This window comes from Coffea arabica, chromosome 5e (assembly GCF_036785885.1).
Source record: "Coffea arabica cultivar ET-39 chromosome 5e, Coffea Arabica ET-39 HiFi, whole genome shotgun sequence".
Lineage (NCBI taxonomy): Eukaryota > Viridiplantae > Streptophyta > Magnoliopsida > Gentianales > Rubiaceae > Coffea > Coffea arabica.
The window spans coordinates 40,950,555-41,002,968 of NC_092318.1; the positions used below are offsets into that span (position 1 = coordinate 40,950,555).

General features: G+C 34.0%; 3 protein-coding genes and 1 long non-coding RNA gene across 7 annotated transcripts; 1 reads left to right on the forward strand and 3 right to left on the reverse strand.

Moving 5' to 3' along the window:
* The first annotated feature begins 11,498 nt into the window (after positions 1 to 11,498).
* On the forward strand, positions 11,499 to 19,292 carry LOC113743673 (uncharacterized). Of its 4 annotated transcripts, XR_003461161.2 has the most exons (5): positions 11,499 to 11,633; positions 11,880 to 12,333; positions 12,958 to 17,358; positions 18,407 to 18,490; positions 18,926 to 19,290. It is a non-coding gene; the product is annotated as an uncharacterized lncRNA (long non-coding RNA). The 4 variants fall into 4 exon arrangements; XR_011814266.1 differs by lacking the exon at positions 11,499 to 11,633 and having other exon boundaries at positions 11,640 to 12,333; positions 18,926 to 19,292; XR_011814268.1 differs by lacking the exon at positions 11,499 to 11,633 and having other exon boundaries at positions 11,640 to 12,333; positions 18,938 to 19,292.
* On the reverse strand, positions 14,137 to 21,314 carry LOC113687762 (potassium transporter 5-like). Its single transcript, XM_027205296.2, has 9 exons — positions 20,980 to 21,314; positions 20,199 to 20,424; positions 18,422 to 18,670; positions 17,570 to 17,608; positions 17,061 to 17,321; positions 16,914 to 16,966; positions 16,419 to 16,533; positions 16,059 to 16,313; positions 14,137 to 15,363 (listed from the first exon to the last, which is right to left on the reverse strand). Exons 1-9 carry the CDS (start codon positions 21,217 to 21,219, stop codon positions 14,291 to 14,293), a joined length of 2,511 nt encoding a protein of 836 aa, XP_027061097.1. The 5' UTR covers positions 21,220 to 21,314; the 3' UTR covers positions 14,137 to 14,290.
* Positions 21,315 to 30,875: 9,561 nt separating this feature from the next.
* On the reverse strand, positions 30,876 to 38,227 carry LOC113687353 (potassium transporter 5-like). The gene is made up of 9 exons (XM_072048665.1): positions 37,966 to 38,227; positions 36,307 to 36,532; positions 35,148 to 35,396; positions 34,577 to 34,615; positions 34,206 to 34,466; positions 34,069 to 34,121; positions 33,196 to 33,310; positions 32,824 to 33,078; positions 30,876 to 32,183 (listed from the first exon to the last, which is right to left on the reverse strand). Exons 1-9 carry the CDS (start codon positions 38,176 to 38,178, stop codon positions 31,111 to 31,113), a joined length of 2,484 nt encoding a protein of 827 aa, XP_071904766.1. The 5' UTR covers positions 38,179 to 38,227; the 3' UTR covers positions 30,876 to 31,110.
* A 6,605-nt stretch (positions 38,228 to 44,832) lies between these two features.
* Positions 44,833 to 47,166, reverse strand: LOC113687354 (uncharacterized). The gene is made up of 5 exons (XM_027204979.1): positions 46,902 to 47,166; positions 46,703 to 46,814; positions 46,481 to 46,587; positions 45,135 to 46,376; positions 44,833 to 45,014 (listed from the first exon to the last, which is right to left on the reverse strand). The coding sequence occupies exons 1-5, from the start codon at positions 47,164 to 47,166 to the stop codon at positions 44,833 to 44,835; spliced, it is 1,908 nt and encodes a 635-aa protein (XP_027060780.1).
* Positions 47,167 to 52,414: the final 5,248 nt, after the last annotated feature.

The following is a 52,414-nucleotide window of genomic DNA, read 5'->3' on the forward strand; positions in this document are numbered from 1 at the left end:
GGCTGTCAGAGTTTGTTGATGGGTATAACCAATCTAGTGACGAATGAATGAAATATCTTTGCATCGATGATCATTTAATTGGACCGTGCCTGAAAAGTTGATCCTTTGGATAGAATTTTACTAATTGCTATTTTTAGGAAATTATACTTGGTGAGTTAGTTTTGGAGTTTTGTTTATTTTATTTTCATTTTTATTCCATTAATTATTCCCCAATTTTGTTCTATTGATTTGGAAAGAAACAACTTCCTACCCATTTCCTGTGGAATTGACCCTACTTGTCACTATCTACTAGTTAGTGAATTTAGTCAAATAATTAAATCTGGTATATCGGATTAAACAAACTCTTCGGAAACAGGGTGAATCAAGTAACCCATTGCACACCTAGAGTCTCTGCTCCAATATTTAGAATTGATTATTGACTACTTTTGATGGTAGTTAGGTTTTATTATTATTATTATTGCACAGGTACGACCCCTGTCATGTACGTTGATGACATTTTGTTTGCCAGCAACGATATGGGTCTATTGCATGAAACCAAGAAATTTCTAACTAAAAATTTTGAGATGAAAGATCTTGGTGATACATCTTTTGTGTTAGGCATACAGATACATCGGGATCGCTCTCGGAGTATTTTAGAACTATCACAAAAGAGCTATATCGAAAAGATTTTTAAAAGGTATGGCATGCAAAATTGTAAATCAGGTAACACCCCTATGATTAAAGGAGACAAATTTAGTCTTGAGCAGTGTCTTCAGAATGCTTTTGAGGAAAAATGGATGCAAAAGATTCCTTATGCATCAACAGTTGAGAGTCTAATATATACGCGTTCGGATATTGCGTACATTACTGGAATGTTGGGTAAATATTTAAGCAATTATGGATAAGATCATTGGAAAGCAACCAAACGGGTCTTACGGTATTTACAGAAAACAAAGGATTACATGCTTACTTGTCTGAAGTCAGATAAGTTAGAGATCATTGGGTATATTGATTCCGATTATGCTGGATGCCAAGATATTATGAAGTCAACGTCCGGTTATATCTACTTATTGGCTGGAGGTGCCATATCCTGGAAGAGTGCTAAACAGTCCATCATAGCATCTTCTACTATGGCTGTAGAATTTATAACTTGTTATGAGGCATCCAACCATGAAATTTGGCTGCGAAACTTCGTCACAAGATTACGTGTAGTGGATAGTATTCAAAAATCATTCAAATTATTTTGTGACAATAAGTTAGCAGTCCTATATTCCAATAATAACAGGAGCACGACGAAATTTAAACATATATATATATATATATATCAAATTTCTGATTATTAAAGAAAGAGTACAGAGTGGACAGTTATCGATAGAGTATATCAGGACAAACTCTATGGTTGCGGATCTGCTTACTAAGGGATTGCCACCCAAAATGTTTCATGAGCATACTGCTCGTATGGGTGTCACGTTATTAAATGATGTACAGTTTTAGTGGGAATTTGTTATTTTAAATGCTCTTATGATATTTTTCGATTATTAAGGATTTAAGGATATTTTATGCATAAATAAAGTTTAGATTTATTTACACTCTGACTTTGGTATGGTTTGATCTCATAAAATTTAAGGTCGACCAGTTGAAAATAGGCATGTTTTGATCACATTACATGAAATTTTTATATTACACATCCACATCATGATTCATGTTATTCAATTATATTAATATATGTGACCATTGATGGGTTGAATTACGAAATTGTAACAAAGGGCGCTTTGATCCTATGTTGGTATGATTGATGGACCGAATTAGTTACAGGTACATTATGATATGACAGTAAAGTTGAATTCATATGGTTAATTGCGAAACATAATTATAAGGTTACATATATAGTTCAAGTGGGAGATTGTTGGATCCTTAATCCAACATTGGACTTATATGTGAATGATTATGTGTTGCAAACTGTCAATTAAGGTTAAACCCAATTAAAATAATCAAATATAGTTTGGATTTAATGCATCTAATAGGGTGTAGGTCTTTAATGTGTAGAAACTTAAGGTCTCCTATTTTTATGATTGGCTGAAATACGGTTCCAAAGGGTAACAGGAATGTTACCTATAAATAGGGTTATGACCCCCAAGTCACATGTATTATTCTATTTATCGTATTTTCTAGTACCACAAAAATAACTCTTCGCTGATATCCCATTGCCAAGAAAGATACTAGAGAGATGCTAAAGGGCTCTCTCAATGATCGGAAAATACGTGTTGACCTGAAAGGTCACTCCAATATCGTTGGAGATTCATATATCAGTTTGTCGATATGAATCCAGGTACGCTTCCATTATTTTATTGTTAATTTATTTCTTAACAATCGCCATATAGATTTTGGGTTTAATAGGTGATGGTTTTCACCAATGGTTAAATTTAGATAACTACCCTAACACTTCGCATTCTTCATTGAAAGACAATTCCCATTCTTTCCATCCAACTCTTCCTGCAAGTTCTCAAAAGACATTTTCCCCACTCTTTTGTCTTAATAACATGTCCCTCCATCTTAATGTCTTTTCCTCTATTTGTATTGTATTAATTACAGCTCTTTCGCCAAGTCTCGACCGGTCTTCCTTACCCACATTAAAAAGGGTATTATCGACATAACATCCCAACGCACGCATGATCAAGTTGTACACAGTGCTTAACCATTTGCATTATACTTTTTCTCTTCCATATTTATCCTTCCAATTGTTAGATGAAATTTTTCCAAAAGACAGCTGCAAAGTGCTTTTTATGTATGTATAGGATATAGATTTGTGTAGGGTCTGGATTTATACATGGATCATACAAAATTCGATCCTATCAGGATCCATGATTCTTTAATAGAGTTGGGATTTGGGTAGGGTCTTAATTTGTAAATTTAAACCCAAACTCAAGAAAAATAATATAATGAATCTGGGTTGGGTCTAGGTAATACTCAACACATTGGCATGCCTAAGTGTGAATGTCAATTCTTTAATACAAATGAGGAACATACAATGTCATGGTGCAATCAAGAGATTATTCCTCGATTAATTAAATGAGTTTATTTAATCCATGGACACCATCTATTATTTGCAGTGTTGTAAGACTCGAGCCAGATTGACCGGTCTGACCATAAATCAGGGTTCTTCCTGAGTTGATTAGTAACACAAAATCACTTTGATAAAAAAAAAAAAAATCAATCAAAAATTGCCTAAACTAGTAATTCAGTTCGACTGGTTGACTTGATTCTCAATTTTTTTTTGTTTTCTCCAAATATAATTTGAGTTACCTAAATTGTAAAACTTTAATTTACTAATAGGAAGAAGAAAATGCCACCTACTTAGTGTAAACACCAAAATCGTTCGCTTCTCTAAATGATATCTAAATCAAGAAGTTTTCATCCCTACCATCTTATCAATTTAGTATAAAAAATTTCAACTTGTATTAATTTGTTTTAATTTAGTTTTTCAAGTAATTTTGGAGAACAGACATATTTTGGCCATTACATTTATATATATAATTTTTAGGTGTATATTTGATTGCAAATCTAATATTTTTGAATCATTTTGTATGGTTGGCCGAATATAACCAAGAAATTAATTTTAATATTTCTGAAACTTATAAAAATATAAAATAATTATAATATCATATTGACAACAGCGAGTTTTTGAGAACCGTTCGACCGACTCGACTAATTGACCCCTGATCGAGTAGTTTAGCTAAGTTGCTATCCGGTGTGAGTTTTAACAACATTGACTATATGAGTCTACTGCTAACATGGACCCGAGTATTATACATTGTCTAAATCACCTTTAAAATACTTACTAGTGGAACTTCTTGGATGTATGGTTCTATTTATTATTCCAGAAAGAGGTTCAACACCTTTGGATTTAGGGATCTGTCATTAATCCATTTGCATGCAGATCTTGTTGGTAAAGCAAAAAATTCCAGCAAACCAGACCTGTATAATCACCACATACATAATTATGAATCATAATATAGCACCAAATTAGACTAGTATAATTACCAGTGTAATTGCTAAGGAGTTCTTGCTCTAGTGATGGAAGTTGAGACTCTAAACTTTAGAGGTTTTGGATTTTAATTCCCTTTTCCTTCCGTTTCTTAAATTCCAACCTTTCTCTTTTTGGGAAAAAAATGGGATTAGACTAGTATAATCAATGCCTAATTAAATGCTTGGTATCAATGTTTAGAGTTATAAGAACCTGCTTTACAATCGTGAAAGAGACTATAAAGTTAAAAATCAAGAGCCAATTGCAAATGAAATGACACAATAGAGATGTATTAATATTGATACACGAATAATGCTTGCAAATAATTACAAAAATTTAAGTAGAAAGTCAACAAAGGTGGGAAAAAATGGAGGTTGACCTACCCGAGCATGAGTTGTGAGAGCACGATTGACTTTGCCGACATTGTCCTTTTCCTCGATATATTGTGATCTTTTTTTTTTCTTTTCCCGAAAAGAGATTTAACGGTCAACTATTATAAACAGCTAATTTAGCCAACTGGCCTAACATCGTTCCCCTGTGCTTTCTTCCATTGTCATTCGTTCCACTTTAATTTTTATGTTTCCCCAAAGGCAACTTGTCACTCCGAGATCTGTATCTCCATCTACAAACAGAAAAACTTACTGGTAAGGCTGCACACAATAAAGCTATTTGCAGAAATAGCTCCATGCTTCACTTTGAAAACATATAGATTTTGACTTTGTTATTTTGACCTCAAGCCCAAACTCGAATAATTTGAATAGCAAATTTCTCTTGTTAACATAGTTGAAGCACTGAATTTTAAATAGGGGGAAGTAGGTTGCAAATTCAAAAAATTTTAAATTACATGTCTGTCATGTAATTTTCTAGATCTTCAGGGGAGATAACTTCTGCGTCCTCAAGACGTGTGGCTTCGCTTGTAATTGTTAGTAGTTACTCTAATGAATTGCATAAATTGATCATTCTCAATGTCAAAATTACTAAATATGATCAAAGTCTTCACGAAATATGATAATGAGTGCCGATGAAGCCTTGATTTAGTAGTCAAAGTTGAGATTTTATGACTTAGAAGTCTTGGATTCCAATTTCTCCTTCGTCCTCCTAACTTTTTAAATCTCATCCCTTTGCTATCAAAAGAAAAGAGGGACAAAAAGAGATCATGACTATAATGAGAGTGCGAGAACCAACAATTAGCCTCCACGCAAACTTAAGGCTAATTTTTTTTCCACTTTATTTGATCAATAGTTTTCGATCCCTCAAAAATTGTCTACTATTTGGCTTCCTTTTCTCTTTTTTTTTTCTTTTTCTCTCAATTAGAAAATGTAGGTCCTTAAACTTAATATTGTGATATAAGGGAGTAGTACTCCTTGTTTACTACTTAATCTTTTCTACATCATTCATGCATTTAGGGAGGTCAGGTCCATGTCTCCCCCCTCTGTAACTATTTTTAATATCTAAAAAAATTAGGACTAGCATTCTTCCCTAGGTTTTTGTCGTAAAAGAAAAAAAAAAGAAAAGTTCATACAAAAGCAAGCGCTGAACAGCACAGTATTACCACTTACACCATATCAGGCTAGCTATTTACTTTAGAGACAGTAAGAAGAAAAAAAAAAGTCATCTATACCGTCAAATATCCAGTACAGTGACTTAATCAGTGGGCTTTTGAATTTCCTTTCTTTCAATTTTTCTTCTCCGATTTGACATACTGCCTCTTCCATCACTTGGTAATATCTTTTGTAACTTTACTATTAATTTTTTGATTTGTTTTACTTGATTCTGTAGTTTATAATTTGCTACGATCCATAGATAGTAATTACTTCATCACTACCCTTCTATTTTTTTTGTTTTGAGCCGCTTCTAATCAACTTCATTACTCCAATAATGGTGTTTAATTTGAATAACCGAGAGGTAACATTAGTGATTTGGAGTTGACAAAACTTCTTTATCCACCAAAAATAAAAAAGAGAAGAAAAGAAATCTGCTAGAATACCAAATTTATAAGTTTATTGTCTTATCAAATTTTTGAAAAAGTCAGTGAAATAAGCCGCTTTCTTAAGCATAACTAATTTGCCAACTAGCACTTCACAATCTTGCTCAAATGTAATGTTCTCTTGTTACATAAATAAAGTTTCAATGAAGATTAATAAATTAGATAAAGCAAATAAAAATTCTTATTACGCAAATAGTACTTGAAATGGGACGAAGAAGTGGCATGGCAGAATTCAAAGAGAAAAAGAAAATGAAAGAAGTCCTTGCATTTACAGTGGTGGGCGGTGAAGACTATTGCTTTTATTCTGTGGATGAATAATTAGGCATGCCATCTTTGACTGGTACTCTTGGAGAGCAAACCACAAACTCAATTCCATTTCGTCTTTCTTGAAATGGAAACGGAAACAAAATCTGGAAAAATACGAAAAGGGAGTAGGAAAGGAAAATTTTAACAGAAAAAGGGAGTAAGAAATTGACAAATGAGGATTAAAACTGTCGTTTTCAATTTAGCATGTTGTCCTCTGCTATTCATCCCCACTACCATACAATTTATTGATGAAAATGATCGGTGACTTGAATTTGGCACAAAGTTCATTTTGGTCTTCACGAAAATGCAATTGCAAGTAACTTAAGTGATTTGAAGCACAGAAGTATAAAGCACAATCCCTCTGTGAAAAGTAGCACACTTTTTTTGACCTCAAAAAATATCTTGGAGCTGAAATTTGTTCTATAATTGTAAAAGTATTCGTGGAATAGTGATTACTTAATAGAAACTCGTGGGTAAAGCCATTTTGTTGTTAAATCTTTTAACTTATTGGCTCAAGCATTATGTTGACCACAACACGCCAACCTTAATCTTCAACTCAGGATTGGGCTCAATTCATTAATTTATTATTAGTACGAAGGAAAATTGTAGGTGGAGTGTTATGTAAATTGAAAGCTAGGTTTTTTTAAATCTTTTTTTTTATGTGTAAGTGGGAGGCTCGAATCTGAAGTCTCTCACCTACGCTCCCTCTCCCTTTAACCACCTAAGTCATCCCTCCCCCAAACTGAAAGCTAGGTTAAATATTGCTTAGACCATAGAAAATTCCCTAACGGTTTTATGTTGTTATGGTATCTTTTCAGTTCTAGTCCCAAGCATTACTTTGAGTTTACAAGTCCATCTTTATCTCGAATTAAGCTGAGTATAATTAAGCCTTGAGCTCAAATCATAATATCTAATTTAGCATTAATTTGAGTTTAGCAAGTCGATTTTTTCAATTGAATATAGTTATAGGATCTTGGTAGACTGATTGCTGAGGTTTGAGGGTAAGTAATTTTTTTCATTTTAGGGAGTCCTCTCAATGTTTTGCATGTTTGTCAAATTAGTGCCTAACGTTTCAACCAAAATAAATATGGTCTCTTAAGCTTTTGATTTTAGACACATTTAGGATAACTGACAAAAATCCAGCAATGATTAACTGTTAAAATCAAATTGCCGTTAGCAACAATTTTGATTTTGCATTTTGTGTCCTATTTGTTGAAGTTTGAATCATTCTAGTCCTTTAAATTTTAAGATGTGATATTGAGGATTTAAAATAAAAACAGAAATGCAAAGTAGAACGATATTATTTTCAATGGGCAATAGGAGTTATATCAATAAACAATATACAAAAGCTAATTAAACTTATTTTTTCTTCATTTTCATTTTTTATTTCATATGTTCATGCAACTAACTTTGCATGTACTTCTTCTTTTTTGCATGGTTGGACTCAAATTTGATATAATACCTCTAATTATTGTTTTGTACTATTAGTGATTGAGTGACAAAGAGTTCTACTATTTCTTATTTGTAGTGATAATTAAACAACTTAATTAAATATCCCTTTGAAATAGAAGGAATATATACTGCTCAAAATATCCCTTTGCACGGGGACGGACGCCACTCCAAGATTTATTCATGGAACACAAGGTTACACGAGGGGGACTAGCCCTTACCTCAAATTTTATCTTACATAGTACATCAAACTTAACCCTTCTAGCAGATGGCAATCCTAGTCTCTCCAATCGGACTTTCCCCCAAGCTAGTTGTGGAAGTGTGGATAACTGATCATAAACCCTGATGTGTTCTTGGGGATGATTAACACCCACATTAGATAATATGTCAACAATTTTGTTGATTTCCCTGAAACAGTGAGAGAACCTAGCAGAATCCGCAACCAATTGCCATATTTGCTTAACCTCCCTGCGAATGTGCCAAGGACAAAAGCACCGCCGTAGAATACTCTAACCTGGCTATACCCCTTTTGACAACAGAGACGAAAGCCAATCAATTTTGCCAATGTTTCCACACGTAAACTAGAACTATTCCCCAGGAAAGCAGAAAAGGCCACTAAAAGGCGCCCATTAGCATCTCGTAAAATCTCTCCTCCCTCACTCACTCCTGGATTTCCCTTAGAACATCCATGAATATTTAGTGTCAAACTTAAAACATCATCTGCCTTCCATCGAACTAACTTACAACCAAATTGTATTGATGGAGGAGAAATTAACTCATAGAATTGGTGAAATGTCTGCACCTCAACAGATTGCTTGAACTGAATCTCGAAAGCCATCTTTATTTCCTTGAAAATGCCTTGGCAGACATTATCACTACGCACCTCGACATCATCAAAAAATACCTTATTTCTCGCCTTCCAAATGTTCCAACATATAAAACTTGGGAGAACAACTGAAACAAACCGCCTTGTATCAGTCTTATTTGAGGATAGCCACCAAGCAACTAGCCGAGCTCTTAAATTAGAAGTTAACAGCGAAAATCCACACGTATTTCCAAGTAATTCCACACCTCCACTGCTCTTTGGTCAATAGAAAACACATGCTCAATAGATTCTTCCGTATGTAATGCGCAACAAAAACATTTTGAAGGTAACTGGAAACCAAACGTTCTTAGGACATCATCAACTGGCAGCCTACCCAACAACTGTGTAAACACTTGAGACAACAACTGTGAGTCCCAATGTCCATTTGTGCTGAAATCCCTAAAAGATAGATGCATAATAACAGGAGTTTTTAGGAATAGAGCTCCACTCCCCAACCAATTATCGTACCAAAAACTACAGGTTCCTCCGTGCACCAGTCACCGCATAGACAGTTGCTCGGTGTTATCCTTTTATTTTTGCATTTTAATAGGTTATTAATTGAGTTTGAAAAGAAGTAGTTATTTTGTAAAATTATTTGAATTATTGAATAATTATCAAGGTAAATGAATATTAAAATAAATACTTTAAAACTTTAGTATTAAATCATTGGATTAGTGCTTACCTTCACTAGGTAAGGAAAACAAGAAAAAACAAAAAGAAGTTTTCTAAAAAATTACTAAAACTTCATATTGATTAGTACTTACCTTCACTAGTTTTCGTAATCCCAATTCCTAACTATTTTGAAGCCTACATCTACAATTCATGCAAGATTTTGTGTAGTGCTATTTATAATAAACTTATATGAAAGCTGAATTTTCCCATTCTTCAACAACTCATTTTTATTTTTCCATTTACTGTTATCTAATTGCTACTAATTATTTAACAACAAGATTTTCTTTAAGCTAAATGATGGTGTCATGTGCCTATATAAAATTCTTTTATGAAAGTATACAGGGGATTAGCGATACATTTGTCCTACATTTAATTCAATTCAGATTTCATTTCATCTTAAAACCATTATACTACTTGAAATCTGACGAACCATTGTAATCAAACTCTCAAACATTATGGACTAAAAATTTAAAGTCAAAGCATTTGACTAATGAAAAATTTCATCTTGACCATTACCTATTGTGAATTTTGTTAGTTCTCCTAAATTTGTCTAAAATTGGAAACTTTGGAGACTAAATTTTTTTAGCCAAAACTTTAGGGTCCAATTTGGCAGATAGATTAAATATTAGGGACAAAAACTCTATTTCTCCTTATATTTTGGGTAACTGATTATTTATCCCCTATTGTACCACATAATCCTCTCATTATACAATATGAAGTACTTTAACCCTTTTATGGTTTTCTGTGAAGTAGAAACAGGACAGAAAAGCATCTCGAGTGACGTCGTTAGTTGATATGCTAGTTATGCCCTCACTTAATATTAAACACAATGAGGATTCAATCACTGTGCACAAAATCATCAAGGCATTATGTGGTTAAGGCAGACCCACATTTAGACCAAGGAAACCTTGGTAGGGGTGCTCTTCGGCCAGTAATTGGAAATTCGGTAAAAAAAATTTTGGTAATTTGAGAATCGATATTTTAAGACCAATATTTGATTACCTTCCAAACTTTAGCTTGATAAATTGGATTGGAGAACCAGTAATTTGGTAATATCCGAAATAAAAAATGTCAATAGTGAATTAAATTATTTAAATTGTCTCTAAAAATTTGTTGCAACAAAATTATATCTCATATATTTTTCCAACAAAATTCAATCAACTTAACTCAAACAAACATGATGTGCAACAAAGAAAATAATTAGGTTCATAATCCTAAGTCGTAAGTCATTATCTCAATTCTTAAACAACTTTGAAATATACATGAACTCCAAATTTAATTGTCAAGCTAAACTCCAAAATATCAACTTTCATCAAAATATGATTTCCAAGTATAGTTATAGTTATAAAAATTTCAATATAACACTTAAATACATATATATACACACAATATATGTGTGTGTGTGTATAACATTATATTATAAAAATTTTGCTAATTCGCCCAGTGACCAGTAATTTGGCAATGTACTTTAATATCTATTTCCAAACTATTTTACTAAACATTATATTTTGGTTTTAATGAATTCCATTTTACTGAAATCTGAAATTCGAGCTAGATTGGATCAGTCGACTTTTCGAATTTTTCTTAAATATGAACACCTCTAGACCTTGAGATAGTGGCTAATGGTGATATCTCTAAAATAGACATATAATGTAGACTTTTTATTTGTAAATTATTAAAAATTGAATTTTGTTTATCTTTTTTTTTTTGTGATTGTGATAGAGTGGGGGTATGATTTCTTTGTTTAGTTTGAGTTTATTTTTGTAATGATTTAGTACAACTTGAAGGCTTAAACTACAGTTGAGAAGAAGATGGGAAAGCAAATAAAGTTCATAAAAAATCAGTTTTGAGCATATAAGTTGAATTGGTACTCGTTCACATTTTTATGGACTATAACTTTGTGATATGACGGTACTACAAGAGATTGTTTTTTAGGTGGTATTTTTTCTTGAAATAAACAAAGTAGTTTAAGAGTATTTTTATTTAGCAAAATGAGCAAAAGAGTAGCTTAGGGTTTTTAGAGGTGCTAAGTGATTATTTTTCAAACTTTAGAGGTGCTAAGTGATATTAAAAGAAACCTCAAGGGAGGTTTCTGATATTATCCCAAAAATTAGATACCTATCATATAATTTTCATTTATTTTCTAAGCCATTCATAATTTCTTTCTTTTTTTTTTATAAAGAAAGAAAAAATAAAAACCTTGGACATCACAAACCGCTCATTTTCCTTTCGTGAATATAAATATGAACAAGTAAAATAGCTCATTAAGGGGGAGGATGGGTTAGGTGCTGTAGGGAGAGAAAATGTAAGTGAAAAGTTTCGATTTAAGACCTCTCATATAAAAAAAAAAGGTATAACAACTCATTCTTTCACACCTTCATTTGATCACAATTTCTTGTATGTGGTCTTTTTAGAGTATTTTATTGTTAACTATAGTCATGATTTTTGTTAATCAATTTGTCTATTCAGTAAATAAATAGCAATTCGATCTATTAATATGTATGGTCTTGGATCATTAATAATGTTTTTCTTTAGAATTTGACTATTTGATTGATTCGATTACTTCTATTCTATTATGTCAAATGGCCGGGACAAAGGGCGCAATCTCGTGAGAGTGAGTTAACCCCAAAAACCCGACCTTAGTTCGAATTGCAGTCTGCAATTCGCCAGCATGAAACCAGAATCGCTAGTAATCGTCGGTCAATCATACGGCGGTGAATCCGCTCCCGGGCCTTGTACACACCGCCCGTCACACTATGGGAGCTGTCCATTCTTGAAGTCGTTACCTTAACCGCAAGGAGGGGATGCTGAAGGCAGGGATAGTGACTACCGTTGAAATTATGGTTTTTATCTATAGCAATAATTATATGCTCATGATCGAGCATATTTGAGATTTTTGCTTATATGGGTTTTTTCAGCACTTCCAACTCGGGAGCAATTCGAACGACAAGTCGACAAGACTTGATCAACAGATTCAACTCTTTTGATCACAATTTCTTTAACTCCTAAGCAATTCGAACAACAAAACTTGGTCAACAGATTCAATACTGGGTGAGTCTCTTACTCTAACAGTAGTAATTTCAGCGATATTCCTCATTCGCGTCAATTGTTTATCTTCCTTTGATTTTATCTCACCTTTGTAGATCACATGTTTGATGAAAGTTCTCCCCGAATTCTTCACAGTTGACGCTGTGTTTGCAGTAATTAAATAGGTTTTGATGAATCCCATTTCGATTTTTTTGATCATTCAGCATAAATATCGGTATTTCTTGGGCATTGGAAACACTTAAAAAAAAAAATTTCCTGGGCAATGGAATTTGAAGAAAGTGCTGTTGAGAAATCACAAAAGAATCAGGAATGCTTTGATAAATTTTTAGTACTAACTCTTTGACGAAGTTTAAGGGCTGATTGGTGGTTGACTGGTTTCAGTGGATTGCAAGTGCCTTTTTGCTAGCTGCTGTAACCGATCGTGGATGTGTTGCTAGCCTTTTTTTTTTTTTTGGCTAACTTAGTTGTTTGTTGTTTTTTTTTGGGGGGACTAAGGACTCATTTTCTGTTGTAATTGTTCAGTTTTCTCTTTCTTGTATTCGGTTTTGCTCTTTCTTTATCTTTAGTGAATTTGAACTTGGATTTGGTGCTTTAAAAAGTTGACATTGTTTCCTGTTCCACGTTCAGGATTGTCAGAAGTTTGAGCATCAGGTGTTCAGTGACAAGCGCACAGAGATTCTTTTAAACATATTTCAAAATCTCCTCATTGAGCTAGCATGTTTTAGTGATTAAGAAAAAAAGAGACTTACATATGTCTCCACCCTTAGGACGATGCTGATGTAGATGCGGTGCCTCTGATCAGTTCTGGCACCACCTTCCTCCTCTTCCTATTGCTACCTTGAGGAGAATGGGGTCCTTTATCTCTTTCCCAGTCTGACCACCTCCCATCCACGTGATGTCGGCATGTTCTACTGCAGGAATTTTCTCGACATCATCTCATGCATGAGTTTTTTCTGTCTTCCCTGCTCAGCCATTGCCTGCTTTGACCACCACCTTTTGTTCAGGGGTTCATCCTCCTCCGTCTACTTGAAAGCTGCCTAGTGGGAAAGCTGCCTAGTGGGAACCGAGACCTGTTCTGATTCAACAGAAGATGACACTCATTGTTATGATCTGGCAACTAGAACATTGAGAGGGCACACCATTTCTTGTTAGTTCTTTATGGAATCCTTTGTGCCACTGGTCTGTTGGTGTCGATCCTTCTCTCTTATGTTGAAGGTCGTGCAATTCCTCCTTTTTTTTGCGATCTCTGGGTACACTTAATGCAATTGCACGAGTAATCCTACCATTAATCTTAGGGGTTGGTCTGTCCCATATGGTTATTAGTCTTCTTTACAATGGGTACATGGAGATGAGCAAGGGATGCTAGAGAGGAAGAAAGAGCATGGCCTTGCTATAATAATAGTTGATCAAATAGACTAGAGCTTTGTCACCCTACCTTGTATCTCAGTTAGTTAATGTATTGAATAATGCATAGTCTCTTAGTTTCTTTGGCCTCTGTTCTGCCCTGGGAAGGGAGTAGCAGCGATAAGCTTTGTAATGCTCCTAATTTCGATTTTTGATGATTGTTGCAACTTTAATTGAAGACTTCCCCTTTGTTGTTGTATCCATTTATGAAATCTCAAAATCTTTCCTGCTTGGTGGTGCATTTTCCTTGTTATGTTAATTAGTGTTGATTTTTATGAGTTTGGCTTCAATCTGCACTCTGCATCCAATCTCATTCAATAGAATATGACTTCTTCCTGATATGGTAAGTTTGAATAATCCAAAAACAGAAAGTGGAAGGGCACAATATTTGACATGCAAATATAAGTGAAACAATAGATAGTACGCATGTTATATTATGCAACATGGGCTCGCCTTGTGGTGGAGTTGATCAGAATAATTAGTTACCTTCTCCGTTTCACTTAGCTTTCTACAAAGGAGTGTTGTTATTCACTTTTTTTTTTAATGTTCTGATAAATTAAACTTCATAAACCATTCCAACCTTTAAAAGCCTAGTCCTAGGAATTTCCAAGAGCTTCTGCCCTTGCCTGACATTCTTCCGAAGGAAATTGTAGGCATAGTTGACGACAAACTTCTTGAAGAAGGATGAATCTTGTTTTGCCACCACTTCTGCTTCTCCCAGAAGATAAAACACTCCTTGTTCTTTGGCTCTCTGCACAATCTGTAGCTCCTCTTCAACACCCAGCTGGGTGGACCCCGGAATGGTTCGGATCGAGGAATTGGTTGATTTTGCAGCATTAAATGACTGGATTGAACTTGATGAGACTCCGGTTGCACTTTGCTGTACCTCTGGCAGTGATTCTTCGACATGAACAGTTTTGGAACCGGATTTTCTAGGATTTCCATCTTTCTGCATTAAACCTGAATCTTGGATGTCTGAATCAGGCATTTGCTCTCTAGATGCATCTTCAAGGATGAAATGCTCATGCCTGATGAATTCCTTCAAGTTCTCCACAAGCTGCTGCTCAAACACCTGAGGCTCCTCAATTCTGTCATTGTATCCATACCTCACTACACAACGAAACACTCGATAATCTCTTGGCTCAACCTGTCGAAAAAGAAACCTTTCATCCAGTGGCACTTTACTAATTGGGAGGGACTTTATGGAGACCAGCACCGTGACTGAGTAAACTGTTGGAATGTTAGAAACAAAGTGGGGAAATATTGGTGGAATACCCTGAACGAGTTCAGAGTATAGAAGTCCAATACCAGGTACTCTTCTAATTTGTGGGTTTCTGGCCAAATCTTTCACATAATCACTGGATACCTTGTTCTCGAGCTCAAACAAGTATCGCTCTTTGTAGACATAATGCCAAATTCCCATAGTTGTCATCAAGAAGAATGAAAATGCTATAGGGAGGTAACCACCTTGTATGAATTTGGAGAGCACAGCTGATAGATATATGGAGTCTGTGCAAAAGAACGTTAGAAAGAAGAGAGCTATCCACCATATGCTTGCCTTCCATATAAAAGTCATAATTAAAGTGACCAGACTACTGGTTATCACAAATACAGAGACGACAGCAATTCCTGCATTAGAAAATTGGTTATATGTTTTCGCTTCTCTAATAAGATATAAAAAAATTTCTTAGTGCTACATTTTATATCTGAAGCAACAGACAAATTCAGGAATCTGTAGTTCTTGAAAGAAGCATGTTAAGGAGTAGCATGGGTCCTTGATAACTTTTGTTCTTAAAATACCTGATTTTGTTGTTTGACTTTCTGAGTATGAGCAGAGAGGCATAACACATCCACACAAACACAATCTGCTGTCCTGAAGGTATTTTGACTTTGCTGTCTTGTGCTATTAGCACCTTTCTACCAGACAGAAGATTAAACAACTGCTATTCGTCTATGTTTATGACACATATCTCATAGTTATATAGAGAGGGATATACACACAAATCAATCATGTTGTTCTTCATTTTAAAAGCCAACTACCGAATTTAATTTGCAGTTGCGAAAGAACCATAAATTTAGAATATGTTCCTATAACTGTAAAGTTCGATGGGCATAAAGAGCATAAAATGTGAAATCATTGGGTAGTGGATTTCTCAAAGTTTAGATTACATAAAATCTAATTAACCGATGTATGTACAGGCTTAGGATTACGCCATGCCTGAGTTGATCATGTTTCATATATAGAGGGAAAGACTAACTTCTATTTACTACACTGTCTAATTCAGTTAATTAACTTTCCAAATCCAAGAGTATATTGAGATTACCATAAGCATTGCCGATCTTTTCTGTGGTTCTGAATATTGCAGTAACCATTATACAAGCCGTCATGATGAAATAGTTGAGCTCAGGAATATAAACCTGGCCCTCATACTTGGCAGATGTGTGAACAACTCTAACCCTTGGGAAACAACCTAGATTAAGGGCCTGAGAAATAATTGCAAAGGCCGCAGATATCATAGCTTGACTGGCAATAATGGCTGCAACGACAGCTATAACAAATGTAGGCCAATAGATTGAATCTGTCAATCCAACATAGCAGTCAACCATTTATAGAACTGTTAACTCCTCGGTTATGCATATAATATTGGTGATTAAATATTCCAAAACTAGCACTAAGAACTTGCCTGGAACTGACTTATAGAATGTGTTGCCGACATTTTCAGGGAACTTCATGAGGTATGCAGCTTGACCTAGGTAAGTTGAAATTAGGGTCGGGAACACTACACTGGAGAAACTAATCTGCAGAATTTTTACACAGAAAAGAAAAGAAAAAGTCATGAACAGCTTAATAGTCATATGACAAAGCATAAAAAGGTTGTACATTGCAGAGACTGTAGTTTTATCCTTTAATAATCTTCTCCATGTCTGGTTTGGACATGCAATGTTTTCCCTCATATAGCTTCTTTTAGTTACATAGTACGAAATACGGTAAGCAATCATCTTTAACTTGGGCATGCCAACAAGATGTTTGGCAAGAAGCAGAATTTAAAAACTAGGTTCATCATTTTCTTTTGATTTGCACCAAGTTCAGAATGTAGAAATACATTTATGATATTTGTTGTAGTCGTGCATAGTGCATATACGTTTGCTAGTGACGGATATAGGATTGAGTAACATACCTGAACAGCCCTCACACTAAAGTGACTCAAATCAGCAAACATAGCTTCGGTCCCTGTTTCATATTATTGTCTGCAAGTTAGGATACACTAACCATATGTGAATGTGAGAAAATTAAATAATTGGGAGTGACAGTATTAGCCTCTGACCTGTAACGCATAGGACGACTCCACCTAGTGATTTCCATCCTTTCTTACCATTTCTTCTGAAGTAATCGAATATGTATTTTGGATTGAAAGCACGTAGGACCCCAGGGTCATGCTTAAATAAGTTGTAGAAGCCAGTAAGACCTATACATAGGAACCACAAGCTGATTGCTGGAGCGAATGAGAAGCCAACCTTGTCCGTGCCAAAGCGTTGAACGGAGAAGAGAACGATCAATATTGCAATTGAAATTCCAACAACAGCGTCTGGACAATCAAAAAGTTCAGCCCCATTTGGGTTAAGGTACGCTTACATGTATGCTATACAAAGTTTGTCCAAATGTTAGTTGTTTCTAAGAAAGATTGTGATTTAATGGAATGTGATTAAACTCGATGGAGCACTAAATATCAGTATTTGCATTCTGATCTTCAAGAACAGCAAACTGTGTTTCTTTTGAAAAATCAGACACTATACAGTTGCAAGGCCATAGGGAAGTAAGATTAGCAAATGTTACCTTGTTTGAGGGATGTGATCCCGCTCACAGCAGAAAGCACTGCAACCATAAGGACCATCAAAGTCGTGTTAGTGTTCCTTTGCAAACTTAAGGACCTTGCAACAGCTTAACATTTTTCTTGCTATTAAGTTGTGATACCAATTCCTCTTGTACTACTACATCGATAGGACTTCAGAAGATACAGTACATAGTAAATGTTGCTATTTCTAATTGAATGAAATGCATTCCACAGATGAAGTATTGCTTAAAGTTAGAGCATAGTTAGCATTTAATGATTTTCTTTCATTCATTAGTTACCTCAAGCACTAACCTTATGCAAATTTACTTCATTCTTCTATTTGTTATTTCATAAAATGAACACAAAATGAATTAAAGTTCTGATGTCATTCTATCACCATTATTTCCTTACAAAACATTAATTCAATTCTTCTCACTCATCAACTTCGGCTCATTTACTTTTCCACCAATTTGTCCTGTTTGACTCAAACTCAAGATTCTCTTTGTTGAACTAATGATTTTAGTGTGTATTTTTATTATAATATGTACTACTTCAGGCTTCTTTTTGGTACTTTATGAGGTACAAACACACTTGATCACTGGGTTCTATTCAGTTATTCATATGAGATAGACAACTTTTTTTTTTTTCAGTATACTTGGTAAATAAGATTTTCCCGTAACTTGATTTTAATTTATATATTGAAGCTATGTGTAGCAACTAGCAAGGATAAGGTACTAGTGAAATTAGGTGACTGAAATTAAAGCAAAATATTCAGTTGTTCTTATTGAAAGATTAAAGAATGAAAATGGGGGTCTGATGTCTAAATGTATGTTGTGCAGGTGGCAGAATGTGACCTGAAATGCAGGGAGTGAGGATCCCATCACCCATGACCATAGAAGTTCCAAGGATGGGAAGAAACACAAGTATGATTTTTGCTACTTTGCTTCCTTCCAGGGTTTCTTTAACCTTTTGAGCCCTTCTCAACTGGTTGGAGGGTATATCTATTTTGTAATTTGAGACTTCCGTGTCCTCTGGCTGTTGGTTTGGAATAAGGCTTACCTTTGCATGTCTACAAATTAAGGAGTAGAGCGCAAATGTCCCGCCTGCACATAGATGTGCACCACCATTTACAGATTTGTAATTCATTATTGGCTGGATTGATCAGATAAACAGAGTATATTGTAGAAATTTAAGAAATAAAGGGATGATATGTTGTTTATAGTCAAATAGCATCAAATAGTTTGACTGAAACAAAAATTAATATGCAGAAAAGCATAACACTATATGAAACATTATTTGCATTTTTGGATTTTATATTTTCATATTTCACTACTTGAAGAAACTTAAAACCGCCACAGCTTAATTTGCAGAATTTCGAGACCCCAAAAACAAGATGTGGATTGAGCATCTTGATAAACAGGAAGATTAGCTGTGCCCTATATGAATTCAAGAAGTGGAAATGTTTCCTTGGCTGCCCCAATGAACTGATGAAGTGAAGGCTAGAGGCATAAGTTTGCCACAGAATCTTGGTCCAATGACCTCAGCAATTGTGTTTCATGGAATAATATCAAGTAAACTATTTGCATCACTTGACAATGTACTTGTTGTATTAGTATCAAATACTCACTGCCAAATAATGGGCCAGACAAAGAATGGCTCAATGAGTGTGTTAGACAAGACTAATTATCATTAATTGGGTGAAAGATACAAGGGTAAATTATTTATTATTCCCTATGGTTTTATATAATGCTAGATGACTCCTCTAAGATTTCAAAATAGCCACATAACCTTGTGATTTTATGTGAAGAAGAAAATGGACGGAATGCATAATCAGTTACGGTGTTTATATCAAACGCACTTTAAAAGTACGTGTGATAAAATCTTAATATTCATGTAGCCTTCTTATGATTTGTGCAAATATACATTTTACCTCCCGGGACTTTTGCATTTATTCACATAATCTCACTATACTTTTATATAAAGTGGTTAAGCCATCGATTGATTTATATTTAAATGACAACACTATTGACATTTCAACTAACGATGTTACGTAGGCTATTTTTCGTGAAGTTTTCACTTTATATAAAATCATAAGATGGTTGAAATGGATATTTTGAAACGTTAGGAGAAGTTATGTGACAATAGATTAAACCATAAAAGATTATACGTAATTTATCCTAGATACAATTATATCTCTTGACATGTCAAAGTTTTGATGACACAGACTGTCTAATACTCTCATATTTCAATCGCTTTCGGCATAGCAAATAGGACTTTATTTGGTGGATCATTACGCTACGGATCCTCACACATGAACCATATGCAGAAATTGTAGATCTCAAAGTAGGGTTCACATGAGAGGATTCAAATGATTCGTGTAGAACCAATCTACAGAAAAGTGCCTCCCACCAACCAAAATGATCCATCCTAGGAATCCACGCACGTCGCTTTTTGCCAACTCGTCAAAGCACAGTTTTCACCACAAAAACAAAAGAGAAAAAAAAAACAGAAAAACTACCACACAAATGCATTCCTAATCCTGATTATGGTAATTAATTATCATTAAAGTGGAGGAGAAATTACTAAAAGAACCAGTAATGAAGTGATGATTACCATGTTTAGACTACTCACCATTGCCATTGTCGTTTGCCCACAAGACAATACACACATACTTGATCAGTGGCAAGAGAGTTAGGGTATAGATAATCAGGGACAAAACACCAAGGAGGTCATTTTTGTCATGTATTCCATCAGGAAATGTACTGGAATATACGTACAATGGAGAAGTCCCAATGTCACCGTATATTACTCCTATGCTCTGAAATGCCAAACTGAGTGTGGTTTTCCATCCTAAATCCTGTTGAATTAAGCAAGTACAAGGGATAAAGAACTTTTATATCCAGTTAAAATGGTACAGCATTTTTGAAACTAGAAACCTCTTTTACGCTTTCTTTACTCATCTTATAGTCATGCCTTTCTTGCAAGTAAAAGCTGTTTGTTTTTTTTTTTCCTTTACTTCTCTTTTTAACACTTTTGAGATGAACGACAGTTGAATTTAATAATCAGTTTTTAACTTGTTAAAGTACTTAGAAATCGTTCTCAATTTTTTGGAGCGTGTTTTAAATGATATAATTAAGGAAAGCTAAACCAATCAAAAAGAAGTTCTAGTTAGAAGAAGTTATGAGGAAAAATGCCTTCAGATGTGAAAGAAAAAATAACTTTAAACTTTTGAGAACTTATATATATACATATTTATTTTTTTTAAAAAAAGCCACATATGTTAAAATATTTTGTATAGCTTTTTCATGATCACTTTTTTTTTTTTTTGGGTAAAACAGGTCCAGTAAATAGCAAAGCAAATAATTGACGACAATAGACTAGTGGAGTAACACTAGTGTTTAATAGTAACAACCTTGTTGCCATGGCCACCGCCGGTACGTTTGCCGGAAACTGTTCCGGCCTCCAAGTTGAGGGAGTCGATGCGGCGGAGCTTTGCCCACGACAGTTTCCGGTCCTTGAGGTTGTTGGCAGTTGATTTTCTAAAGCTTCTCTCTTTAATCTCATCCTTATCATCATCAGCTGTTACACCTTCACTAGGTGTAGGTGGAGGAAAAGAACTCCCCACCTCAGCTTCCTCAACAGCTCCGTGCATTTCTGCAAATATGATCAACCCAAATGAAACCTCCTGTATTTGGAAATTGGTGGGTTCTTTTGGGTTCCACAACTTGGGTTTTTATAGGCCTGGCATGTACTATGATGCCATGTACCATAATATAATTGTAATCTAATTTGTTTTTATTCCTCGAAAGTCAAGAAGGAATATATAAATTTATCTCATTCAGCGTTGAAACTGGAAATTTGTCCAATTGGCCAATCATTTTTCTCCATGTCTGCACACGTGTTGGCCGAAGCTAGCGTGATTCTCCATGTCCAACGCATCCCCTAGACTTCTTTCCAGTTCCTCTCAAGAACTAATCCATTATTGCCAATAGTTTTTTGTTAGTACTTTGCTGGAATAATTCTACTATCATTATTGCTATTATTTAATGGATTAACACTATTACTAGCAGCATATTCCCGTTTACTTTTCGGGCATTGACATTTTGGATTGCATTTTTAAATTTCTTGATTTCTTGCCATAAAGGGACAGAAAATATATCATAATTAATGTGTTACTATAATTCATACATGCTGCCATCACCTGGGAGATTCATTGGCTTGGTCTGAATTCTGTGTCTAGTATGTCAATTTAGATTTCTAATTTATGGTTGGTATGAGGTTGATGCTAATGTATTTATGCAAGTTTTTATGGTTATCTTTTGATGTAATAAAAGTTGCAATCAAATCGATCTTGTTCCTTTCTTTTTTACTACATTGGGACCAAATATAGAGTTCTCGATTCAAGAATTAAGTGACATTGATCTGTCTTCACGGAGTTTCAGACTTCTAATATAAAATTTCCCCTACAAAATAATGAAAGAAAGAGGACATTAGTACATTACGGAATCAAAAACTGATATTGTACTTTGGAAAAGAAAAAAATTATATAGTATGAAAGAAGATTGATAAGAGTATTTTAGTAATATAAATATATCCAGAGACTAAAGGCAGCAGAAGAGAGATTTTGATGACAAGGTCATAAACAACCCAATCATAAGTCTCATCAGAGGAAGTCAAAGGCTCTTTAGAAACTGATTTCCGGTTAGGATCAGCAGGTTTAAGTTTTCTCCATTCAGATTCTTTGCATTTGTTTATATGTTTTTTTTTTTACTATGGATAACACAAAATTTTATTATTTGGATATGACTATAGGTGCATTTGATAAAGTTGAAATCTAAAAACTAAAATATAAAGTTTGAATCCATTAAGTTACTGTATTATCAAGTACTAAATTTGATACATTTGAGTGTATATTACATTAAGTGATAATTAAATAGCTTATCATTTATTTTTAGGAGTAAGTTTTATTTGGAAAATTAAGTGCTATTTAATTAATTCAAATATTATATTTCTAGTTTTCAAGCATTTTTTAACATGTTAAGATCTGAACCCAATACCCAATTCAGCATTTAAAGTTAATAGGTTTATCATAATATGTGCAGACACGTTTGATAACAAAAAATAAAATATTTGAATTAATTATGTGGTATTGAATTTTCTTGTCCGAATTTACTCTAAAAAAAGTGATATGCTATTCACTTATCAATTAATGTGATATACATTCAAATGTATCAGAATTAGTGCTTAATAATTTAATAATTTAACAGATTTGGTCCTCAAATTCCATATTTCAGTTTTCAGGTTTCAATTTTATCAAATGTACCCTAAGTTTAAATGTTGAATTAAGTTATCAAACAGAACCTATATCTCAATTAGTACATTAGCATAATTAGACCAAATTTTTGGTCTCAAACCAATTGCATCAATTGGTATTCAATCAGCAAGCAATATTTGGATTGAACTTGAGTGAAACTATATAAAAAACTACTATATGAATTAGGTGTTTTCAAAAAACTACAATGTACCATTGTATTTCAAAAATTTTCTGCTGTAGAGAATTTAAGAAAATGATAAAATTTACTAACGAACTTAAGGGCGCAGGCCCCAATTGTTTTGAAAGGCATTGCTTTGTAAAGATTTTTCAGTTTGATGCAGTGAAATCTCATTGATTTTTTGTTTTCATCTCATTCATCTTATCACAAAATGAAAAATAGATAGACACCTGCACCATGACGTATAAGTAGAATGCAATTTGGCATTTGCGACCAAATTTTCATATATGAATCAAAGGATGAAATTAAAGAAAAACGAATTTGATATTCTTTTTCAACTGAAAAACTATGAAATGAGTGGTCGATATTGCATGATAATCCAAATGGTGATGATATTTGCCCTCCAAGATTGTATCTTTCATTTTATTTTATTTTGTCCAAGATTGTATATTGTTTGTCCAACTTCACAATTTGGTATAGTAAGATGACATTATTGTTCTCCCTATCTTCTTTGTACTTTCAGACCCCATGTTTGATTCCCCTCTGTCTTTTTCCACATAATCTTTGTAGTAAAACATTGTCGAGCGTGAATAAGCACAGAGAAAGGAGGACCCAATCATACAGAGAAAAGAGGAAATATATAATTGGGAATTAATATCCATCACCCAAATGTCTAATTTAAAATTTTTAGCAACTCAAAAATGTTTATGTTTTCACCAATTCTTGGAGTGATAGAGGGGAAGGGCAAGGTTTTTGGGTAGGGCCGGCGATTAGTTGCAGGGAAGAAGAAAAGCACGTCACTGTGACAGAAAAGTTGCATTTTTTGGATTTTCTCCTCCTCTTGATGAATCTACTGAAGATTTGGGTTGTGGCTTGTTGCATGGTGAGGCTATATTTTCCAATGAAAAGTACAAAATTGTACAATTCCCCCGCTGGCATCCAATTGAGGAGTGCGACCCGATTCCCGCAGAACACTGACTTTATTGATGCCTTGGTCCAGCCCCACATCCTCGTGCATTTAGACCTGAACTCCCATGATTTGGATATTCCATAGGTATCCATTGGTACTAAAAAATAATCAGTACATGTAAAATTTTAAGATAGCAAAAATACAATTCAATCACCATTTTAAAATGATAAAATTAATATTCAAGAATGTTGCGCACGTTAAATCCAACGTTTTAAAATCGGGCTACACTGGTCAGCTCGATCGATCGAACTAGAAACCAATCATGCTTTCGGTTTGATTTAATGATTAATCCAAAAGTTCAATTAAACCGGTGAAATTAGGTCAAGAACTGGCTAGACTAGTAAAAATAGGAAGATTCAACCGGATTTTATTAATTTTTTATTTTTCAAAACAAATATTTTAGATTTATTCAAAATTTTTAACACAAAACTAAAAAAAATGATTAAATCTTTGAACCAGAGTTGACTAATTGAGCTGGTTGAATGGCGAATCAGAAGTTCTTTCGATTCACTCCTCAGTCCAAATTTAAAAACAATGAATAAATCATGAACAGAAAGTATGAAATGTTATCAAATATTTCTATTTGCTTGAAAATTTTTATCTATATTCAAGATTGAAACTTTTGTGTTTTTGCATCACCTCCGCTTTATCTTATATAAACATATAGATTTGGGTAGGGTCAAGACTTAGATCTGGATTTAGGTATAAATCATACAAAATTAGATCCTATTCGAACTATTCATTCTTTCATGGGACTTGGGTCTAGGTAGAATCTAAATTTGTAATTTTAAATCCAAACTCAAGAAAAGTAATATGATGGCTCTGGATTGGATCTAGGTAGAGGTGGTAAATCAACCCACTTAACTAAATTTACCCATACCCGCCCATGAATAGATGGGCATGGGTATCTTAAATTTTTGTATATGGGTATTATTGAGTAACCCATCAAACCCAATTAACCCATTTAGAATTCTCTTCCCCACCAAGTCTCTTCTTTTCCCCCACCTTTTTTTTTTCAAAATTTTCATTTTGTCATGATGTTAACTACTTTTGTTTCATTATTATTATTATTATTATTATTTGTTGGTTTTATCTCATTATTTTATTTTCTCTTAGTTTGTTAACTTGCTCATTTTTTAGCATTACTAATTTATGATAAATTTTAGCCTATTTTCTTATCTTTATAAAATGAAATTTTAAATTTATATATGAAAAAATGTTAGGGGTTCAAAATTTTTGGATTAAGTTTTTATATTAATTTTTATAGTACTTAGTTCAAATTTTTATATTCTTATTATTCAATTATTAAATAATAGGTAATTTTGTGACAGAGTATAAATGAAAAAAAATTGGTAATTAAGTTTATTGAACATTATAAGTAAATATTTAAAACTGATGATGGGTACAAAGAGTGGTATAAATTGATAACTTAGTTTGCAAAAATGAATTTAAATGAGTTTACAAAAAGTTAAAATAAATGGGTAATTGGGTTGTCCAATTCATTTTTTGACTTACCCATTTATACCCATCTAATTAAATGAGTATAAATGAGTTGACTCACTTATACTCATTACCCATTTTACCCAACCCAAACCCCCAAGTCACCCATTTTGACACCTCTAGATCTAGGTAATACTCAACCTATTGATCTGTCTTAAGTGTGAAGGTCAATTCTTTAATACAAATGAGAAACATATAATGTCATGGTGTAACCGACAGATTATTCCTCGATTAATTAAATGACGAGTTTAGTTAATCCATGAACACCATCTATCATCTTGATTCGACTCCTAACATGGACCCGAGTATTATACGTCATCCAAATCACCTTTAAAATGCCAACCAGCGGAACTTCTTGGATGTATAGTTAATTTTGTTTGTTATTCCAGAAAGATCTTCAACACCTTTGGACATACGTACGGATCTGTCATTAATCCATTTGCGTGCAAATCTTGTTGGCAAAGCAATATATATAATTATATAAAATACCAGCACACCAGGCCTGTGTAATCATTACATAATTAATTACAAAATGATAAAATACCACTAAATTAGACCAGCATAATTGAATTCTAATCCCCATTTTCTCCCGCATCTTAAATCTCAACATTTAACTAGTACAAAGAAAAAAAGGATTAAACTAGTGTAATCAATACGTAATTGTTGCTTGGTAGTTTTGTTTAGACTTATAAGAACCTGTTTTAAAGTCATGAAAGAGACTGTAAAGTTAAAAATCAAGAGACAATTTCAAATGAAATGACATAATAGATATGTAGTAACATTATTGATACACGAATAATACTTGTAAATAATTACAAAACTTAGAGTAGAAAGTCAACAAAGGTGAGTTCATAGGTACTGTGTGTGGAAAAAAATGGAGGTTGACTTTCCGCATTTTTAGATTGTGAGAGCACGATTGACTTTGCAGACTGTGTCCTTTTCCTCCATACATTGTGCTCTTTTTTTTTAAAAAAAAAAAAAAAAAAATTTCCCAAAAGAGATATTTTATAATACTCAACTATTATAAACAGCTAATTTAGCCAACTGGCCTTACATCCTTCCCCTGTGCTTTCTTCCATCATCATTCATTCAACTTTAATTTTACCTTTTTGACAATGTAATGTAGTTGAAGCAGTGAACTTTAAAAAGGGGTAAGTAGACTGCAAATTTACAAATATTTTAAATTACATATTTATCATATCATTTTCTAAATCTTCAGGGGTAGACAAATTCTGCACCCTCAAGATATATGGCTCCACTAGTAATTGTTAGCAGTTACTCCAATGGATTGCATAAATTGATCCTTCTCAATGTCAAAATTACTATTAGTGATCAAGGTCTTCGCGAAATACAATCATGGCTGTCGATGAGGCTTTGATCTAGTATTTAAGATTGAGGTATCAGGACTTGAGATCCTGAGTTTAAGTTCCCTCATTCCCATTTTCAACTTTTTAAATCTTACTCTTCCTCTATTAATAAATAAATAAATAAATACAATTATGGCTCTGTGAGCGGGGGAACCTACAATTAGGGGTTTCAGGCAGACTTAGGCTAATTTTTTTTTTTAATTTTCACTTTATTTGATCAGTACGTAGTTTTCGATCCCTTGGGAACGGTCTATGATTAGGCTTCCTTTTTTTCTTTTAACGTCCAATGTCACTTTTTATTGAAAGAAGGTTATACAAGCAACTAAGCAAGTACGTGTAAAAGCACAGTATTACTACTTACACGATGTCAGGCTAGCTATTTACTTTAGAGACAAAAAGACAAAAAGGTCATCTATACCGTCAAATATCCAGTGCATCGACTTAATCAGTAGTCTTTTGAATTTCCTTCCTTTCAATTTTTCTTCTCCGATTTGATACGCTACCTCTCCCATCACTTGGTAAAATCTTTTGTAACTTTACTACTAATTTTTTGATTTGTTTTACTTGATTCTGTAGTTTATAATTTGCTAGGATCCATAGCTAGTGATTACTTTATCACTACACTTCTAATCCATTTCTTTTTTTTTTTTTCTAGCCACTTCTAATCAACTTCATTACTTCAAGAAATTGTGTTTTGATTAACCGAGAGGTAACATTAGTGATTTGGAGTTGACAAAAACCTCTTTACCCACCAAAAAATAAATAAAAAAAAGAAGAGAAGAAACGTATAAACCATATCTGCAAGAATACCAAATTCGCAAGAATAATTTTGTTTGTTGTCCTATCAAATGTTTAAAAAAGAACCCTACTGATATCATCATTTGACATTCCCAATTAGAGAAATAAGCCACTTTCTTAAGCATAGCTTATTTGCTAACTAGAACTTCACAACGTTGCTCAAATATAATATGCTCTTGTCACATAAATAAAGTTCCAATGAAGATTAATAAATTAGTTAAATTAGACAAAAATTTCTTATCACACAAATTATGCTTGAAAAGGGAGGAAGTAATAGCATGGTAGAATTCAAATAGAAAATGAAAGAAAAAGAAAAAGAAAATGAAAGCAGTCCTTGCATTTACAGCGGTGGGCACTGAAGATTTTGGTTTTATTCTCTGGATGAATAATTAGGCATGACATCTTTGACTGTTACTCTTGGTGGGCAAACACAAGCTCAATTCCATTTCGTCTTCTTGGAATGGAATCGGAAACAGAATCTAAGAAAAATACAAAAAGGGAGTAGGATGGAAGGGGGAAAGGAAAATTAACAAAAAGGGACGTAAGAAATTGACAAATAAGGATTAAAACTGACAAATAAGGCTTCTGCAGCTCAGTCCCTGCTACCAAGCAAGTTCATTGATGAAAATGATTGCCGACTTGAGAGTGACACGGAGTTCATTTTGTTCTTTACGAAAATGCAATTGCATGGGACTCGTTAAGTGATTTGAATTTTGACGAACAACAGTATAAAGCACAACCACTCATGAAATGTAGCACACTTTTGTTGAACTCACAAAATATCTTGGAGCTGAAATTTGTTCCATATCTGTAAGTACTCATGGAATAGTGGTTAGTTGATAGAAATTCTTGGGTAAAAACATTTTTTTGTTAAATCTTTTGACTTATTGTCTCAAGCGTTATGTTGACTATAACATGCCAATCGTAATCTTGAACTCAAGATTGGGCTCAATTCATTAATTATTATTAGTATGAAGGAAAATTTTAGGTGGAGGGTTACGAAAACTGAAAGCTAGGTTAAATGCTGGTTAGACCTAGAAAATTTCCCAAGGGTTTTGTGTTGTTATAGGATCTTTTCAGTTCTAGTCCCAGGCATTACTTTGAGTTTACAGGGCCACATTTATCTCGAATTAAGCTGAGCTCAACTCATAATTGAGCGTAATTGAATATAATGAACCCTTGAGCTCAAATCATAATATCTAATTTAGCATTACTTTGAGTTTGGCAAGTCATTCAGCATAATTATGCCTTGAGCTCAAATCATAATCTGTAATTTAGCTTTACTTTGACTTTAGCAAGTCGATCTTTTCTATTGAATGTAGTTATAGGAGTCTTGGAAGACTGACCGCCGAGGGTTGAGGAAAATTATTTTCTATTTTGGGGAGAAATGTAGTTTTTGTCCTCTCAAATGTTTTGTACATTTGTTAAATTGGGACTCAATGTTTTGACCAAAATAAATATGGCCTCTTAAACTTTTGATTTTAGACACATATAGAATAATTGATAAAAATCCAACAATGATGAACAGTTAAAATCAAATTGCCATTATCAACAATTTTGACTTTTTTTTTTCCCACGCTAGTTGAAGTTTGAATCATTCTAGTCCTTTGAGTTTTAAGTAGTGATATTGAGGATTTTAAAATAAAATGATAAATGCAAATTAGAATGAAAACACCTTCAATGGGTAATAGGATTTATATCAATAAAAAAGATATAGAAAAGTTAGTTAAACTTCAAAAAAAAAAAAAGCTAATTAAGCTTCTTTTTTCTTCATTTAATTTTTTTTATTTCACTTGTTCATGCCCCTAACTTCACAGGAATGACTAAAAAAACTCAAATTGGTCTCAAATTCGATATAATACTTGTAATTACTATTTTTCCCTGTTGGTGATTATGTGACAATGAGTACTTCTATTATTTCTTATTTGTAATGATAATTAAACGACTTATTTGAAACAGAAGGAATATATACTAATTAAAATTAAGTTGATCCTTCTTTATTGCATTTTAATAGGTTATTAATTGAGTTCGAAAAGAAGTAGGTATTTTGTAAAATTATTGAACAATTATCAAATAAATGAATATTAAAATAAATATTTCAAAACTTTGGTGTTAAATCATTGGATTTTAATAGGAAGGAAAATAAGAAAAAAAAAAGAAGCTTTATCAAGAATTACTAAAAGTACTTTATATTAGTACCTATATTCAATAGTTTCTATAATCACAATTCTTAGTTATTTTGAAGCCTACGTCGACAACTCATGCAAGATTTTGTGTAATGGTACTTATAATAAACTTATTTATGAAAGCTAGAATTCTCCCATTCTTCAACAACTTATTTTCATTTTCTTATTTAGTGTTATATAATTGTAACTTACTTAACAAAAAGATTTTCTTGAAGCTAAATGTTGACATCATGCGCCGATATAATTTTTTTTATGAAAAAGTATATAGGGATTTAAGAATACATTTGTCCTATATTTAATTCAATTTAGAATTCATTTCATCTTAAAATTATTATAACTACTTGAAATCTAAGGAACCATAGTAATCGAAATTCCAAATATTATGGACTAAAAATACAAAGTCAAAGCTTTTGACTAATGAAAAATTTTGATCTTAAGCATTAGTTATTATGAAATTTTGTCAATTCTCCTAAATTTACCTAAAATTAGAATCTTTGGGGACTAAATTTTTTAGCCTAAATTTTTTAGTTTGGCATACAGACCAAATATCAGGGACCGAAATTATATGTCACCTTATATTTTGGGCAACTTACTATTTATTTCCCTATCTTACTCTGTACCACATAATCCTCTTATGGTACAATATGATGTATTTTAACCCGTCTATGGTTTTCTGAACAGACAGGAAGTATCTCGAGTGATATCATTAATTGAAATACCAGTTATACCCTCACTTAATATGAAACATAATATGGATTTAACCACTTTGTACAAAATCATGAAGGTATTATGTAGTTGGATGTGAAATCATAGGGGTTAAGTGGACGTTAGGATTTGACTGTGTGCCAAATTTCATGCTTCACAAGAATTCTAGAGTGAGTCTAGATCAAACAATGTAACAGAGGTGCTTTAGGTCAATATACTGCTTTTATAGAAAATCACAGGGAATCAAGTAGACAATATAAAATAATAGTGGGATTGTATGATAAAATGCAAAATCAACTACAAGGTCATAAATAGTTATTTACCCATTTATTTTGTCGTAAACAACAACAAACCCCAATACCCTTTGATTTGATGGCAGAACCAAAGACTGCCCGTTGAGTGGCAATTTGAAATAAAAAATAGTTCGGTAACTCTCAAAATAGCTTAGTGGCTATTTTTGTTTTTTTTTTTTGACCCTTTGTGCTTACTATACAAAAGATAGCTATATTTCGATCGTTTTGGAAGTTAAATTTCATACACCATCCCAACCCTTAATAGCCTAGTCTTAGGAATGGCCAATACCTTTTCCCCTTGCCTAAAATTCTTCCTCAGGAAACTATAGGCATTGTTGACAATAAACTTACGGAAGAAGCATGAATCTTGTTTTGCCACAACTTTTGCTTCACCCAAAAGATAAAACACACCTTGCTCTGAGGCTTTATCCACAGCCTGTAGCTCATCTTCCAGACCCAACTGATTGGACCCTGCGGCAAGCCTGATCGAGGAATTGATTGATTTGGCCTCATTGAATGATTGGATTGAGTTTGACGAATTTTGCGATACACTTTGTTGTGCCTGTGGTAATGATTCCTCGATATGAACTACAGATGCACTGGATCGTCGAGGTTTTCCATCTTTCAACAGCAATCCTGAATGTTGCTGGACGTTTACAAAATCAGGCTCTATATGCCCACTTACATGGACAAAATACTCATGTCTTATGAACTCCTTCAAGTTCTCCACTAGCTGCTGCTCAAAAACCTCAGAATCCTCGATTCGGTCATTGTATCCATACCTTACTACACATCGAAAAACCCTGTAATCTCTAGGCTCAATTTGTCGAAACAGAAACCTTTCATCCAATGCCACTTTACTGACCGGGATAGACTTGATGGAAACCAGCACGATGATCGAGTGAACTGAGTGAATGTTAGAAACAAAATGGGGAAATATTGGTGGAATACCCTGGACGAGTTCAGAATACAACAATCCAATTCCAGGTGCTCTTTTTATTTGTGGATTTTTGGCCAAGTCCCTAACATAGTCGCTGGATACCTTGTTGTTGAGCTCAAACAAGTAACGCTGCTTGTGGACGTAATGCCAGATTCCCATGATTATCATCAAGACAAGTGCAAAAGCCAAAGGAAGATATCCTCCATCTTTGAATTTGTAGAGTACAGATGACAGATATGTCATCTCTATGGACATAAATACCACAAAGAATATAGCAATCCACCATATGCTTGCCTTCCATATCACAAGCATAATTAATGTGAGTAGAGAAGTTGTTATCACCATGACAGCAACCACAGCAATACCTGTATCAGAATGTTTGCTGTCACAAAATAGAATAATCCATAATTCCACGTATATTTTACTTTATTTTGTTTTATTCTTTTGCTATTTGACTCAACAACCAGATGAAGGTCTCTGCAGTTTTTCAAATAAGTTTGTCCCCAAACTTCATTTCACTAGGATCCTCCCGATTTATGGCAAATGCAGGATCCCTCTATATATCAATCATATAGTATTAGCTCTGAATATCAGTTGTAAAAATTCGAAATTGTTTGTAATTTATTTCATAGGTGATATATGTAGTGTGCAAAAATTGAAATATAAAAAATTGAGTTCAAATGTGGAACAATCCTAGATACTTTGTCATTGAAATGTTTTGTGCATTTTAAATAAGCCTCTCAAAAGTTGCAATTGAATCAAACAGCAAAATATTCTCCTGGTGATCTAATTTTTAGTAAATCCTTCACTCATCAAGATAAAAACCATGTTCTCGGATCCTTAGTCAAGAAATTATACGTAATTGCCAAAACCAATGTTCAAGGTAAAATGAACAATTAAATAAATGGAATTTACTGGACGAATCCAAATATGTCATAGAGCATATCCATCCTTGATTACTATGTACTTCTATTCTAAATTCAAAAGTATGGAAATCGCGATTACCATAGGCATTGCCGATCTTTGTAGTAGATTTGAAGCCCCAAGTAACCAGGACACAAGCAATCATGAGGATGTAGTTGACCTCAGGAATGTAAACCTGGCCCTCATACTTGGCAGAAGTATGAATAATTTTAGCCCTTGGGAAACAACCAAGACTAAGGGACTGAGAAATAATTGCAAAGGCTCCGGATATCATAGCTTGACTGGCAATAATGGCTGCAGCCACGGCTATAACGAATGTAGGCCAATAAATTGGATCTGTTTATTCAGATATTCAATTTATTAGTAAGTTATTGACAAGTGGTTTATTCTTTACGAACATGGTAGAAATCTACAAATTCTTTCCATAATCCATGGCTAACGGTAGGCACTTGCCTGGAATTGAATCGTAGAATGTCTTACTGACATGATCTTGAAACTTCATCAGGTATGCAGCTTGCCCTATATAAGCTGCTAGTATAGCTGGGAACACTATGCTGGAGAAACTGATCTGCAGAATTATGGAAAAGTTGGAAGATCACAATGTATAATGTTCCCCACATATATTATCAGGATTGGCATTAATTTTTCCTTCTATGTATTGTCATTTTTCAGGAATAAAATTGGCATGAAATCAAGCTAGCAGTCACCCGTAAATTTATAAGCAATCTTTTTTGTTTTGGATAATTGGTGAGTTTTATATAAACAAAATATAAGAATTTACGATCTAATAGTCAATTTTCTGTTCTTTTATCTTTCCCTATAATTCTAAAAAGATCAAGGGGAATGTTTGACTCAAAAATAACTTTATATACCCTATGAGATAACTAGCCATAAAGTCAGCAGTTTGATTATATTGACGATACACAAAATACACAGTCACCTCCATAAAGCATGATATTTTCTTTATATCAGAATATGCAGCTAAGTAGGCGGAGATAAGCATTATTGGTCCAAAGAATATATAATTAGAATCTGGTTTATGTCTGCAACAACCTTGAAAATGTGGTGGAACTCCACTTCATGGCTCAGATTGAGTTCGAGTAGCTTGAATTTTTAATACTAGGAGATTTCAAAATTTATGCTTATCCTGTTAAAAAATTGCTGAATATGAAAAATTGATGGAAAGAAAATCTTATTTTATCTTGTACAATGAACTAACCTGAATGAGGTCTTACGAAATTAAGGTCAAATTAAGAAACAAATAGCTTAGTTCATATTTTAGGAGAGCGAAATAATTGGTGATATTTGACTATTTGAGTGACATACCTGAACGGCTCTCACGCTAAAGTGGCCCAAATCAGCAAACATAGCTTCAGTCCCTGATTCATGTGACCATTTGCTGGTGAGGATACACTAACTAGCCACATTATCCTAATTGAAATTGAGAGTGTTTAGCCACTAACCTGTAATGCATAGGACAACTCCACCTAGGGATATCCATCCTTTCTTGCCATTTCTTTTGAAGTAATCAACAATGTATTTTGGATTGAAAGCACGTAGGACCCCAACATCATGCTTGAACAAATTATAGAGGCCAATACCAGATATGAACAAAAACCACAAGCAGATTGCAGGTGCAAATGTGAAGCCAACCTTGTCAGTTCCAAAGCGTTGGGCGCAGAAAAGAATAATCAATATCACAATTGAAATTCCCACGATCGCATCTGGAAATTCATTAAGTTTGTTATGCAAACTTGGAGTACCATTGCATTACGTGTAAATATACGCGTGTACGGAAATCCAAATGCAAGTCTGTCTTATGTAAATGTAATACCTTGGCCTAGGGATGGAATCCCGCTCACAGCGGATAGAACTGCAAAATGAAGACCATGAGCATTTTACGTAGTGTTAATTGTTGTGTAATATATTAAATGTAAAAGCAAAGTTCAAGATAACGTCCACAGGATGATGCCTCTAAAACCTTCCCATGTCCTCTAGGGAAGGGACATGAACAGCTGAACTTGTACGATTTTGTCACAAAGATGCAATATTTAGGTACCGTTCACTGAAACCAGTACATATCAATCTTGTTAGAATTACATGGCCTGATCTAAGACTTGCATTTTTCCTTTTTGTGTTGGTCGCCAAATCTTGGCCACCAATCTAAGCTTTGTATTTTAATTGTTCCTACCCTTATCTTTTTCGTCTCTACTACTGTTAGGATGCTGAATGCTTATATACAATCACCATTTTTCCAGAATTTGAACATTTATATCAATGATATCTTTTTATAATGTCCTATGACTGCCTTCAATGAAAAATTTACTGAATTCTATTCCTCAAATTATTTAGCATATTTCGATCAACTTTGAAAGTAATAAGTATCCGGTGATAAAGGGTCTGACCTGAAATGCAGGGAGTGAGGACCCCATCACCAATTACCATTGAAGTTCCAAGGATGGTAACAATGAAAAGCACCATTTTCGCATTGGTGCTGCTTTCAAGTTTTTCCTTGACCATTTGAGCTCTTCTCAGCTGGTTGGAGGGTATATCCAACTTGTAGTTAGAAACCTCCCTGTCCTCTGGCTGGTGGTTTGGAATTAGGCTCGCCTTCGCATGTCTACAAATCAAGGAGTAGAGAGCAAATGTCCCGCCTGCAAATGAACATGCATCACTTGTTGCATTTTGCAAGAATTGCTTATTTATGTATCTTTCTTTTAGATGTAAAACAACAGCAAAACGATATCAAGCTTGTCATAAATTTAAGAATTAGGACCTCTGAAATAGCTTGATCAGATAGTATTTCCGTACTTGAAAAAGTCAATTTTTTTTTTTTAATAAATATGATTACAAGTAACCCTTAATGACCACATGAATACATACCAACAACAACTTAACCTACTAAAACTGATAACCTACGAATAGTGGGATGAAAACTAAGATTTAATCAAAATAAACTTAGGATTGATTCTACTTCGCATCTTTCAACTATATCCCAATTTTCACTTTGGTTTCTAAATTTTAAAATGAGACACTTTGGTCACTAAAGGATAACATCCATCCCACTTAATTAAAGGCTCTGCTACTTTAATCCATAAACTATAAAATTATGTATACTTTAGTCACTTACTTAAAAGGCTATTCCACTTTAGTCCGTAATATATAAAATCTTTCATACTTTAGTCCTTAAAGTGAGACAGATTTTATATTTAAGTGAAACAGATTTATACTTTATGGATTAAAATATGAATTTTTTAAAAAAATTTAGGAATCAAATTACGAATTTAGATATGGTTGAAAGGTACAAAGTAGAATTAATCCCACATTTTAAAAACTCATATCCAGTTTCTCGTTAGTTTGATGAGCATAATTAACAACTCTTCTACATGCACTAGGAAGTCAAAGGTCATAAATGTATTCAAGTCAAAGGTTAAATTTTGAGTTTTATTGGTTGATCTGCTTTACATAAACATAAGGGATGAATCAGTCATGCCTGATATTTTTTCGAGAAACTGTTTAAAAACTGATGATAATGATGCTAATGACGTTTAGCAAAGTACTTACCATCACCTTTGTCGTTTGCCCACAAGACAATAAAGACATACTTGATCATGGGCACCAAAATGATGGTGTAGATAATGAGAGACAACACCCCAAGGATGTCGTTTTTGTCGTCTATTCCATCAGGAAAAGTACTAGAAAAAACGTATAGCGGAGAAGTCCCGATGTCTCCATAAATAACACCTAGGCTTTGAAATGCCAAACTCAACGTCTTTATCCAACCTAAATCCTGCATTATTAAGGCATCATTTGATTAAAATCCTAATATCTTTGGTATTCTTCGACTATACTTTAGGTTGTTTCGTAAATTGAAAAAAGCCAATTGCGCAAAGTTACGGCAATAAGATGCTCCACCACAACTACATGTAGACAAAACTAAGCTAAAGAAGAATAGAATGGTGGACAAATGGTATAAATAATAACATTATAGCGAGAATAAAACTTTTCTTTTTAAAGAGTACAATTAAACCACAATTAGGGAATAAACATACACATATCCTTAAATTTCAAGTGACAAGATTACAATTTCTCCCAAAATATGAAATAGATATTATATTAACCTAAATTAACATTTGTAATATTTGAGTTCAGTACCTCTTATTTCTGAACTTTGAACTTTTTTTCCATTATTTTATTATCAATTTAAGATCTTATTAGCATGAGAAAACGCTCTAGGCATGGATAGCTTTGAAACACAAATTTTATCTTTGCAAAATTGAATACCAAAACTCATGGCACTAATTTATGATTTAACTTTTGGGATAATTTTAGAAACCTCTCCTAAGGTTTCAAACAATTTAACTGAGTTCACCTAAGGTTTGAAAAATTACACTTACCTCCCTTGATTTGATAGTTTTAGAAACAAAACCTTAAAATACTATTGACTTGGACAATTTTTTAAATGAATATCTAAAAATGCCCTTGTGAAATGAGTTTTAATTTATTTTCCTATACAATTATAAGATTATTTAGTATAATTATAAGGAAAAGGTGCCAAATTTTTTATGTCCATATCTATTATTTAATAAACAACTATAATAATACTTTTATTACTATGATATGATATTTTTGATGGTGTTTTATTACAGATTAGATTTATAGGATAGAAAAGAAAATGTTGAAATAATTCATTTAGAGTTTATAAATTTTTGGAGTAGTGGGATTCTCATAATTTAGTAGTGCTTTTGGACCATTTCTTTTTTTATTTATTGTTAATTTTAATACCAAAAATAGAAAACAAAGATCAGCAAAAATATTAGATTACATATAAAATTAATTCATCAAAAAAATAACTAATTGGACATTAAACCTAGAGGCAATAGTGGGTGTTTTACAGTTTTATTGGCGAAAAATTAAAAAAAGGAATAAAAAGGAAAAAGAATGAAAAAATTATTTTAAAACCCATTCTAAGTATAAGCATACCAAGCAAGAGAAATTCATTAAAATATTTAAGGGTGAAATTATCATTTTAAATAACAAGAGAGATATGTGTAATTTTTTAAATCTCGGGGGAATTCAATGAAATTGTCAAAAACCTTAGGGGAGGTTTCTGAAATTATCCCTTAACTTTTCATAATCAATTTAGAAGTAGAAAGAGATAGAAAAAACCGAAAAAAAAAACTAGAATAGGCAGGTGGACTAGTACTATCAATAGGAATTAACCTTGGAGCCGTGGCCGCCATGATGGCCGGAAATTCTACCGGCCTCCAAATCAAGAGAGTCGATGCGGCGGAGTTTGCCCCATGAGAATTTCCGGTCCTTGATATCGGTGATGGTTGTTTTGGTGGCGCGTTGATCTTGAATGGCCTCCCGATGAACAACTACTACTTGCTCACGGGGAGCTATAGAGCTCCCAATCCCAGGATTAGCAGCCATTCCTCTAATTTCTTTCTTACAATTAAATTTTCTTTGGGATCACTCCAATTTTCCCCTGCATTTGAATTAAGCGATTTGCATGGTTTCATATGGCTTTTATAGTACTAGAATATACCATGTACTAGGTAGTGCTTACAAAGTACCTAAAAAAATATACCATGTACTAGTTAGCACTTACAAAGTATCTTAATTTTTTAAGCTTCCTTCAATCAGGGGTTGTTTAAAAGTCAGCTCTTAATTGATTTGTCCTCTGAGTCAAAAATGAATATAAAAACTTGTAAGCATTTCTGAATTCAGTTTGCTCCTTCACCCAATTCCGAATGTCCAATGTCTCTGTTCATGTTGCTTCGTCAACTTCTACCTCCTCTCCTTTGGTTCAATTATTGTGCTTAATCAATTAATTAACAGATGGTGGCCAACTTGTTAATTAATTTACCAGCACTAGTACTATAAATTAAGGAATTATTACTAGTTTTTTAATGGATAAATAAGTATTCCCTTTCCCTACTCTTAACCTTCTCTCCACCATTCTTCGTCCAAAGAAGAAAAATCTTAGTCTCAATTTAAGGTCTCCCTTCCTCTTCCTCTGCTTTTTTTTTTTTTAATGTTTAATAAACTCTCTCCTACAGTATCCTAGTAAGAGTTTTCTCTTGCCTAATGTTTACTAGTGAGAGTTTTTGTCTCTATCTCCTAGGCTATTCTAGTGGAAGTTTTGTTTAGTTTTTTGTTTGTTATTATTTTCTCAAATCTAAGAGTTTTTTTTTTCAGATCTATATGTTAGATATAGAATTTCTTGGATCTTTTTGTCATATCTCAACATTAGTTTGGAATTTGAACTAGTTGAACAACAGATCAGAGAGAATAGACATGGACATGCATTGTAATTTATGGAGCAGCCTGTGTACTTAGTCAAATTTAATGATTTTTTATTTATAGTGTAATTTTTATATTTTATAATTTTGTTAAATCTAATGCTTTTTCAAATCAGATATATATGTGATACATTTTACGTATTTTCTACCATTAATACAGTTTTCTTTGACAAGCAAAATCATACTAGACAATTTCTAACTAATTTATTAATAATATTGACTTTTGTCTTATATAAAAAAAAATATTCTCTTTCCCTTATTTCTACTCTTTGGGCATCGACATTCGCGTTCATGTACTTAATTTCGTCATTGAAAGTCCGCTAATGGAATCATAATCAGTATTTTAATCATAAGATTCTGCCATGAATCTTGGCATGAACTGGCTTTGGATGAATTCAACATTCAAGCTTAAATTCTTAAAGCAGTAATTTTAGATGGTGATCCAGTGTGCATCAATTTCTGTTTTATATTACTGAACGAACTATCAGCATTAAAGGAAGGTACTAAACCTAAACCACTCTATCCCATATTCACAACATTGATGCCTCAATGATTACAGTTAGGGTCCGTTTGTTTCGGGTGAAAATGTTTTCCAAGAAAATATTTTCCTAATTTCCCGTGTTTGGTTGCACAAAAGTTACTGAAAACATTTTCCTATGTAAAATATTTTCACTCATCTTATGGAAAACAACTTCCCTTCCAAACTTACTGAAGTTGTTTTCCGAAATGCATGTATCCCGCCTGTAGTATGTTCCAAACTTACTGAAAACATCTTGTAGTATGTTCTTTTTTTTTTTTTTTTAAGTGTAAACAGGAGGACTCGAACCCAAGACCTCTTCCTTACACTCCCTCCCCCGTACCACCTAACCCAACCCAACCCTCCCCCTAGTATATTCAAAATAAAAAAAAAATCTCATCCTGCTCATCCTATGCTAGTAATTAATTATGTATAATAGGGACATTCTTTTCTAGAGCAACTTTTAGCAGTGAGAGTGCAAGATATATGTCACAATAAGCATTGCATGTGATTGATATTTGACACTAAATGGCCAGCAATTTGTTTATTGCTTAAGGAGATATTTTTTATTCATATATACGTTTCTCCAAGATTTTTTAAAATTAAACAATGAGATAAATTTTCTTATTTTGCATGGGAAGAAGTATGTAGTTATAATGTGTAGAAAGTAAAGATAGAGATAAAAGTGAAAATATTTCAAAAGTTAAACAAACACCAGAAAAATGAAGTAAGAAAATATTTTCAATAAGCTAACCAAACACCTGAAAATGATGAAAGAGAAATGATTTTCATGGAAAATTACTTCCACGGAAAATATTTTCCCAAGGAAAACATTTTACTTCCAACCAAACAGACCCTTAATATTAAAACTTCTACGAAGTGCTAATTTTAGTTGAATGGACGTGGATTTAGTGTTTGTTATTATTAATCTCATTTTGCAGGATGGAATTTAAATAAGCTAACAATATCTGAGTTATTTGAAGATCATACATTTTCAAAGAGTTAGTAATGTTAATCTACTCTTTAAATTTTTTCTCTTTCTCTCTAACTTCCTCCTCTTCCTTTGAACAAAACATCACCTTCTCTCTAACTATATCCGACTAATAGTTTTTTGTTTTGGTGTATAATAAAGTCTTTTTTAAAATTCTTAACGAGAGTATTCTTCTCTTTTAGGATGACAGGTTATCGAAGCCTGTACAATAATAAAATTTAACCTAATTGCCAGTTAAAATAACCAAAACCCAATTCCAAGTACTAGAGCAGGGACTCTAGGTGTGCAATGGGTTACTTGATTCACCATATTCCCAAAGAGTTTGCTTAATCCGATATACCCGAATAGGATGGCTTTTTTTACAAATAATTATGAATTTGTAGACAGGGCAAGTAGGATCGTATCCTCAGGGACTGGGGATATTTGTCTCTTAAGAAATTCAAAATAACACAGGGGGTGATTTTGTATGAATGACGACAATCAAAGAAACTCGAATAAGAAAATAAAAATAAATAACTAACTAGAAATTAAATGACAATTCACTAAACTTAGAGTAACAATAATTAAAGGTCTAAAATAATTAAAACAAGAAAATAATTAAAAATAAAATAAAATAGGCAACTAAAAATCAAATGGCAATTCACTAAAATCAAGGTAATGATAACTAGAGGTCTAACCAAGAAATAACTTCAGCAATGGTTCACCTAATTGATCATCGATACAAATGCAGTTCCAATTATTTACTGATAAATAGGTTATAACAGCCAAACAAGCGCTGACAGTCAACCCTTCCTTAGTGTGTCGGTGATTAAGGCACGCCCGTTAATCACTGCTCTAATTGAGAGATAACCCTAGGTACGCCCGTAAGATTTAATTCCTCAATTGCCTTACGTATTAGAGGAGTCCTATTCTAACCAAATAACGCACTACCAGGGTTATTTCAGATTAGCCCGCGTATCCCCCTAACACGAATCTAATCGTGCCAGTTGTCACTATTTCAAGACAATTAAACAATTACGGACTTAAATGCCTTAATTGACAATAGATTACCAAATTAACTAATTATTCGGATCCAAGACAATCAATTAATTAAATAACCATAAGCATAACAATCAAGAAAAATGCGAATACCAATAAATAAAAGAAAAATATTAAATTAAATCGATCTTACAATTTTTTAGGCGACCCAAAGCATCCGTTGTTTCTTGACTAGAGTGAAAAAATTAATTCATATTTGATGAACAAAGCCCACAGGAAATTGAAGCAACAGTAGCGGCCATTGACTCCAAAATTAAGAAAATTCAATTCGCTTCGGCAATGAAGGAAAAGTCAAGATTACAAAGAATGCCCAATTGCTTTTCTTTGCCTTCACATCTGATGGAAGCAAAGGCACAATAGGACGAAAAGAGGAAAAGTCAAAAAGGGAAAAAGAACTCCCCAAATAGTCCCCCTTCTTTTTGACAAAAAAAAAAAAAAAAATAGTCCCCCTTCTGCTATGTGTATTTCCTATCTAATACTACTGTCTCCGTCTCTTCTTTTTTTCTTTTCTTGCGGCGGCTCCACAAGGAATAGAAGACCAAGCCCTCCGTCCGTCCTTGCTTTCGCAGAAATTACCAAAATAGGCGTAACGTCTTCTTTTTCAAAGATACCCCTGGCACAAATTCTATCATTTGGACTCCTTTTCTGCTAAATTTAATCCACATCAAATCAGGTAATAAGGGAAATTAATAATAAAATAAATGATAAAATCGTAACCTATTAATTCCCCACACACCTAAACCATGCTTGTTCTCAAGCATAGGAACAGTAAACAAACACCAATATTTGACAATGGCTATTGCTCTATCTCCCAAATTGCCAAGATACCAAGAAAATCATAAATCAAGCATCAGTGATAAAAATCCGAGAAACATCACCCCGGTTAGCTTCTAAACCACAAACTCCTTCAATTCCAAGTTAACTAATCTAAGAAAAAGAAATAACGCATAACATTTATCAGCGAATGGTCCAAATATTAACCAAAATCTCAACATTAAATCCCTAAATTGGCAAGCTGACTTTTATCACACACTAACACAACCTTCACTTTTTGTTTTTCATGTTTTCTAATTTTTTTTTGACGAAAAGCACAAAAGACTTAGTCTCTAACCATTGGAGCCTTTTGACACGAACTCCGATATTTTTCAAATGAAGGAATCCGGTTACTCAGCTCTTATCGCTATACGACCACGTACTCATAGAAATTACTATTTTTTGATGCGAAAATCGACACTTTAGGTGAAAAACCCCAGTTACTCAGTAGTAATGACTAGCGGAGTACAGTCAACTTTATTTCACAGCCAGATAACACAATAACTCAAAATAACATAGCAAAAAAAAAACAAAAATAGCAGCCGCTAGCCTCATTTCTTCAAATATGGAGAACTAAAGTTAATATTGGACCAATTCACATGAAAATACTAACAGTCATTCCCTATGCCTAGAAAAGTTAAAAAGAAATCAAAAGAGTCAAGTAGTCATCGATATTCACCAAAGAGATGTTTTGGATTCAACCATATTAACTCGATACACTTTATTATTAAAACTTGGCAAGAGTAGATTTAGAGTCAACGATCCAACATCAAACTTTGGCATTCATATGAGAGCTCATCACTAGAAAGAAAGAAAGAGACTAAGTGAAAATGAACAAATAACAAACTAAAAATAAAAAACAAACATCTAAAAACTGAAAATTAGAAAAACTGGCACCCCAACTGATCCAATTCCCCCCACACCTAAACGATACATTGCCCTTAATGTAGCAAATGAATATCAAAAGTAGAAGAAATGGCAACAAAACTCCCCTGAAATCGGGTCAAAGTGGTAGGCGGGACGGGACTTGGGGTGGAAAACCCGTGTGCTGCATGAATGCCGCCAGATTTTGTGCCATGGCAGCCACATTGTTGTCGATGTTAATCATCCAAGCCTCCAAATTCTCAATCTGCGTCCGGAGCTGGCGCCAGTTCTTAGGCCCCTGGTGGTGGAAGGGGATGATCGGGGGTCGACGGGTCGGGCTCATTGCCAACCGGGACCGAACAGGTAGAAGAAGAGCGAGGTGGGGCGTGGCTGTTGACAGCGTGCGAGGGAAACAGAAAGGGTTGCGCACTTGGCCAAGTGGGCAGCTGAGAGGGAGGGAGGGAGGCTACAGTGGATAGCAGTGGCGAGAGGAGGAGGCAGACGGGCTGGGGAAGAAAAGGAGAGCTCGCGCGAGGGCTTCAGGTCGCGGCCAGGAAAGAACGGCAGCGCTTGAGCTGGTCGTCGCTGGTGGAGCTTGGCGCGGCGGAGCAAGGCGCGCGGACAGTGAAGGGGACGGTGGCGCTGGTGCTGCGACGAGCTGGTCCTCCGCGGCTGCGAGAAGGACGCGAGGATGGTGGTGGTCGTCGGCGTTGTGGCGAGTTGCTTGCCAGTGGCAGCGGCGACGCGTGGAGCAACGGGTGGAGGGCAAGCTTCAGCAGCGGCAGCGCGCGATGGGCTCAATCGAGCGAGAAGAAGAAACAGCGGAGAAGAAGAAAGAAAGAAAATAGGAAGAAAGAAAAAGAAAGGAAAGAAAGAAAGAAAGAAAAAAGAAAGAAAAAGAAAGAAAAGGAAAACAAAATAGTTTTTGTGTGTTTTTTATTCCTCTTTTTTTTTTCCTTTACGGAAAGTTTTTTTTCAACTTTATTATTTTGTTTTTATTTTTTAAATTGAAAAAATTTTTGTTTTTATAATAATAACTTTTTATTTTTATTTTATTATTTTTTTAATATCATTATTATTACAAAACTTATTTTTGAAATTAAAAATTAGAGAATAACAGAAAATCAATAACCGTTCTTGAATTCTTTTGAATACTTACTTTTCCCGCGAACGTGACGCGGGCACGTCAAGAAGGCACAGAATGAGGAGCTCTCCAGGTGACTTGACGCGGACACGTCATGAGGACAAGAACCCCTTCTGACGAATTTGACCATGAGCTCTTCATGGGACTTGATGCGGGCACGTCATGAGGATCGAAACCCTTTTACTAAGCACCAGGAAATTGCAATGTGCCACGCGCCCAGTTGACGCGGGCGCGTCATGTTAGAGGGATACCTATGAATCATCAAAAACAAAAATTGAAGCCAGAAGTCAGTCAAATTCAAGGGAAACATATTTAAATTAACAAATAAAATCGAACAAACAATTAAAAAAAATTGGATTGCCTCCCAATGAACGCCTTTCTTTAATGTTTTTGGCTAGACATTGAACACCACTCTTCAATTTGGGTGTAACTCAATTTTCCTGAAAATCGGTGGCCCTTCTCTAGGATCCAAATAGCCTTTGAGTACAGCTTTCTTTCTTAATTTCCTACTCCTTTTCACCTCATACAGTGCTTTCATCCCCTTATACTTGTTCTCAGTAAATTTGAATTTGTCCCTACAAGCAAACTCAGAAAATTCTTGCACAAAGAGATTAATAGCATGAATAGCAAACACAGGGTGAGAGCTAACAGGATGTTCCATTGTATCAAAAATATTAAAGTGGACTAGTTCTCCATCAAATTTCATGGATAATGTACCCTTATTAACGTCAATTTTTGTCTGTGCTGTGCTAAAAAAGGGTCTACCTAGTAGCAAAGGTGAGAAGTCAGGGGAATGATCATCATCTATGTCAAGTACATAAAAGTCAGCCGGGAATATCAATTCATTAATTTTAACCAGCATATCCTCGACCAACCCATCAGGGTATGCATTTGTTCGGTCAGCTAATTGAATTATTATCTCGGTTTCTTTTAATGGACCGAGGTTCAGAGAAGCATACATAGATTTAGACATTACGTTGATCAATACTCCTAAGTCCAGCAGGGTATTTCTAATCAAAGTATTACCTATCTTACATGGGACAGTAAACCTACCTAGATTCCCACACTTTGATGGTAGCTTCCTTTGGAGAACTGCTGACACATTCTCCCCCACGATGACCCTTTCATCTCCCCTCAGTCGTCTTCGATTGACACATATGTCCCTCAAAAATTTTGCATACTTCGGCACTTGCTTGATGGCGTCTAATAGGGGAATATTGATCTCTACCTTGCGGAACACCTCCAAGATCTCCTTCTTCTTGTCCTGCTTTTTTGGTTTTTTCAATCTGCTAGAAAAGGGAAGCGGGTTAGTTTTAACTATAATGACTGGGTCGGGAAGTACCTTTGGATTTGTGCCACTGCTGTCCTTCTTCTCAAGCTTGTTTTCGACCTTTTTCTCATCCTTGTCCTTTGGAATCATGAGTTCAGGCCCCTGAATTTCCTTCCCGCTCCTTAAAGTCATTGCACTTACATTCTTCAGGTCCAATTCAGGTTGAGAAGGCAATTTTCCAAAAACTTGGGATTCAAGGCGATTGATTGCCACTGCCATCTGACTTAGCTGATTTTGCATTACTGGTATCTGGTCCAGTTGATTTCTCATACTTTGTAGGTCAGAATCTGTCTTTTGTTGATTAGCAATTAATTGGTTCATCATCTCTTCTATAGACGGGCTTGAGTTTGAAGGGGATAGTGGAGGACGAGATTGGTACTGTTGTGGGTACCCTTGCTGCCTGTTTGGTGCAAAATTCGACTGCTTATATCCTCCATAGCTGAGGTTAGGATGATCTCTCCAACCCGGATTGTATGTACTCGAGTATGGGTCGTATGGCTGTCTTGGCGAGGGCACGTGGCCAGCTATGCTCACCTGCTCTGCAGTTTCTTCCTGAACCAGTGGACACACCTCTGTAAAATGACCCACGGCAGCACATACCCCACACACTTTGGCTTGTGAGGCACTTCCTACAACTAATTGTCGCACGAAGGATGTCAAATCAAAAATTTGCTGCTGGATGGAGGATGTTTCTACCTCATTCACCCTACGCATTGGGACATCCTCCCCGTACCAAACTGCTGCGAATTCTCAACCATTCCTTCAATTAGCTCCCATGCTGCCCGAGGAGTCTTGTTCACTAACGTCCCTCCACTTGCAACATCGATTATACTCTTGTCCCTGAAAAGTAGGCCCTCATAGAAGTATTGAATGAGCAATTGCTCACTTATCTGGTGCTCGGGGCACTTGATGCAAAACTTCTTGAATCTTTCCCAATACTCATAGAGGGACTCGCCTGGGTGTTGCTTGATACCGCAGATTTCCTTCCTTAGACTTGCAGCTCGAGACGCCAGAAAATATTTGTCCAAGAATTTTTTTCTTTAGCTGGTCCCACGTGGTGATACTACCTGGTGGCAGGTAGTACAGTTAGTCTTTTGCAGAGTCCTTTAAGGAGAAGGGGAATGCCCTCATTTTTATCTGCTCTTCTGTAATACCTGGGGGTTTTATGTTGTTGCAAACTACATCAAACTCTTGCAGGTGTTTATACGGCTCCTCACCTGGTAAACCATGGAATGATGGTAAAAGATGAATTAGATCAGATTTTAATTCAAATGGAGTGTTATCATTTAAATTTGGGAAAGTAATGCATAGAGGTTGCTGATTTAAATTGGGAGCAGCCAACTCCCTTAGTGTTTGTGCATTCGCCATGGTGAATTCCTCCTGGTTTGAATCACTTGAGTTATCAACACGCAAATCCATTGACTCAACCTCTAGATTAAGTTCTTGAGATGCAACACTGGATTGCTCCTCTCTGAGCTGTCTGTTTCCTTTCTTGTCCTACGCGCAGTCTTTTCTACCTCAGGGTAAAAAATTAATTCACCTGTACGAAAAGAACGAGGCATGCACTAGAAGAATACCAGGAAATTAGAGCAAAAAATGAACTCAAAAAGAAACAAATAATAATGCCAGTCCCCGGTAACGGCGCCAAAAATTAACAGGTTATCGAAGCCTGTACAATAATAAAATTTAACCTAATTGCCAGTTAAAATAACCAAAACCCAATTCCTAGTACTGGAGCAGGGACTCTAGGTGTGCAATGGGTTATTTGATTCACCCAGTTCCCGAAGAGTTTGCTTGATCCGATATACCCGAATGGGATGGCTTTTTTTACAAATAATTATGAATTTGTAGACAGGGCAAGTAGGGTCGTATCCTCAGGGATTGGGGATATTTGTCTCTTAAGAAATCCAAAGTAACATGGGGTAATTTTGTATGAACGACGACAATCAAAGAAACTCGAATAAGAAAATAAAAATAAATAACTAACTAGAAATTAAATGACAATTCACTAAATTTAGAGTAACAATAATTAAAGGTCTAAAACAATTAAAACAAGAAAATAATTAAAAATAAAATAAAATAGGCAACTAAAAATCAAATGGCAATTCACTAAAATCAGGGTAATAATAACTAGAGGTCTAGCCAAGAAATAATTTCAGCAATGATTCACCTAATTGATCATCGATACAAATGCAGTTCCAATTATTTACTGATAAATAGGTTATAATTGCCAAACAAGCGCTGACAGTCAACCCCTCCTTACTGTGTCGGTGATTAAGGTACGCCCGTTAATCACTGCTCTAATTGAAAGATAATTCTAGGTACGCCCGTAAGATTTAATTCCCCAATTGCCTTATGTATTAGAGGAGCCTTATTCTAACAAAATAGCGCACTACCAGGGTTATTTCAGATTAGTCCGCATATCCCCCTGACACGAATCTAATTGTGCCGGTTGTCAGTATTTCAAGACAATTAAACAATTACGGACTTAAATGCCTTAATTGACAATAGATTACCAAATTAACTAATTATTCGGATCCAAAACAATCAATTAATTGAATAACCATAAGCATAGCAATCAAGGAATATGCGAATACCAATAAATAAAAGAAAAAAATTAAATTAAATCGATCTCACAATTTTTTAGGCAACCCAAAGCATCTGTTATTTCTTGACTAGAGTGGAAAAATTAATTCATATTTGATGAACAAAGCCCACAGGAAATTGAAGCAACAGTAGCGGCCATTGACTCCGAAATTAAGAAAATTCAATTCGCTTCGGCAACGAAGGAAAAGTCAAGATTACAAAGAATGCTCAATTGCTTTTCTTTGCCTTCACATCTGATGGAAGCAAAGGCACAATAGGACGAAAAGAGGAAAAGTCAAAAAGGGAAAAGGAACTCCCCAAATACTCCCCCTTCTGCTATGTGTATTTCCTATCTAATACTACTGTCTCCGTCTCTTCTTTTTTTCTTTTCTTGCGGCGGCTCCACAAGGAATAGAAGACCAAGCCCTCCGTCCGTCCTTGCCTTCGCAGAAATTATCAAAATGGGCGTAACGTCTTCTTTTTAAAAAATGCCCAGACTCTATCATTTGGACTCCTTTTCTACTAAATTGGCACTTGTTATCATATTTTTGTTATACTCCCTGAAATAAGCGTAAAATATTAAAAGTAAGTAGAATTTAACAATTAATCCATATCGGATCAGGTAATAGGAAAAATAAATAATAAAATCGTAACCTATCATAGGATTTCTTAAAGAAAGCTTTCTTTTACACTAGAGTATTCTAACGGGAGCTTTGTTTCTTCTAAGTTTTTAGCAAGAGTTTTCTTGCAATTTTTTCCCCTTGTTACGTATCATTTTTCTTAGATTTAGTTATCATATCTAAAGTTTCTGAAGTCTGCTTTGTTAGATCTTAACAAGATATTTGAATTTGAAACAGTTAATTTAGCTGTAAAATATGTGTACAGATATTCACTGGGTTCAGAGAAGTTGATATCAATTTGTTGAATATTTTGAGTTTTTGAATGTTATTTTTGTTTATTTCTCAAGTATGATGCATCTCTAGATCTTAAAATTGGTTCTCTCTGTAGATGTCGGATATTTCTTCTGTTATTAATGCAAATTTCATGAATGAAAGTATGATTTTTATTAATATATATAGACATTGTTTAGAGAAATATATATAGACATTGTTTTGCACAACCTATGCTGTAGGATTTAAATAAGAATAAATCTTATATATACTGATTGGATCTATGACATATATGCAAAAATTGAATTTTAAATACAAATTTTACATAATTATCATTAATTCAATATTGACAATATATATATACATTGTTAGTTTAGGAAAAATTAATTCTTCAAAACTATAATAGCATAGCAAAGAAACAAGAACTCCCTGTAGTCTGGACCCAGGAGTGGATACTAAAAAGTTGATAACTTCGTTACAAGATATACAAAGGGTACAACTGGACCATCTGCAAAGTGTTAGGGCCTAAGAGCCAATTTAGGACAAGTGCACAACTAACCCCACCAACGAAGCTCTTTGCAAGTCAAGCACACTATCGAATGGGGGAGAGGCTCTATGAACGTATACTAAGGCTTATGGTGGAAATTAAACGATTATATTATTTTCAATTTTTTTAAAAGCCAAATTCAAAATTTTATTGATCATTCAAAACAACTGAGCTCCAGGAGTACCCAAAAAAAAACCATAAATACATCAAACGCACTGTTCAAACTGCCATACTCAAACCCCCAAAAAACAACAAGTCTACATCTTCCTACACAAAAATTTTTTGATCTAGATTCCAACTAAAACTAATTTCCCAGTTTCTTCTTGATCTCTCCACTTTCTTCCATGAAAAAACAGCAAATTTCACATCATTAGTGATTCTTTGAATAACAAGTTCCATAGGCCATAATGATTTCTGAAAAATAAAGTGATTCCTAATCCTCCAAATATGGCAAACTGTAGCAGATAAGGCAAGTAAACATAGTTTATTATAAAATGAACCAGAAGAACAATGATGATACCACCACTCCAGTTCATCTTTCCAGGGGTTGAATTTGGTTGAGTTGGATTAAATATAAAACTTAATCTCCATAATCTTTTGCACCTCAATTTACGTGCAGTATTTGGATGGTTATTAGAGTTGACATTATGACAAAGATTACCTTCTGACATTATATGATGAAATATGATCAAATTAATCACTTTTTTGGCACAATGAAGATCAACTAAGATATGGATTATTAATTGTCCAAGGTGTTAATAAAAATAAGTTATATTTTTTTAAAAAAATATTTTGTTCTTTTTTGTGAAATTAGATAGATTTTAGATTTTGGTTTATCAAATAGTATGAAATTCCTCACGTCCAATATGTTAGATGGAAACAACTCTCCTTGGTCTTTTTCAGATTTGTTTAGATTTGTTCAAGGGCAAAATTGTCAAATAAAATTTTATATAATCCGATCTATAGTCCCTCACATTTTACAATATGAATTGTTTCATCCCTCACATTTTACGAAATAAATTTTTTCGTCCCTCATATTTCACAAAATAAATTTTTTCATCTCTCATTAACCATGTGTATAAATAGCTTTTTATTAAACCTATGTATGTTTTTATTTAATTTTACCTGAACAGTACGAATAGCATGTAATATATCTCTGTTTGATTTCATCTAAATAGATTAATTATAGTTGTACATATGCTATTCAATATTTATATACATGGGTTTAAAACTAACAATTTTATTTTAAACCCATGTATATATCTATTTGATTTCACCATGTGAATCTGTTCAATATTCTCTTTTGAAAATAATTCATTTATTGAGTTGTATAATGAGACCATTTATTTAATGGTCATAATTCGAATTCTATAGTCATGCTAACAAATTGCAGTTTAAATTTGAAATTTCTGCTCGCCACTTTTAAGTCCAACAGTTGAATTACATGCCGTGTGATTATTTTAAAATTTGAAAGTACCAATTACTTACTATTTTTTGTCATACTTTTCCTTTATTTATTTTTTCTGCCCAAGTTCAATTCGATGTAAACACTTGACAATATTCAGGATTAAATGTCTTCTTTGTTTTCAATTTTTGAGTAAAAGGAAATGAACATGAGTGAAAAACTAACAAGTTTTTTCAACCCATATATATATATATATATATATATATATCTATTAGATTTCACCTGAACAGTACGAATAACATGTAATATATCTCTATTTGATTTCGTCTAAATAGGCTAATTATAGTTGTATACATACTATTCGTATTATTCAAGTGAAATCAGATAAATATGCACATGGGTTTAAAAAAAAAAAACTATTCATACACATGATCAATGATGGATGAAAAAATTTATTTTGTAAAATGTGATGAATGAAAAAATTCATTTTTTTAAGAGTCATTTGAAATTGTTCTAAACTATTGTCCACTAGACACTTGTTAAATATACCTTATATAATTATATGCCTAACATTGAAATTTTCATTTTCTTTTCATGCAATAAAATGCAACATAGCAACATGCCAACTTATAAAACTTGTTTGACCTCCATGATAGAGACCATGAAGTTGAAAACAAAAACTCAATAGAGAAAGTGGAAATATACTGTAAGAACGTAACATGTAGTTGCGTTAAAAAAAAAAAAAACATGTAGTTGTGTTGACAAAAAGCTAATACCTTCCCTGGATTGAGGTTGAAAGAGCAAAAGTGACGTTGTATACTTTGTTCACATTTCTACATCCTCCTGTGATTTCTACCATCATCATTTCAATTTTTTTCCTCCCTGAAATTCGTTCTATTTTGTACAAAATTTATCGACTTAGGACTCTAGAACTTTAGCACTGTGAATATGATATACTATAGTAATTGTAATGAAATTGTTTTTTTCCCCCTATAGTACTCCCTTTCGTTCCTTTTATTGATCAAACGTAATAAATAACACAGGCCACCGTAAATTATAAAACATTTTTCTTTCTCTTTTTGCCTTTCATTTGTTTACTTATTTTTATTTTTTTTGGTTGAGTAATGTTTTCATTTATGCCGTAGTTAAATTGAACCACAATCTCATTTCTCCTTCAAAAGTTTTTTTCCCCTTTTTTTGGTAGTAATTTCCTAAGACCAGTGATCAAATATTATGGCC

Excerpts from the sequence above, each read along its gene's own strand:
- LOC113687354 (XM_027204979.1), bottom strand. The coding sequence starts at position 47,166 with ATGGATTTGCGTGTTGATAACTCAAGTGATTCAAACCAGGAGGAATTC. Across the intron at positions 46,377-46,480 it reads TGAGAATTCGCAGCAGTTTG|GAAGTGCCTCACAAGCCAAA; the intron begins GTACGGGGAGGA and ends AATTAGTTGTAG. Across the intron at positions 45,015-45,134 it reads AAAAATTGACGTTAATAAGG|AATTTTCTGAGTTTGCTTGT; the intron begins GTACATTATCCA and ends TCTTTGTGCAAG.
- LOC113687353 (XM_072048665.1), bottom strand. The coding sequence starts at position 38,178 with ATGGCTGCTAATCCTGGGATTGGGAGCTCTATAGCTCCCCGTGAGCAA. Across the intron at positions 34,616-35,147 it reads CCTCACTCCCTGCATTTCAG|TTCTATCCGCTGTGAGCGGG; the intron begins GTCAGACCCTTT and ends TTCATTTTGCAG. Across the intron at positions 34,122-34,205 it reads AGTTGTCCTATGCATTACAG|GGACTGAAGCTATGTTTGCT; the intron begins GTTAGTGGCTAA and ends CACATGAATCAG.
- LOC113687762 (XM_027205296.2), bottom strand. The coding sequence starts at position 21,219 with ATGCACGGAGCTGTTGAGGAAGCTGAGGTGGGGAGTTCTTTTCCTCCA. Across the intron at positions 17,609-18,421 it reads CCTCACTCCCTGCATTTCAG|TGCTTTCTGCTGTGAGCGGG; the intron begins GTCACATTCTGC and ends TTATGGTTGCAG. Across the intron at positions 16,314-16,418 it reads ATTCTATAAGTCAGTTCCAG|ATTCAATCTATTGGCCTACA; the intron begins GCAAGTTCTTAG and ends TTGGATTGACAG.